Consider the following 72,089-nt stretch of genomic DNA (forward strand, 5'->3'; position numbering starts at 1 on the left):
GGATCGAGCCCCACATCGGGCTCTCTGCTCTGCAGGGAGCCTGCTTCCTCCTCTCTGCCTGCCTCTCTGCCTCCTCTCTGCCTACTTGTGATCTCTATCTGTCAAATAAATAAATAAAATCTTTTTAAAAAAATTTGCAAATTTTAAATATCTAGTTTTCTAGTGTACTTCACATTTATATCAAATGTGCTGTTATAGTCTCAAAACTATAACTATATCTTTATCTAGTATTCTTTAGATGCTTGGCTATTATTAACAAAGTTTATGAATATTTTATATAATAATACAATTTCCCATATTGACATTAGGTTTGTAAAGGACATTTATATATAAATTGATGAATTTGTATGACAAAGGTTTAATACACTGTTGGTAGGGTTCTCCTGAAACAGATGTATAGACAGAGATCTGTTGGGACAGGGCAAGACATTAATTTGGTATCAGTAACCTATGAAAGGAAGAGGGAGAAGGCAGAGCTGGACAGAGGGAGAAGCTGATCTGAATGCAGCCTGACAAAGCCCTGATCTTGGCCAACCTAATGGGAGGACTTTTGACTAAGTAAGTAGTTCCCATCAGAGTGTCCCACGCTGGGCTGAAGGCAGGAATTTTTACACCCCTGCCTCACTCTGTTATTATTGGGCATAGGCTGCCCCGGGGAAGAGAATTGCCTCAGATAAGGCTGCTCACACCAGAAGAGTCTGACCCTGCAAGGGCTGCCAGCTGGATGCTGCCTGCTGACCAGGCTTCTCAAGCTGGGCAGCAAGCTCTTCCTATATTTATTATTTAAATTCAGCATTCTGAGTGCTTGAGAGTTCTGATACTTTTTGCCCACAAAACAGCCGTAAGAACTACTAGCAGAGCTGATATTCAAACTCAGTCAGTTTGACTTCAGAGTTTCTGCTCTTCACCACTCTGCTATCCTGTCTCCCTACTTTGTTCGGTACAGAGGTATACGCACAGTATGAACAAATTGACCATCCATCTCCCAACTAATAACATATATAGATAGTATGGAGGTTGAGCTTTGTGAGTTTATGAAAACTGTGAAATTATGTTAATCCTTAAGAGTATATCAGTAAGGATCTCAATCAAGAAAGGTAAAATTGTCATTCTTGCCCAGATTTTTTTTTTTTTTTGTCCAAGGTAGATACTGTTCTTTGACTCAAGTGGTCTGCTTCCCTATTCCAAGCCAGTCTGTTCTAACTTTGTCACTTCCTTTTATAACTCAGGTTTCACTGGCTTTGAGCCAGCCTATTAAAGTAGATATTCTGTCCACCTGTACTTAATACCTCAGAATTTCTTGGAGTCCAGAGGTAGTGCATCACACATTCTCATTAAAATGTTTGGTCTGCTACAACATAGTATCCATGGTGCATTTCTGCTCCCCCTGCTCTTGTCTTTCCTTCTGCTGTACATAGGTGTATCTATGAGTTATAGCCATCTCTCAGGCTGCTTCACTTCTAAAAGGATCCTGCTGCCATGTTTCCCATTTCTGATGAAGGAATAGCACAGTCAATGATTCCAGAGTATTTAGGATTGCTCCTCTTCTCTGCCTCATGTGGCGTGGTTACTGGATCAAGCTGCTTCTCTGGTTGTCTCTAACTTCACACTGAATTCTCTCTTAGGGCTTCATACACATAGATGTCTCTTGATTCATGGCCACTAGTTCACCAGACATGTCTTAACATTGGTGGTTGTAGGCCAGTTTTTTTTTAATTTTTTCAATTTATTTATTTTCAGAAAAACAGTATTCATTATTTTTTTCACCACACCCAGTGCTCCATGCAATCCGTGCCCTCCATAATACCCACCACCTGGTACCCCAACCTCCCACCCCCCTTCCACTTCAAACCCCTCAGATTGTTTTTCAGAGACCATAGTCCAGTTTTAAGGCACATTTGTGCGATTACATTTCCTGGAAATCGATTCTGAACTGGAGTTCTGCTGGCGAGAGGTTTATTGAAGTCAACATCTGAGAGGGAGTGAAGGTAGCCTAAAGGGGTAAAGGGAGAAGTTAAGCTTCAGTGCATTTAGTAAAGAGGCCTCATCACCCTTGGGGAGCTCTGGAGCTGGGATGGCCCTTTATTGTTGTCCTAATAGTACATAGGTCAGTCATTGGATGCCCATCTATAAATTAAGGTAAAGTATTACTCTTTGAGGAAAATTCCTGGGGAGGCTCTCTGCTATAAGCTGCCATCCGGTAACAGTCCACAGAGTGGGGAGAATGAGTGCCTCAGTTCTGAATGGTAGAACAGATTGGCAATTCATACCATCCAGTCCACCATCCAGATTATTATTTTTTTAAGGATTTTAAAAATTTAGTTATTAGAGAGCACACACAAGCAAGGGGAGCTATAGGCAGAGGGAGAGGGGGAAACAGGTTCCCTGCTGAGAAGGGACCCTGGGATCATGACTTGACCTGAAGGCAAATGCCTAACTGATTGAGCCACCCAGGCACCCCACGCCATCCAGATTATTTATTCTACTGACCAAAATTTAGTCTTTTAAGTTATTGGTCTCAGAAATACCCCCTATTATATTTGCTTGGTTCTGGATAGATTATTTTTTTTTTCTTTGCAATTTTAACACACATGTACACATGCAGCAGTTACTGTTAGGACTGTAACACAGCTGACCCTTCTACTCTGCCTACTGTAGGTATACTTTTCATTTGCAAAGGATTGCAAAACATTACTGCTTCATGCAATTAAAAATAGTATCTTCCAAAATGAGTGCTGTCTGGAAGATTCTCTATGTAACTCACATGTGCTTCTTAACTGCTTGGTTTCCTTATATTTTTTCAATTTTTTTTATTTGAATATAGTTTATATACAATGTTAAGTTAGTTTCAGATGTACAACATAGTGATTCAACAAATTTATGTGTTGTTATAGTCATTGCAAGAATAGCTCCCATCTGTCACCATATATAGACTCTATATTGACTACTGAATACCATTGACTATATTCTTTTATTCCCATGCTTTATTTATTCCATAGCTAGAAGTCTGTATCTTCCACTCCCATCCATACTTCTTGCCCATCTCCCCATCTCCCTCCCCTCTGGCAACCATCAGTTTTCTGCCTTCATAGGTCCAATTCCGCTTTTTGTGTTTGTTTATTCATTTTTTTAAGAGTGAAATCATATGGTATTTGTCTTTCTCAATCTGATTTATTTTAGTTAGCATAATACCCTTTGGGTCCATCTACATTGTCACAGATGGCATGATAACATCCTTTTTATGGCTGCATAATATTCCTGCGTGTGTGTGTGTGTGTGTTCATGCACACCACACACACCACATCTTCCTTATCCACTCGTCTACCTGGGCCTTTGGGTTCTTTCCATATCTTTCAAAAGTGCTGTATCCCTGGATCAGGATGCTTTTAACAAAATGCTGCCTCACTGAGGTGAGTGAATGGGAGTAACAAAACTCCCAAAAGAAGGAGTTTTAAGTAAGCTTTCCAATTATTAGTTCCAGTAATTCAAAAACTACACATATATATCCTGACCAAATATAAAATAAGCAATATACAGTGATACTATAGATATTGTAGAAACTCGGTAAGTATTTCTAGTATCTTCACAATATTAGACAAAATCCGTTCTGTTTAATTCAAGTGTGTATGGGTCTCCTCCTGCAAATGTCTTAGAAATATGTACATTAATAGTTATTTGCTTGTGCAGATGTCTCCCAGGTGACTTTGTAGTATAGTTTCTTTTCAGCACTTTCACACCCTGATGTAATTCTTGTTCACCCTCTTCCCAAGGTCTCCACTGGCAGGCCAAAACCAAGATGACCAATCACCTGCTCCCCGTTGTTCTTTCTTTCACTCCTCAGAGCTATAAATCTCTACCAAGTGTTAAGGTAGTGATGAGATCAAATATTTTTACTTTAAGGTGGGAACAGTTTATTTAATCCTTCTGCATGTTTTCATATGAAAACATGAAACCTGTTGGTGAAATTTAGAAATGTGAGGCGATCAACGATGAATAAAGCATTTCAGAAAGTTTGGTTTTGAGGAAGAGAAGGCCATTTCCTGTGCCCCTTAAAAGGCATGATTTGGGTAATTGCTATTCTTTATACATGATTGACCTGCTAATTTTGTGTGCCATAGCATACTGGACATGTAGAACACTGCCAGGATGCAGCAAAAGGAAAATTTCTACTTAGTTCTATGAAGTATCATAAAATGATACCAGCATACTAAGGATTAACTATTGATCAACCTTATTATTTGGTCAAGCATGTAAGATTTGGGTTTTGAACTGTAGATAAAATTATAATAGTAGCATATGCTACTTTTGTGAGCAGATACAGTGATCTAGATACTCAGCTACTTCCTAAGGAATTCATTTTCATCCAGTCTGTACATTTTGCTCTCTGAAGTTTTTATAGTTGTAGAAACAGCATGAGGAAGAGGACCAAATAAATATTTTGATGATGTTGACCCTGTTTTGGTTGATAAATGATGGAGTTGTTTTTTGCTATGTAAGTGTTTTGCATATCAATTTTAAATTATTTAGTAAATACATAATTTCCCTTAGCATAACTAAATATGTCACATGTGTTTGGGAGATAGCCTGAGATTGCTCTTTATAACGTTTTGCGAATTGCAACCAACTGCAATTTAATGGTTACTATATTGAAATCACACTTGTTAACTTATCTTGGAACTATAGGTTATATCAGGCAATTTAACCCCATAGTGTTAAATTAAAAAAAATTTCCTGCATAATAATTTTCCCCTGATTAAAACAATGAGAAGCACTTAAGTCATCACTAACAGCGACAGTGATTCAATGCAGGACAGGCATTCCTTGTGAATCTAGGTCAAAGTAAAAAAGTGGCTCTTACCTTGAAAAATAGGCTGCCATCATTGGAATAACATTTGTATAAACTTCATTTCAATAGCACTTTATCTATTCAGTAGGAGTTACACAGGTGTAATGACTCTGTGTGTGTGTGTGTGTGTGTGTGTGTGTGTGTAGCACAGCAATGACTTAATATTACAAGTGACAGTGCATTAAGACACTGTCTATGCAGGTCAACTAGATTCATAACTTTGGGCAATAAGCAAGTAAGCATTAGCTATTATATATATATATATATATATGCTATACACATATATATAATTCTTACATATTATACATACATATATATTGCTCAAATATATGGATCAATGTGTTTATGCATATATACCTAAAATAAAATATAAATAAAATAAAATAAAATATATTTTAATAAAATAATATAAATAAAATAAATATATTTATATGAATATATTTATATATAATATATATTTATATTTTTATAAATAAAATAAAATATATTTTAATAAAATAATATAAATAAAATAAAATATAAATAGGTTATATATAATATAACCTAAATAAAATATTTTTATTTTATTTTATTTTATTTTATTTTTATTTAGGTTATATACAATATAACCTAAATAAAAAGGTTATATATTATATATATACATATAATATAACCTAAATAAAATAGATTATATATAATAAAATCTAAAAATAATATTTTTTATTTAGGTTACTCATATTATTTTATTGGATTATATCTTAACGAATGAATAAAGTATATGAATTGGATTTGCTAATGTTGTAATACATTTCTTACGGCACAGCTTTTAGTGCTTTGATAAATGATATTATATACTTTCAACCACTTTTTTTTTTTTTAAAATATTTATTTATTTATTTATTGAATGTATTTTTTTTTTAAATAAATAAATCCTTTATGTTCCAGAGCTCAAGCAGTACTTTCTCTTTTCCTATTTGGCCCTCATAGTTTAGTCCCTCTTCTGAATTCCTGAGATACCTCTTGTCTTTACTTTGGCAACAAGTTTAACTTTTATATTAATATTTGTGATTCTTGTCTCTCTGATGAGGCAAGGACTGTACCTTAACCTTTTTCTTTGCCTCGAAGGTCTAGCATACAGCTAGAGTCAGCAAATACTCATTAAATTTAAAAATAAACCTATTGCTATAGCAGCTTCTTTTTTTTTTTATTTTTTATTTCCAGCATAACAGTATTCATTATTTTTGCACCACACCCCGTGCTCCATGCAATCCGTGCCCTCTATAATACCCACCACCTGGTCCCCAACCTCCCACCCCCCGTCCCTTCAAAACCCTCAGATTGTTTTTCAGAGTCCATAGTCTCTCATGGTTCACCTCCCCTTCCAATTTCCCCCAACTCCCTTCTCCACTCTAAGTCCCCATGTCCTCCATGCTATTTGTTATGTTCCACAAATAAGTGAAACCATATGATAATTGACTCTCTCTGCTTGACTTATTTCACTCAGCATAATCTCTTCCAGTCCCGTCCATGTTGCTACAAAAGTTGGGTATTCATCCTTTCTGATGGAGGCATAATACTCTATCCCCAGGGGTACAGGTCTGTGAATCACCAGGTTTACACACTTCACAGCACTCACCAAAGCACATACCCTCCCCAATGTCCATAATCCCACCCCCTTCTCCCAAACCCCCTCCCCCCAGCAACCCTCAGTTTGTTTTGTGAGATTAAAAGTCACTTATGGTTTGTCTCCCTCCCAATCCCATCTTGTTTCATTTATTCTTCTCCTACCCACTTAAGCCCCCATGTTGCATCACCACTTCCTCATATCAAGGAGATCATATGATAGTTGTCTTTCTCTGCTTGACTTATTTCGCTAAGCATGATACGCTCTAGTTCCATCCATGTTGTCGCAAATGGCAAGATTTCATTTCTTTTGATGGTTGCATAGTATTCCATTGTGTATATATACCACATCTTCTTGATCCATTCATCTGTTGATGGACATCTAGGTTCTTTCCATAGTTTGGCTATTGTGGACATTGCTGCTATAAACATTCGGGTGCACGTGCCCCTTTGGATCACTACGTTTGTATCCTTAGGGTAAATACCCAATAGTGCAATTGCTGGGTCATAGGGCAGTTCTATTTTCAACATTTTGAGGAACCTCCATGCTGTTTTCCAGAGTGGCTGCACCAGCTTGCATTCCCACCAACAGTGTAGGAGGGTTCCCATTTCTCCGCATCCTCGCCAGCATCTGTCATTTCCTGACTTGTTGATTTTAGCCATTCTGACTGGTGTGAGGTGATATCTCATTGTGGTTTTGATTTGTATTTCCCTGATGCCGAGTGATATGGAGCACTTTTTCATGTGTTTGTTGGCCATCTGGATGTCTTCTTTGCAGAAATGTCTGTTCATGTCCTCTGCCCATTTCTTGATTGGATTATTTGTTCTTTGGGTGTTGAGTTTGCTAAGTTCTTTATAGATTCTGGACACTAGTCCTTTATCTGATATGTCATTTGCAAATATCTTTTCCCATTCTGTCAGTTGTCTTTTGATTTTGTTAACTGTTTCCTTTGCTGTGCAAAAGCTTTTGATCTTGATGAAATCCCAATAGTTCATTTTTGCCCTTGCTTCCCTTGCCTTTTGCGTTGTTCCTAGGAAGATGTTGCTGCGGCAGAGGTCAAAGAGGTTGCTGCCTGTGTTCTCCTCAAGGATTTTGATGGATTCCTTTCGCACATTGAGGTCCTTCATCCATTTTGAGTCTATTTTTGTGTGTGGTGTAAGGAAATGGTCCAATTTCATTTTTCTGCATGTGGCTGTCCAATTTTCCCAGCACCATTTATTGAAGAGGCTGTCTTTTTGCCATTGGACATTCTTTCCTGCTTTGTCGAAGATTAGTTGACCATAGAGTTGAGGGTCTATTTCTGGGCTCTCTATTCTGTTCCATTGATCTATGTGTCTGTTTTTGTGCCAGTACCATGCTGTCTTGATGACGACAGCTTTGTAATAGAGCTTGAAGTCCGGAATTGTGATGCCACCAACGTTGGCTTTCTTTTTCAATATCCCTTTGGCTATTCGAGGTCTTTTCTGGTTCCATATAAATTTTAGCATTATTTGTTCCATTTCTTTGAAAAAGATGGATGGTACTTTGATAGGAATTGCATTAAATGTGTAGATTGCTTTAGGTAGCATAGACATTTTCACAATATTTATTCTTCCAATCCAGGAGCATGGAACATTTTTCCATTTCTTTGTGTCTTCCTCAATTTCTTTCATGAGTACTTTATAGTTTTCTGAGTATAGATTCTGTGTCTCTTTGGTTAGGTTTATTCCTAGGTATCTTATGGTTTTGGGTGCAATTGTAAATGGGATTGACACCTTAATTTCTCTTTCTTCTGTCTTGCTGTTGGTGTAGAGAAATGCAACTGATTTCTGTGCATTGATTTTATATCCTGACACTTTACTGAATTCCTGTATAAGTTCTAGCAGTTTTGGAGTGGAGTCTTTTGGGTTTTCCACATATAGTATCATATCATCTGCGAAGAGTGATAATTTGACTTCTTCTTTGCCGATTTGGATGCCTTTAATTTCCTTTTGTTGTCTGATTGCTGAGGCTAGGACCTCTAGTACTATGTTGAATAGCAGTGGTGATAATGGACATCCCTGCCGTGTTCCTGACCTTAGTGGAAAAGCTTTCAGTTTTTCTCCATTGAGAATGATATTTGCGGTGGGTTTTTCATAGATGGCTTTGATGATATTGAGGTATGTGCCCTCTATCCCTACACTTTGAAGAGTTTTGATCAGGAAGGGATGCTGTACTTTGTCAAATGCTTTTTCAGCATCTATTGAGAGTATCATATGGTTCTTGTTCTTTCTTTTATTGATGTGTTGTATCACATTGACTGATTTGCGGATGTTGAATCAACCTTGCAGCCCTGGAATAAATCCCACTTGGTCGTGGTGAATAATCTTTTTAATGTACTGTTGAATCCTATTGGCTAGTATTTTGTTGAGTATTTTCGCATCTGTGTTCATCAAGGATATCGGTCTATAGCTCTCTTTTTTGGTGGGATCCTTGTCTGGTTTTAGGATCAAGGTGATGCTGGCCTCATAAAATGAGTTTGGAAGTTTTCCTTCCATTTCTATTTTTTGGAACAGTTTCAGGAGAATAGGAATTAGTTCTTCTTTAAATGTTTGGTAGAATTCCCCCGGGAAGCCGTCTGGCCCTGGGCTTTTGTTTGTTTGGAGATTTTTAATGACTGTTTCAATCTCCTTACTGGTTATGGGTCTGTTCAGGCTTTCTATTTCTTCCTGGTTCAGTTGTGGTAGTTTATATGTTTCTAGGAATGCATCCATTTCTTCCAGATTGTCAAATTTATTGGCGTAGAGTTGCTCATAGTATGTTCTTATAATAGTTTGTATTTCTTTGGTGTTAGTTGTGATCTCTCCTCTTTCATTCATGATTTTATTTATTTGGGTCCTTTCTCTTTTCTTTTTGATAAGTCGGGCCAGGGGTTTATCAATTTTATTAATTCTTTCAAAGAACCAGCTCCTAGTTTCGTTGATTTGTTCTATTGTTTTTTTGGTTTCTATTTCATTGATTTCTGCTCTGATCTTTATGATTTCTCTTCTCCTGCTGGGCTTAGGGTTTCTTTCTTGTTCTTTCTCCAGCTCCTTTAGGTGTAGGGTTAGGTTGTGTACCTGAGACCTTTCTTGTTTCTTGAGAAAGGCTTGTACCGCTATATATTTTCCTCTCAGGACTGCCTTTGTTGTGTCCCACAGATTTTGAACCGTTGTATTTTCATTATCATTTGTTTCCATGATTTTTTTCAATTCTTCTTTAATTTCCCGGTTGACCCATTCATTCTTTAGAAGGATGCTGTTTAGTCTCCATGTATTTGGGTTCTTTCCAAACTTCCTTTTGTGGTTGAGTTCTAGCTTTAGAGCATTGTGGTCTGAAAATATGCAGGGAATGATCCCAATCTTTTGATACCGGTTGAGTCCTGATTTAGGACCGAGGATGTGATCTATTCTGGAGAATGTTCCATGTGCACTAGAGAAGAATGTGTATTCTGTTGCTTTGGGATGAAATATTCTGAATATATCTGTGATGTCCATCTGGTCCAGTGTATCGTTTAAGGCCTTTATTTCCTTGCTGATCTTTTGCTTGGATGATCTGTCCATTTCAGTGAGGGGAGTGTTAAAGTCCCCTACTATTATTGTATTATTGTTGATGTGTTTCTTTGATTTTGTTATTAATTGGTTTATATAGTTGGCTGCTCCCACGTTGGGGGCATAGATATTTAAAATTGTTAAATCTTCTTGTTGGACAGACCCTTTGAGTATGATATAGTGTCCTTCCTCATCTCTTATTTTAGTCTTTGGCTTAAAATCTAATTGATCTGATATAAGGATTGCCACTCCTGCTTTCTTCTGATGTCCATTAGCATGGTAAATTCTTTTCCACCCCCTCACTTTAAATCTGGAGGTGTCTTTGGGCTTAAAATGAGTTTCTTGGAGGCAACATATAGATGGGTTTTGTTTTTTTATCCATTCTGATACCCTGTGTCTTTTGACAGGGGCATTTAGCCCATTAACATTCAGGGTAACTATTGAGAGATATGAATTTAGTGCCATTGTATTGCCTGTAAGTTGACTGTTACTGTATATGGTCTCTGTTCCTTTCTGATCTACCATTTGTAGGCTCTCTCTTTGCTTAGAGGACCCCTTTCAATATTTCCTGTAGAGCTGGTTTGGTATTTGCAAATTCTTTCAGTTTTTGTTTGTCCTGGAAGCATTTAATCTCTCCTTCTATTTTCAATGATAGCCTAGCTGGATATAGTATTCTTGGCTGCATGTTTTTCTTGTTTAGTGCTCTGAAAATATCATGCCAGCTCTTTCTGGCCTGCCAGGTCTCTGTGGATAAGTCAGCTGCCAATCTAATATTTTTACCATTGTATGTTACAGACCTCTTTTCCCGGGCTGCTTTCAGGATTTTCTCTTTGTCACTGAGACTTGTAAATTTTACTATTAGGTGACGGGGTGTGGGCCTATTCCTATTGATTTTGAGGGGCGTTCTCTGAACCTCCTGAATTTTGATGCTCGTTCCCTTTGCCATATTGGGGAAATTCTCCCCAATAATTCTCTCCAGTATACCTTCTGCTCCCCTCTTTCTTTCTTCTTCTTCTGGAATCCCAATTATTCTAATGTTGTTTCGTCTTATGGTGTCACTTATCTCTCGAATTCTCCCCTCGTGGTCCAGTAGCTGTTTGTCCCTCTTTTGCTCAGCTTCTTTATTCTCTGTCATTTGGTCTTCTATATCACTAATTCTTTCTTCTGCCTCATTTATCCTAGCAGTGAGAGCCTCAATTTTTGATTGCACTTCATTAATAGCTTTTTTTATTTCAACTTGGTTAGATTTTAGTTCTTTTATTTCTCCAGAAAGGGCTTTTATATCTCTCGAGAGGGTTTCTCTAATATCTTCCATGCCTTTTTCGAGCCCGGCTAGAACCTTGAGAATTGTCATTCTGAACTCTAGATCTGACATATTACCAATGTCTGTATTGATTAGGTCCCTAGCCTTCGGTACTGCCTCTTGTTCTTTTTTTTGTGTTGAATTTTTCCGTCTTGTCATTTTGTCCAGATAAGAGTATATGAAGGGGCAAGTAAAATACTAAAAGGGTGGCAACAACCCCAGGAAAAAATGCTTTAACCAAATTAGAAGAGATCCAATTCGTGAGGGGGGAGAAAGGGGATAAAAAGAGGTTCAAAAAGGAAGAAAGAAAAGAAAAGAAAAAAGAAAAAAAAAAGAAAAAAGAAAAGAAAAGAATTAAAAAAAAAAAGGAAAACACCTAAGAAAAATGTAAAAAAGAAAAAATATATATATTAGATAAACTAGTAAAAAATCGTTAAAAAAGAAAAAGGTAACAGTTAAAAAAAAAAAATTTTACCCGAAGGCAAGAAAAAAAAAAAACAAAAAATGAAAAGAAAAAAATTAAATTAACTGCAAGACTAAAAAAAAAATCACAGGGAAAAAGCCATGAGTTCCGTGCTTGGCTTTCTCCTCCTCTGGAATTCTGCTGCTCTCCTTGGTATTGAAACCACACTCCTTGGTAGGTGAACTTGGTCTCGGCTGGATTTCTTGTTGATCTTCTGGGGGAGGGGCCTGTTGTAGTGATTCTCAAGTGTCTTTGCCCCAGGCGGAATTACACCGCCCTTACCCGGGGCCGGGGTGAGTAATCCGCTCGGGTTTGTTTTCAGGAGGTTTTGTTCCCTGAGCGCTTTCCGTAGAGTTCCGGAGGACGGGAATACAAATGGCGGCCTCCTGGTCTCCGGCCTGGAGGAGCCGAGAGCCCAGGGCCCCACTCCTCAGTGCGCCCTCAGAGAACAGCGCCCAGTTACTCCCGTCTGCCTGACCTCCGGCCGCGCTCCGAGCTCACCGAGCCTGCGACCAGTTCAAGGTAACACCGAGCTGTGAGCTTACTGTTGGCTCTGTCTCTGTAGCCGGCTTTCCCGTTCCAATACCCGCAAGGTCTGCGACACTCAGACACCCCTGATCCTTCTGTGACCCTGCGGGACCTGAGGCCACGCTGACCCCGCGTGGGCTTCGCCCCGGTTTAGCCTCTGGAGCGATGTCCCTCAGCGGAACAGACTTTTAAAAGTCCTGATTTTGTGCGCCGTTGCTCCGCCGCTTGCCGGGAGCCGGCCCCTCCCCCCGGGGTCTATCTTCCCGTCGCTTTGGATTCACTTCTCCGCCGGTCCTACCTTTCAGAAAGTGGTTGTTTTTCTGTTTCCAGAATTGCTGTTCTTCTTCTCTTCGATCTGCCGATGGATTTTCAGGTGTTTGCAATCTTTAGATAAGCTATCTAGCTGATCTCCGGCTAGCTGAAGCAGTCTCAGCCTGCTACTTCTCCGCCATCTTGACTCCTCTTCAACCACTTTTAATTACCCCTAATAACCCCAAAAGGTTTAAAAGTGTTTTCAACCCTATTCAAAGTGGCTTGCTGGCTATTAAAGGCTGAGTGCCTCTAGCTGAGAGGCATCTTGGCTGCTAACATGGGTAATTATAGACATTCCTAAGGCTATTAAATTTGTAAGGCTATTAAAACATCTAATGTTTCTTAGCTTTGATTATAAGATATCTGAAATTGCCTGGCTGGACTAGGAGTTTCTTATATTAAGCATTTAGGTGATAAAATTTCTAGACCAAGTCTTATCTATGTTCTGTGATATAAAACTATACTTCAGCTACTCCATAAACATTATCTAGTACCTAGTTTTTAAAGACTTAATGTATCTTCCCATGCTATAGTTGAGTTCTTTATTTATGCAGCATTTCTATAGACATCGAAAAGTTAAATCTTGTACTTAGATTTCATTACATGTGGAAATATGTACTGTAGGTAAAATCAAACTCACACACACACACTGCAGGGCATTGTTATTTGTATATCACACTGACATATGCAAATACAATTAAATACAAATACAACAATTAAAACATTGTTATTTGTAAATATCACTGACATATATAAAGTAAGAGATATTTTTTTAAACTGTAAGCAAACTTTGAGATTGTCTTGACCAAACATCTTATTTTTTAGTTGATAAAGCTGGGACAGATAGAGTTTATATGACTTATACTGTCACATACCAGGATATTGGCAATATCAAAGCTATATGGACCTAGAGCTGCCAATTCTCAATAGAGAATAATGGGCTATTATGATAATATAATCCACTTTTTATAAAATAGAAAGCTCTCCCAGTTTTACTTTCTTCTAAGTAAATTTATTACAGTTGATGATTCAGTTGTTTGTGTGAATAAACCTGATGGTTGTTATTCAGTTAGAATACAAATAAAAATTAATAATAATTAGTTTCTGACAGTTCCATCCTGTCAAATTGCCTGAATCTATTTTAGAGCCCATGTACTTTTTAAAGCATTCATATCATCTCCCCCTAAAATATCTTTAAATAGAATGCTTCCATGTATTAAAAGAGAACAATTTAGTATAAAACAGGGATGCATCCTTCATTATCTTCATTAGGTAAGGGCTTGCGGATGACTGGGTCTTTAACCTATATTTGACCAACAAATACAATTGTCAAGAAATCAGACTATGTACTGGAAAATTCTAAGATCAGCTATTTCAAATATTAGTTTTGTCCATTTTATCAGTAGAGGATAGCTATTTACCTCACCAGATCTTAGTTTGTTCACCTATGAAATGAGGATAATGTTACATTAAGTTATCTGTTTTATGAGTGTTAAATGAAATAATGATTGTAAAGCACGTGTCACAGAAGATACCAGGTATGTTGAGATGGTGTGGCATTTATTTACTTACCATTGGACTCTGAAAGTACTTCTCAGATTCTGTAAGAGATGATCCTGGATTTTTTGAGACCCAGAGTTAAATGGACATTAAAAATACCAAGGATTAGCAGAAATGTGGATCACTCAAAAGTTTCTGGCAGGGGGAAAGGTAGTTTAATTAAAATTAGTATCAATTTGTGGCCATTCACAAGATAAGATGAAGTAAAACTGTGTATTATAAGGAGCACATAATCCTATCAGGAATTCAGAAGAAATAGAGTAAGGAAAATTAAGAGCGAGAATGCTATTCATATAAGAAAGAATGATTCACAGGGCTTTACCCTAGAGAGGATCTAATTCAAACTAAAGATCTCCAATTACTCAAATCCATATCTTGTGTAACTGCACAGCATTTGATTATTTCTGAAAAAGCCTAGTTTTGAAAGAAGTGGTTATATTTCCTACTTGGTTCTGTCACCTCTTGTTCAGAACACCTCCCACTGACTTTGGCTCTGACATCAATGCCTTTTCATGCTCCTCTAAGTGTTTCCTAGTTTGCTTTTGTCCTTAATCATGGTTCAACCTTTTCTGTACTTTTCAAGACATTTCTAACAAGTCTGATACTCAGTTATTTGTGTTAACAAAGCTGCATTGAAGGATGATACTAGGAAATAACAAAAGTTATAGAGACTATAATAGAAAAAAAATTAAAAACTAAACATCAAAACTTCCTCCTCCAACTGTGACAGGGTAGTGGTAATTAGATAAAATATACGTGCACACACAATGATATAAGGCATCAGAGAACAATAATGGTTTCTAGTAATTGAAGGACAGTGATCTTGAAGAGAAGGAAGGTGTGTTTAGCTGAGTCCTGCATCCCTCATGTATTTCCCTTAGGAAAGTTAAAGGTTCTCGGTGTAAACTTTGAGACTCAAAAGAAGTAGCAACTTAGAGCTTCTGTCTGTCTCATTGAAAATAATTGGAGCTCAGGACTACCAAAAAGTCAGAACCTGAGAATATAAGATGCTGGAAAGGAGGAAACTCCTAAAAATTGAGCTCTGTATTCTGAACATTTTCCCCTTTTGAGGCATTTGTCAAACTCCAAGCTGCCCAAATACCGAAGCAAGACATATTAAAAAAGGATGTTATATACAGTGTTCATGGGTTGGATGATATTCTGTTGCTAAGATATCAGTGCTCCCAAAATCAATCTATAAACATTGTACAGTTTCAATAACTAGATTTTGTTCATGGAAACTGATAAGCTGGTTTTAAAAATGTATGAAAATATAAAAGGCCAAGAAGAGTTGAGGCTAGGTTGAAGAAAAACAATGTTAATTATCTTACACTCCAGATATGAAGATTTATTATAAAGCTTCAATGATTTAAAAGTGTAATATTGGATCAGAGATAAACAGGCCAGGTGAACCAAATAGAGTCCAGAAAAAGACCCAATACAGTGAAGAAAAGATGATCTTTTCAATAAATGATGTTGCATCATTTGTGTATACAGATGGAGAAAAAACAATGAAACTTAACCCCTACCTCCCATCATTCACAGAATCAATTCTAGGTATATCATAATCATAAAAGTCAAAATAATAGAGCTTCTAGAAGTTAATGTAAGAGAATATCATCGTGATTTTGGAGTAGGCAGTGGTTTCAAAAAGCCATTAAAATACTAATCAAAAAGAAAAATAGACTGATAAATTGCTTTATGAAAATTGAGAACTTCCATTTATAAAAAGACACTTTAGTATATGCATTCCCAAAGCAAGCACTAAAAAGACATTTTAAAAGAATGAAAAGGCAAGCCACAAAGTGGGAGAAGATATCTGCAATATGTCAGTCCAATATAGAACTGATATTGTGACATACAAAAAAATTTTCTTGTATTAACAGGGAAAGAATTGACAATACAAATTAAAATTTAGATAAAATATGTAAAAAAGGACTTCACAGAAAAAGAATGCTATGGACTAAATGTTTGTGTCCCTCTCACACACAACTTATATATTGAAGCCCGAACCCTCAGTGTGACTGTTTTTGAAGATAAGGCCTTTAGGGAGATAAGGTTAAATGAAGTAATAAGTATGGGGCTTTAATCCTTTAGGATTAGTGTTCTCATAAGAAGAAACATTATAGAGAGCTCTTTCTTCATGTGAGGACACAGTGAGAAGGGTGATATCTGCAAGCCAGGAAGGGGGGGTGTCCTCACCAGAAATCAACCATGCAGCCACCATGATATTGGGCTCCCAGCCTCCAGAACCATAGGAAAACAAATTTCTGTTGTTTAAGCCACCCAGTCTGTGGTATTTTGTTATGGCAGACCAAGTTGACTAATATGGAGGATGTCTAAATGGCCAATAAGCTTATGTAGAAAGGTGCTGGAACAAAATTAGTCATGAGTGAAATGCAAATTAAAAGCACAATGAGATACTGTGTACTGACCAAAATGTGGAGGAAAAAATTAAAATACAAACTTTCAGAGAGGATGTGAAGAACTTTTAATTCTTGACCACTGCTTGTGGGATTTAAATTGGTTCAACCATTTTAGAAAAAGTGTTTTCCAGTGTCTATTAAAGCTGAAAATATGTACCCAAGATAAATCAGTATATATGACCATTTAAATACATAATGTCCAAATGTAACATATTTTAAGAAAAAAAATTGATTTTTGGTACTATTATGAAAATAGTGAATTCAGTAAGAGACAACTATAATTCATTTGTGGGATGCCTAGCTATTCTTACCACCTTAGTTTTGTTATCAAATGACTAATGTAACCCACATTTTACTAAATTTTATTCATTTGCCAATTATCATACTTTTGTACTGTCACAGCTATGATCCTGATTTCTGCAACTTTACAGAATCATTCAAAATTGATGAATTTGAGCAATACATACACAAACAGATGGGAATAGAAGAGGTAAATAATACCCAGCAAAGCAAAAATCGGATTAGGCTGCAGATGGGTTGTCACTGAGATAAAAATTTTTAAGCTCATGAAATAAGATGCGTAAGGTGAGTCAGAGGTCCATGTCACCTGGTCAGAGAATTCAGGCAGTATTATAAGAGGCTTCATCTCTTTGATAGTTTTATCACCATTAAGAGGCTAGCTGTAGGTTAAGAAACCCAAGAATCCTACATTTTTAAGAACCCAGGAACACATTCATATTCACAGTGGTTACAAGACTGATACATAAAATTAGAATTTTTATATTGGCTTAAAATTAAATTATCATAAAAACTGAAATGCTCAAACATGGTAAGAGAAGCCAAATTAATGGTTATATTGATTGAAACTTAAAAAAAGGAATTCCATGGGGCGCCTGGGTGGCTCAGTGGGTTAAAGCCTCTGCCTTCGGCTCAGGTCATGATCCCAACGTTCTGGGATCGAGCCCCACATCGGGCTCTCTGCTCAGCGGGGAGCCTGCTTCCTCCTCTCTCTCTGCCTGCCTCTCTGCCTACTTGTGAACTCTGTCTGTCAAATGAATAAATAAAATCTTAAAAAAAAAAAAAAGGAATTCCACATATGTGATGTTTAATGGCACAGGCTAAGATACCCAGATGCTTAAAATTTATAATTGTGTAAACCGTGTCAGTGGAAGAGAATTCTTAATCTCAAGTGATGTTTCTTTCTCCTCAGTGGTGCTTGAATGTGTACTACCACTGCACTGTTTAACCCTGTTTCCTTCCCCTTCCTCTCATTTTATATGTTTCTATCTAACTGAACCCCGTTTGGATGGACTCTCTTTAAATACAATAATATATTGAAACATGTTAAAGTCAAGTTTTGCAAGCTGGATGCCTGTCTCTTTGAGGTGACTCTTGTGAACTGTTTTATGCTGTTATTGAAAATAATGTTTGTCTTTAAATTTTAAAGGAAAACCTACTCCCATATATTGGCTGCATTAAGTAAATATATAAACAAAGACCACTAAGATTTGAAGGTGTTTTTTCCTCTCTGAACAATAAAGTCTGTAAAATTCTTACTATAGGAGAGGATGAAAAAGGGTATTTTGAAGCAAGTAGGCATTTCTTGAAGAACTCAAATTCATACATGCATTAATACTTAGAATATTTCATCAATAAACATTCTTACAAGATTTTATGCAGTAGGCACTAAAAACATGGAGATGCAGAGTCTAGACATGCTCTTTCTGAGTGCTTACAGTCTATAGGGGAAACAGGAAAGTAATCACATGGCTCAGTTCCAAAATTATTGATGTCTAGGAAGAGATAGATAAATCCAATTTTATGTAAAAAAATTATGATAGAGAAATAAGCAGATATATACAAAAGCATAAGGAAGTTAGATTCCCTACTCTAGTTCAAGGATGGTGGATGAGAAGAGTGTTCAGTAACAATAGAAAACTTAAAGATATAGGAAAGTGAAAGAGGGATGATATTTGATAGAGGGATTTCTCTAAGCAGACCAAGCTGAAAGTTTGCTTAGTAAATGATTGGGGTGGTAAAGGCGGGGATATAAATAATGGTGAATCTCTATACAGAATTTGTGGGTTGGTGGTAAAGATATTAATGTAGAGGAGAATTTTTCCCCAACAGCTTGTATTATTTTTGTAAAATGGGAAGTAACTTGCCATAAGTAAAAGAAAGCTGTAACAGAGGAAAGCTTAGGTGAATTTGAAAATCAGGGATTTATGGCATAACCAATATAAAGAACTGAATGTACTTCTCCAGCAACCATGAGTGGTTCAGGTCAAGAGAGAGAAAGGTTAAATTATCCAGGGTGAAATTGTACAAGTCATGTACAGTAGGAAAACAAGGGGAAGGTGAGTCATGGTGATGATAGAACTCATGATAGAGAACAGGTAGAAAAGAAGACTGAAAGAAAGGAGTGCCCTGGGTGGCTCAGTCAATTAAAGATTGGCCTTTGGCTCAGGTCAAGATTCCAGAGTCCTGGGATGGACACCCACTGCAGGCTCCCTGTTCAGCAGGGAGCCTGCTCCTCCCTCTGCCTGCCACTCCCCTGGCTTGTAGGTGGTCTTCCTCTCTCTCTCTCTTTCTCTCTCCAATCAGTAAATAAAATCTTTAAAAAAATAAAAAAAGAAAGGAGCTAATAGATTGGGAGGAAATAGGAGAGAGAGAGAGAATGTTTGTGTGTATGTCTGTATAAAGGTGGTAAGATGAAGACACTGGAGGGCATAATGAGCTAAGAACCTTGTCTGGCTTTAAATGAATCTTAGCCCTTATAAATAAAAATAGGAATACTAGAGCACTAGAAACACTGACAGCATTCTTCAGTTTGAAAGATAACTTTGTAAAACTGCAGACATAGACACAGAAGACATTAAGAGTACATTGGTTCTGATAAATTGCAGGCAGAGGTCCAGTATGGCCCAGTAATAGCACAGGACTTGAAAACAAATCAGTAGATCATGTCTGTTTGGAAAGACTTAAAGCAATATAAAGGATTTCAACAATAGCTTAGAGAGGAGGGTTGTGAATTACCATAAGGTATTACAGCTGATTCCACCCTGGGATTCAGTCAGTCTGTAAAATTGTAGGCCACCAACCCTTCTTTCTCCCTGTCTCTGGTTTCTATTTGTAATAGTTGTTGTCCATGAGGATCTTGTTTTCTTGCAGAAACAGGAAAAGATGGACAGTTGTCCTACTTCTGGAAGAAATGACCTTATTTAATACCTTTAAAATTTTGTATTTGATGAGAGGAGATAACTATGGGAGGGAGAAGATGGACCCAGTAGAATTCTATCTGGAGACATAGATAACCTTAGCAGTCTAGAGTGCAATAGTTGTGTTCTTTGGCCCTGACTTAATTTTAGCAGATAATATCCACTGGAAAGGAAGAAATCCTTGTTGGAGGCTGGACTTTTGAGGGGTTTGATATCCAGCTAATACATTTTTGGGAGTGACTGTTGTCAAAAATCCAGAAATACCAAAACAAAAAATGCCAAATCATTAAATACTATTTAGTAAGAATTTATTACACATATAAGAACAGTTCACAAAGTGGGAGCTTCCAAATTCAAAAACTGATAAGAAGCTCAGGGGCATGAAATTACAGGATGGCTTATGAAGTAAAAATGAAGAAGCTGTTAACCTTTTCAGTAATTGGTTATTACAGTGGGGCTTTCCAGACAGCAGGAGAATGGTTAAAAGTGATTATCTCGTAACATTCTTAGGAAGATGACTTGTTTCTCTTATGATTGAGGCATTTATAAGAATAACCTAAGTTATGTTTCTCTTAATGCTCATGAAATAAACTAGATTTAGTTTTGCTGACATGGCCTAAATGGTTTTGTCTGTTCAGGGAATTCTCAAGTCTGGTGTTTATTTTGTATTTTGTATTTAATTTTAACACTATCAGGTAAACTTTTGGTGGTAATATATTCACCCTTGTACCCATATAAAATAAAGCAGAGCCATACCACATTTATATTTGTATGTAATCTATATTTTACTTTACATTTGAACTCACAATTCAGCTAGTTATTTAGGACATTATTGATGTTTAATTTCTTTTTTTAGTTTTATTTTTGCAGTGTTCCAAGATTTGATGTTTAATTTCTTGAATACATTTTAATATATTGTTTATGTTGCTATTATCACAGATTTCTGATTAAGAGATTTTTATATTATTTTCACCTAAGAATTCCAGGTTTACCTTATTTTTATAACTAAGACCCAGATACTCACCATGAGAATGCTAATGGGCAGATCTATCTTTTTTTTTTTTTTTTTAAGATTTTATTTATTTTTCAGAGACAGAGGGAGAGAGCGCGAGCGAGCACAGGCAGACAGAGAGGCAGGCAGAGGCAGAGGGAGAAGCAGGCTCCCTGCCGAGCAAGGAGCCCGATGTGGGACTCGATCCCAGGACTCTGGGATCATGACCTGAGCCGAAGGCAGCTGCTTAACCAACTGAGCCACCCAGGCGTCCCTGGGCAGATCTATCTTAATACACATAGTAGAATGCTGTCTAAAAAATGTCTTCTCCCATTTGGGGATATATTAGTTTTCTCTTTCTGCTGTAACAAATTTCCACAAATTTACTGGTATAACATGAATTTATTATCTCACAGTAAGACTGGTGGTAAGTCATAAAATCAAGATACTGAAAAGGATGAGCTCCTTCTGGAACATGGAGGGAAGAATCCATTTCCTTGCCTTTTTCAGTTTCTAGAAACCAACTGCGTTCCTTGATTTATGGCCCCTTCCTCCATTTTCAAAGCCTCTACCTTCAAAGCATATTTAAATATTTCCCCTTTTCTTCCTTTTTTAAAAGACTTTGTTTTTAAGTAACTCTACACCTAACATGTGGCTCAAACTTAGAATCATGAGATCAACAGTCCACCGTCCATCAACCAAGCCAGTCAGGTGCCCCAAATCTTTTCCTTTTTCTATTTTTAGCTCTGTCTCTCTTTCTTCCTCTCTCTCTTCCTCTTTCTGTCCATTTCTCCAACCTCTGCCTCTATCCTAACATCTCCTTCTTTGACTCAGACCCTCTGCTACCCTCTTATAAGGACCCTTGTGGTTATGTTACACCTACCTGGATGATCCAAAATATTCTCCTTATCTCCATGTCCTTGGCTTAATCTTATCTGCAAAGTCTCTTTTGACATGTAGCATATTCACAAGTTTTGAGGATTAGGACATGGACTTCTTTGGTGGTGGGCACTATTCTGCCTGTAACTGGGAGGTTATTTTCCAGTACTTTTATCAACTGTGGAAAATTCTTTACCTTTGTTTTTTTTTTTTCTTTCACACATATTTCCTGAGTATGTATTAGGTACCTGTCCCCTAATGAAAGATAGTAGAAAATAGTAAAGGCCACTGTTCCTGCAGTCAAGAAGCTGAATGTCTCTTGGAAAAATAAGTGAACTTTGGACTTAAGAACTTTTCTTTTTTGATAGTTTTTGGATTGCACCATGATCTTGTTTATATTTAGGTTCTATATGTTGGTGATACTTGATATCACATTTGTTTATATTTATGATAAAAACATTGATGTCCTCCAGCCAAAGACCACCAGGAACATAACCAAAATGGAACAAATTGAGTTTATTACTTACTGCAGTAAGGGAGAATATATATCATGGGGAATATGTGCCATCTCAGGTTGTTAGAAAAGACTTACTATTGGATTTGTGTTTGGTTAGGAAATCTTGGAGAAAGTCTAAGGAAGTGGAGATTCAGTCTCAATTAGGTTCTCTAAGTAAGCCAGGGCAATTCTGTGACTGATTATCTCAGACACCTTACCTATGGGGAGGGGGCAGAGTAGAACAGGGATAAAGCTGTCATAGACAAAGAAGCAACAGTCACTTAGGTTAGCTGAAAGAGGGACATGTTTGGTATTCTGTGGGTGAAATAGTAATCTTACTTACATCCCAATTTATTCATGGTCTCATAGTAACCTTGTGTGATATTGGTGTTCTATGAGATTGTTTATGTCCGACAAGAGACCAACACAGCCTAGCAGTGAGCCTCAGGCCAGCTTATAATAACACAGAGGTCTAGGTCATTCTAGTTCCTATTATGTTGCGTTCATGGTGTTTCACGTCCTTGTCCCATCTGTGACACTTGTTAAACATGCAGAATTCTGGATCTGTGCTACAGTCACAGCATCAGAATCTCTGAGGATTGATTTATACACAAAGGATTCAAAATATCTCTTTTTAAAATAGCAAATATTTATCAGTGTTAAGTATTTGCTTGCTTGTGATTATTATCTTTAGTGATTTTTTGTGATTATTATCTTTAGTGATTTCTCATATTTTAATTTTTTTATTCATAATTCACATACTATGATTATGCTTATATTTATGCATGATGCTTTGTTAGATATTCCTTGGGAATAGTTGACCTGTGTCTAAATGATAAACCAAAATAAAGATGCATTTTTGAAGAGTTTTAAATTAGACACTAATGATGCTTGTGTAGACTTAACATCTGTAGTTTATTCTTTTATTTTCACCAGTTGCTCTTCTGTTGACTGCGTATCATCTGATATCAGCACTGTAGACCACAGCAGGACTGAACAACCTTTCCTATTTGGGTTCTGAATGCACGCTTTGCCATCATCTCTTTGTATCATCTTCCTGCTGACAAGTTTCCTCATGTACTTTAAACCTGAAACCACATATGCCTTACAACCTCACTCTGATGAGAATGCCCTTTAAAAGCTGAGCTAAAGATATTTTCCTAGTCCCAACAGGATAACATGATGAATGCAGGGCCTATAAGAGGGAGTCTGTGCCTTCAAAATAGCTTTCATGATACTTGTGCATTAATTTCTGGGTGTTTTATTTTTGCAACAGTATAAACACGTACAATAGGAAAACAAAAGCAAATGTACTTTCTTCAGGACAATCTCACATAATTATGAACACTCTAAAATATGGCTTTAGGTTCTCAAAATAAATTTTTCTGAAACAGTAACAATTTTAATGTCATGATTCAAGTATTTTTATGTGTTTATAGGTAATTTTAGAAAAATGTATGTTTCCAGAGAACATGCTAAAGCTCAACATAAATTAAGGAAGAGAAGATAGATCTATAAAGTATATATTTAGTCATATAACTTTTCACAATTTGTATTCCAATAGAAAATTAGAATTTAATAGACATTCTGGAAGAGTGGCAGTGTAAAACAGCCACATTGTCTTACAAAATGTCTTATATTGGTACTTTTTAAAGTGCCACACTGAATGGAGCCTGATGTGAGACTGGACCTCACAACCCTAAGATCATGACTTGAGCCAAAATCAACAGTTGGATGCTTAACAGAGTCACCCAAGCTTCCCATTGTCCATTCACTTTTTAGATATAATTAACAATTTCTCACAGATGGATAATCTTTAATAGAGTAACACTTAATTTATAAAAATATTCTAAAGAAGCAAACTACAAGTCGTTCTTAAATTATTAGAATAAATAAGCATAAAATTACTCTTGTCAGATTGCTCTAAGCATTTCTAAAGGTTTAGCTTCAGTTTCTGTACTTACTATATTGTAGACCAGTAAAAAACATTCACAGGTCTCCACCCTTTGAGTGGTACTGTCTGATATCATATTTAAGCAAAGGGGTTTTTGTTTTGTTTTGTTTTGTTTTCCTTAAAGATTTTATTTATTTATTTGGAAGAGAGAGTTGGGGGGAAGGAGCAGAGAGAGAGAGGGACAAGCAGACTCTGGCCTGAGTGTGGTGCCCAATGCAGCACTCAATCCCACAACCCTGAGATCATGACCTTAGCCAAAATCAAGAGTCAGAAGCCCAACTGATTGAGCCATCCTGGTGCCCTAGGCACTGGGTTTTTAATGTTTATAACATCATAATTTGTTAGAGTTATGAGGGAGCTAAGAAATTTAACCCCAGATTTTTTACAGTTCTATTGAGATATAATTGACCTATATCACTGTATAAATTTAAGATGTTCAGAATTTACATATATTGTAAAATGATTATAATAGGTTCATATAGAAATATCCGCTTATTTCATGTAGATACAACAAAAAGAGAAGGAAAAAAAGGAAAATTCTTATGATCTGAACTCTCAGGATTTACTCTCTTAGCAACTTTATTATATACCATACAACAGTGTTAACTATACTTATCATGTTGTACATTACATCCCAATCCTTATTTATTGAATAACTGAAAGTTTGTATCTTTTGACCACCTTCTTCCAGTTTCCCTTTCCCCTACCTCTGGTAGCCACAAGTCTGATTTCTTTTTCTTTGAGTTTGGCTTTTTTTGTTGTTTTATATTATACATACAAGTGAGAGAGATCATATAATATTTGTCTTTGTCTGACTTATTTCACTTAGCATAGTACCTTTAGGGTCCATCTATGTTGTCATAAATGGTAGGATTTCTTTGTGTTTTTTTAATGGCTGAATGTTAGTCCATTGCACATATATATATACTACAACATCTTCATCTCTTCATCCATTGAAGGACACTTAGGTTGTTTCCATATATTGACTATTCTAAATAATGCTGTCAAGAACATAGAGATGCATATATCTTTTCAAATTAGTGTTTTCCTTTGAATATAGTCCCAGAAGTGGAATTGCTGGATCATACAGTAGTTCTATTTTTAAGTTTTTGAGGAACCTCCATATTGTTTTCTATAGTGGCTGTCCCACCAGCAATGCACAATAGTTCATTTTTTTCAAGATCCACACCAGCATTTGTTATCTCTTGTCTTTTGGTTGATAGCTATACCAATAGGCATGAGGTGATATCTCATTGTAGTTTTAATTTGCATTTCCCTAATGACTAGTGTTGTTGAGGATCTTTCCATTTACCCATTGGCATATAGTTTGTGTATATCTTCATTGGAAAAATGTCTGTTCAGGTCCTTTGCCCATTTTTAACTGGGCTATTTGGGTTGGGATGTTGTTTCTTTTTTTCTTTTTTGCTATGGATTTGTAGGAATTTTTTAATGTATTTTTGAATATTTACCCATATCACTTATATGGTTTGTAATTATTGTTCCCGTTCTGTAGATTGTCTTTACTTTATTGATGGTTTCTTTTGTTGTGCAGAAACTTTATAGTTTAAAGAAACTTTATAGTTTATGTTCTTTATTTTGTTGCTTGTGCATTAGGTGTCATATCCAAGAAATATTTACCAAGATCCATGCCAAGGAGCTTCATTCCTATATTTTCTTCTAGGAGTTTCATGATTTCAGGTCTTTCATTTAAGTCTTTAATCCATTTTGGGTTAATTATTTTCAGTGGTGCATGATACAGGTCTACTTTTTTTTTTTTAACATCTGATTGTCCAATTATTCCAGCAACATTTATTGAAGAGACTGTCTTTTCTACATTGAGCATTCTTGGCTCCCTTGTCAATCCTTAGTTGTATATATAGGCTTGGGTTTATTTCTGGGCTCTTGATTCTGTTCTGTTGGTCTATCTGTGTATTGTTTATGACAATACCATACTGTTTTGATTACTGCAGCTTACAGTATAGCTTGAAATCAGGAAATGTGATGTCTCCTACTTTGTTCTTTTTTTATCATCATTTCTTTGGCTATCAGGGTCTTTTGTGGTTCCACATAAGTTTTACCATGTTTTGTCCTAATTGTGTAAAAAAAAATGCCATTGGAATTTTGGTAGGCATGGCACTGAATCTATGGAAGACTTTTGGTAGCATTGACATTTTTTTTTAATTTTTTTTAAATTACTCATTTCTTTTCAGTGTAACAGTATTCATTGTTTTTGCACCACACCCAGTGCTCCATGCAATCTGTGCCCTCCATAATACCCACCACCTGGTTCCCCCAAACCCCCACCCCCCACCCCTTCAAAACCCTCAGATTGTTTTTCAGAGTCCATAGTCTCTCATGATTCACCTCCCCTTCCAATTTCCCTCAACCCCCTTCTCCTCTCCATCTCCCCTTGTCCTCTGTGTTATTTGTTATGCTCCACAAATAAGTGAAACCATATGATAATTGACTCTCTCTGCTTGACTGATTTTACTCAGCATAATCTCTTCCAGTCTTGTCCATGTTGTTACAAAAGTTGGGTATTCATCCTTTCTGATGGAGGCATAATACTCCATAGTGTATATGGACCACATCTTCCTTATCCATTCATCTGTTGAAGGGCATCTTGGTTCTTTCTACAGTTTGGTAACCGTGGCCATTGCTGCTATAAACATTGGGGTACAGATGGCCCTTCTTTTCACTACATCTGTATCTTTGGGGTAAATACCCAGAAGCGCAATGAACTTTTGGGACTTCATCAAAATCAAAAGCTTCTGCACAGCAAAGGAAGCGGTCAACAAAACAAAGAGGCAACCCACGGAATGGGAGAAGATATTTGCAAATGACAGCAGAGACAAAATGTTGATATCCAGGATCTATAAAGAACTCCTCAAACTCAACACCCACAAAACAGACAATCATATAAAAAAATGGGCAGAAGATATGAACAGACACTTCTCCAATGAAGACATACAAATGGCTATCAGACACATGAAAAAATGTTCATCGTCACTAGCCATCAGGAAGATTCAAATTAAAACCACATCGAGATGCCACCTTACACCAGTTATAATTGCCAAAATTAGCAAGACAGGAAACAACATGTATTGGAGAGGATGTGGAGAAAGGGGTCCCTCTTACACTGTTGGTGGGAATGCAAGTTGGTGCAGCCACTTTGGAAAACAGTGTGGAGATTCCTTAAGAAATTAAAAATAGAGCTTCCCTATGACCCTGCAATTGCACTACTGGGTATTTACCCCGAAGATACAGAGGTAGTATTGACATTTTAACAATTTTAAAGTTTCTAATTCATAAACTTGGGATACCTTTCCATTTATTTGTGTCTTCTTAGATTTCTTTCATCAATGTCTTGTAGTTTCCTGAGTAAAGAGCTTTCACCTCCTTGATTAAATTTAATCTTTGTATTTATTGTTTTTGATGCTATTGCAAGTAGAATCAGCTTATTTCTTTTTCAGAGAATTCATTGGTACCATATACAGATGTTACTGGTTTTGTATGTTAATTTTATGTCTTGCAACTTTATCATTCTTTTCATTTCATTTTATTTTATTTTATTTCTTTTCAGTGTTTTTCATTGATTAGATGTAACAGATTTTTGGTTGAGTCTTTATGACTTTGTATATATATAAAATCATATCATCTGCAAATAGAGGCAATATTACTTCTTCATTTCCAATTCTGATGGCTTTTATTTCTTTTTGTTGTCTGATCACTGTGGTTAGGACTTCCAGTACTGTGTTGAATAGGAATGGTGAGAATGGGCACCCTTGTCTTGTTCCTTATCTTCGAGGAAAAGCTTTTAAACCTTTCACCTTGGGTACGATGTTAGGTGTGAGCTTGTCATATATGGTGTTTATTGAGATATGTTCCCTCATAATTTGTTAAGCTTTTTATCATGAATGGATGTTAAATTTTGCTTTTTTGTGTGTCCATTGAGATGATCATATATTTTTTTTATTCTGTTAATGGAGAATAAAAGAACAAATCAGTCACATTGATTTATTTGTGTATGTTGAACTTATGTTTGAACTCTTTGCATCCCAGGGACAAATCCCACTTGATTATGGTGAATTGTTCTTTCAATGTGCTGCTTAATTTGGCTTGATAGTATTTTATTGAGAACTTTTGCCTCTATATTTATTAGGGATATTGGCCTGTAGTTTTCTAGTACTATCCTTTTTTGGTTTTGGAATCATAATAATGTTGGTTTTGTAAAATTAGTTTGAGAGTGTTTCCTCTACAATTTGTTTGGAAGAGTTTGAGAAGGATTGGTATTAATTCTTCTTTAAATGTTTGGTAAAATTCACCTATGAAGCTTTCAGGTCCTGGGCTTCTCGTCATTAGGTTATTTTTGATTACTGATCTAGTCTTTTTTTTTTTTAATTGTGTTATGTTAGTCACCATCCAGTACATCATTAGCTTTTGATGTAGTATTCCATGATTCATTGTTTGCATATAACACCCAGTGCTCCATTCAATCCATGTCCTCCTTAATACCCATTACCAGACTCACCCACCCCCTACCCTTCTCCCCTCTAAAACCCTCAGTTTGTTTCTCAGAGTCCATAGTCTATCATGATTACTGATCCAGTCTTAATCAGAGCATTAAGTAGTAAGAATGACACTGTTGGTCAGGTTCTTGGCAGATGCAAAAGCAAAGGCAGCCATTTAAAAAATGGGATAAGAAGGGTGCCTGGGTGGCTCAGTGGGTTAAAGCCTCTGCCTTCAGCTCAGGTCATGATCTTAGGGTCCTGGGATCTAGTCCTGCATTGGGCTCTCTGCTCAGCAAGGAGCCTGTTTCCCCCACCTCTCTGCCTGCCTCTCTGCCTACTTGTGATTTCTTTCTCTGTCAAGTAAATAAAATCTTTTAAAAAGGAATGGAATAAGAGAGGCTAATGGACAAGAAGGAAATAAATATTGTATGCATTGTATATATAGAATAAATAGAGTGATGTTATTTATAATTTTAAAATGATAGAAGGAATGAGTTAATTACAGAAAAGATTAATTTGAGTTTTTGATCTACCAAGTGTAGAAGTAACAAAGCTAAATAGAATTGTGATCCAGTTTTACTTCTTCTTAGGAAACTATTATTGCTGCTGTGACTGAGCCCATCCTTCATTTGTCTTTTTCCTCCCCTCCCACTTCCAGTGTGTCATCAAGCCCCACTGAGATAGCTACTTAATGATGCCTCAATTTTTTTATAGTCTCTGCTTTATCCCTGAGACTCCAGTAGTGCCTGACACATAGTAAATGTTGAATAGCTATGTGTCAAAAGATCAAATGAATGTGTGTTCCCCAGTACATGCCACGATGCTGTTTTTCCTTGTCTTTGTGATTTTGAACATGGGTCTCACTTTGCCTGTAATGTTCTTTTATAAGAGAAGACAGGCTTCATCCACATGGCACAACTTATCTGAACTTTTACCTAAAATCTCCAAAAAAAGGCCTCCTTACCTCTAGTCTGAGCCTAGGTGTATTATTTCGCTATAATTTACTTATATATGTCTTCCACAATAGACTCAATGATCTTGAGTACAAAAATTATAACATTCTTCTATTTTTATCTGTCCTTTAGCTCTGTTTATCACACATACTAGTTTTAAGGGGTGCCTGGGTGGCTCAGTCTGTTAAGTGTCTGCCTTTTGCTCAGGTCATGATTCTGGAGTCCTGGGATTGAGCCCCATATTAGGCTCCCTGCTCAGTGGGGGGGGGGGGGATCTGCTTCTTCCTCTCCCCCAGCTCCTTTTCTCTTGCTCACTCTCTCTCTCAAATTAATAAATAAAAGCTTTTAAAAAAAGTTTTATATTTTGCTTTTCTAATTTGTGTAAAGCTTCTTACTCCTAAAGTCTAATAGTTATAATTTTCACTTTGATTGATAAGTACACTAGAAACTTTTACCCCATTCTTTTGTTTCACTGTTTATTTACATGTCCTTTTGCTTCCTTTTTTGAAACAAGGAAAAATTTAACCAAATTCACTAGGCATGCTCTTATTAACATTCTAAAATATCCAATCCTGTCTCCGGGAAGTAATTATGAAAGATGTACTACCTACTTCGATGTTTTCTGTGGTGTGGGTTGTACTTCTAAATACCAGAGATTTCTTGCCTTAGTACTGACCGCAATTTTATTGGAAGAAGTTTATAACTGAGGGCACACTCAACTGATCCCTAATCTATGTCAAGGTTACTTCTCTTGGGTTAATTACCCAGTACTTAACGCTTGCATCTGACCCTCATACAACAGCATATTCAAAAAGATTCCATCCTTACTGAGGTAATGGATTGCATATTTTCATAATTCTCTACTAGTTGAATAATAAAGTAATTTACAACAAAATCTAATCTTTTCTAACTTCATCTCATTGTTTGCAACATCCCTAGATAAAGGTTCTTTGAAGATCACTTATATACTGTCACACAGTTTATGGTATCCCTTTCATTAATATATAGTCCTAACTCCTTTGTCCCCATCTTACCTTCTGAATAATTAGTAGATTAATAGAGTCACAGTCTTCTAATTTATCCCAGATATTTAAAAGTATACTTTAGGGGTGAAAATTCCTTTTTATTTGATAATACCTTTCTAGGCTACCTGCATCATCAAGTGACACACTTGGAGTTCTCAGTTAAGTTTTCCTTAGAGGACTATTCCAAATTAATGTAGAAGCAACACAACCTATTTTAATATATGGCCAAGACCTAAACAAAACCAGCAATTTAACTATAGTTCTTACACTCACATTTTAATCTGCTTATTCAGCAAATATTTTTTGATGACTTAATATAAAACAGGCTCTGGTTTATTCTGAGGATTTAGTGTGGAGAAAGACAGGTTTCCCACATTGGACCTTATATTCTAGAGGTTAAAGGTAGATAACAAAAAAGTGAAAAACTGCATAAACAAGATTATGTCTCCCCATTATGTACTGTGTAGCATAAACAAGTAGATGTAATAGTGACTGGATGTTTTCTTTACATATGTGTTTAGGGAAGGCATCTCTGAAGAGATGGGCTTTGATCTGAGGCCTAAGAATTGAGAAAAGGCAGTTACAGGCAAAGGAAAATTTTTCCAAGTAGAGGAAACCAGCAAATGCAAGGCTCTATGGAATGGATCACCTTGGCATATTCAAAAAGCACTGAGATCACTGTGACTGGGTGTAATATAAACAGGATTTGCAGGGAAAAAAGGGTATGGATTGATGTCTAGAGTTAGGCAAAAACCAGATCACAGAGGGTTTTAGGATAAAAAGGTAAGGGATGGGATGTTAAGGAGATGTTAAGGAGATGACATAGTTGGATTTTTGTTTTTGAAAAATTTGTCATACTCCTGTAATGAGAATGGATTTTTATGGGTGGAAGCAGGAATCCCAAATTAGAGATTATGTCAAGAGTCCAGGAATAAGATGATGGTCACCTAGACTAGGAGAGAATTGGACTGATTTGAGTTAAATGCTGGAAGTAGAATAGATGGCATTAAATTGATATTCTGGGTGAAGAATACATAAGAGTGAAAAAAAACTGCCTTTTTTTTTTTTGAAACTTAAGCTTAATATAAAGAACCATGCCTGTTACACATGTACTATGGGGGAATATAAGGATAGCTGTTATTTTTTTCCTGTTCAGCTTCCATTCCTACTTCTAAATTTAGCATCCTGATTTTTCATTGAGGATTCTCCCTTTTCCTCCTTAGTTACATTGTTTGTGTGGGACTTCCTCCACTTCCTCGCTCAGATGTGGGTATGAGATGCAAGCTTGGTTAACGAATATTTTCAAATCTTGCATCAAAGTGATTGATTTAGCGACCATACCTGGCCCAGACAAATGCATCCCTCAGTTCTTGGATTCAACTAATGGAGATAAGGTGCTCTTTTTCTAAAGTGAATGATAAATTAGTAGGATTTTAATTTGGAACACCTGGAGGTAAGCACACTGAGCGAGCATGCCAAGGCAGAGACAAACCAAGCTAACTGGTAGATTGAGAAACCAAGTCCTGATAATATTTTTAATCCCCTAAACAGTGCTATTCCTGAAACAGGACTCATTATGGGGCCTTTCAGTTATCCATTCCAAAACTTAGTTTTAACATGCTTGAGACAGTTATAGTTCACTTCTCTCCCATGTAACCAGGAGTTCTTATTGATATAGATGAGAAATTTGTTTTAGGTATATTAAGATTGAAATACCTATTTAGGTTTGCAAGATTAAGATACAGGATACCTGGTTAAATTGGAATTTCAAATGATGAATACTTTTTTAGTATAAGTGTGCCCCAGCTACTGCTAATTCTGGCAAGCCTGTGTTTATTAGATATCCAAGTGGAGATGTCAAGTGAGCCATTGCATCTATAGGCCTGGTTGTCAGGAGAGAGTTCAGGGATTTTGATGTATATTTGGAAGTTGTCACAATAGTGATGGTGTTCACAGCCTTGGAGCTAAAGCATTACAAGTTGAGAAAGAAGGCAGATAGAATTGAGAGAGTATTCAGTGCTAAACCTGAGGGCAACTCACTTCATCGATTGTAAAAGATCCTAAAAGTTTGAGAAGAAATAGTCAGTGAAGGTGAAAATAGTGTCAAGGACAGTAAATTGAGTTTCAAGACTGGAGTCATCAACACCAACAAAGAATAGCAAACTTCCCTATCAAAACAGTGGACAACTTTTGCTTCTTATCAGTTACGTACTTAGCCCTCTCAACCTTTCTATCATTTCCTGTAACTATTCAGATGTCATGGCCCCTCAGGCCATTGTTAGAGACTTCTAGAAAATTAACTCCTTTCTTATTGGTGCAGTGATGTGCACCATCTCTTCTGCCTTTGATATTTTTGGACTTTAAAGTCTCTTCCCTTTCTGTCAAACAGCTTGAGACTTTAAAGGTTTAAAGATAATAAAGAATTAGGTGACTAACATAACATGGTTTTAAAAAAGGATAAAAGTTAGAATAGGTGCAATGACTGGTAAATAAAAGTACTCTATTCAGGGGTGAGAATAAGGGAAAAAAACAGCTCTAGTGAACAGTTGCTCATTACCCAACTGTTACCAACACTGCAGCACCTATAGGCCTTTTTGCTCCATCTCACTAAGTCTGACTTGTCTTCCACCTTCACTCTGTTTAGGTGTTCTTACAGAGCAACTAGTCACCCTCTTGTTTCTCTTGTTTTCTTATTTTAACTTCTCCCTTAATTAGTTGTGGAATGGAAGTACCTTGTGGGAGAAGTTTTTGTCTTGTGATTCTCTTTTTATTTTTAATCAGATTATTTATAATTATAAAGTAATGAAAACTTGCACAAAAGGAATTGAAACAATACACAGAGAGCAAAAATTGAGAACTGAAAGTCCTCTTTCTTTTTTCCTACTTCAGTCCATGTCCTTGAGATAATTGTTAACAATTTTTTACTCTAATTACTTATATTTATTGTGTGCTTACTATGTGCCAGAAGCTACAAAAATGCTTTAAATAAAGTAATTCATTTTATCTTCACAAAAGTCCTTTTGCAGTTAAGGAAAATGACGTGCTGAGAAGACAGGCAACTTTTCCATAGTCACAAAGCTAGTAAAGTGTGTAATATACATGCTTTAGTATGGATGACATAAAACAGTCTTTGACTGAAGTAAAATAAGCAGATGTTTTCAATGAAATCTATTTAGAAAACATCATGTTGCTTTAGACATACTGTTTAATGATACAAACACTAATACAGCTTTTGGGTCTGCAGAATTTGTTTTGTGGCATTGGGCTCCACATCTGTTGTTTTCTTATCTGTGAGCTCACCTTCCATTAAAGTTATCCTTCTACAGAAATTTTCTCCCTCGTGTGATCTGACTGGGTATCTTTTCTATGGAGTATTTTGAAATATCTAGGAACTTCAATTTTAATATTCAGGTCTACTGTTTCCACGTGAAGTGAACAGCATACCCACAGCATTGTCACAAACTTCAAATTCCCATTTCCCAAAGGTAACTTTTTCCACCTGTGCTATAGGCCAAGTAGCTTGTTATTGGCAAATAAGCCATAGACATAACTGGCAGAGACTTAGAGGCTCCTTTTCAGGAACAAGAAGCATAGTCTGGGCTTTTGACTTCCAGCAGCACTTGGGGTTTATAGCCTCCATTTTTATCATGAAGCAAGCATTAACACAACAGGTTCCAATTTCTGTTTTGTGTTACCTTGTTATTTCCAGTACACTGAAAATTCCAGTTTTGCCTGTGCATTCATCTATATATTTTAATTTAATATCTTTTGAATATTTTATTGAGCATTTTAAATGTATTGGAATTGGAGAGAAAAGTTAATGCCCATGCTCAATGGCCCTTCTTGACTCAAAAGTTTTAGTGCCACTTTTACCTTGGAGATACATAAATGTTAAAAGTATGTGGTCCACTAAATCTTTTTAATTTCTCCTTGATTTTTAGTATTTGGTAAGTTTCAAAAATTATTTTCACACCTCCCTTCCCTTTTTTCCCTTCTCCTTATTCACACCTTCCAAACTTAATGTTTTAACTTAGGGAAAATAGGGAAAGACTTAAACAAAGGGATTGATTTCTTTCATTTAATTTTGTTTATGAGTTTACACACAGTTGCAGTTATGCAAAAAATCTACCTACAGTAAGACAACATATATTCTCTCATTTCTTTAATTAGGAAGAATATGAAAACTGAAGAGTCTACTCACAATGAGAGAATGAAGGGGGTGACACATACTTCAAAATGAACTAGCACACAGATTTTCTGTGCCTCAAGGTCAAATAAATTACTAATACAACTTAAATATTTTTGTCCCTGAGGAATGGGAAATCTAATGGTTTCCTCATCTCAAGCAACAAAAGAGATATATAAACCTCAGGAAGGATGGACTGGGGAAACTTCACAAGCAGACATTTGATACCAAGTTGAGCAATTCGATTGCCTGACACCCTGGTTGGGTGTTTATCTGTTTTTAAAATAGCTTTCCCAACTATTAAATTTCACTTGACTCTCTAAAAACTTATCCCACTTGAGATATTATGAGGTCAGGATCAGAATTTGGATCACTGTCTTATTTAATACCGAATGTTTTCCCATGATGATAAAGAGAAAAGATATTCTGGGGCCTCTTGCCTTCAATAGTCCAACATTTTGTTTAAGCACCTACTACAGGAAAAGCACATTATTAATGAATTCCTATTTGTTTCTTACTACCCTGTCCCATCCTGAGTTTGCCTTTGATCTAAGACTTTTTGCTTCTTAAAGACTATGACTTTCACCAAGTGTCTCCTCAGCCACTTCCTGGGTTTTAGCAAATAATTCTATCAATACTAATTTTCTATAGGCATAAGCCAGGTCCCTACTTGCTGTGATATCAGAAAACAATGAAAGGGAGAAAAGTCAATGATCCTGAAAAGGGACTAGAGAGAAGCAATGAAAAGGACCACAGTGATTCACTGTTGTAAAGAGTATCAAATAATCTTGCCAATAAATTACCAATATTGCCAATAAAGTAAACTCAATAGTTAGAAGAATTTACTTTTGCAGGGGAAAAGAAATGCTATATGTGTTTAGAGACTATAAAGTCTTGGCATTTATTTTGAGAGACTTCTGAAAACTTCCACATGAAGAAATAAAGATTACTTATAAGCCTTTTATTGACATTAAGATTTACTCATCATACATATTCTGATTTGTTTAAAAAAAATTAAGCACCTCGTTATGCTAAAGCAAACATCAAACAAACATTATACCTGTTTTGATTTTATTTTTCCATCTAAACTTAGTAAGTCACTAACTTTTAACTTTTGTGCATATAATCTCTGTATTTCCACAGTTTTTATTACATCACAGGATTTCTTGAGTGGTTGTCAGATCATATTTTTATAATAATGCTTTTTGGGGATTTTAACAACTGCCTCTATAGTTAGCAAGCTAATACCTATTTTTGTTTGCATTGATGAACACTACAGTATGATTTGTCCTGAGATAATGGATAGTTTTTTCTGTATTTGATAGCTTTTCCTATCTTTTTCTTAAAATTGCAAATTTTAGATGATTCCTTACTTACTTTGTCCTCCCTTCTAACATAACAACAACTAAAGTTAAAAAAAAAAAAAAGAAAGAAAGAAAAAAAAAAGCATACTGGATTCCAAAGTCAAAGTGTCAGCTAGTTCTCCAGGATGACTGGATGATCCGTATTCCTAAATATTTGCATTCATTTAAGGACTCGGGAAAACTGCCACAAATAATGGCTGTAATTATTACAGTACATTTGTTCTCTAAATCGACTTTAGGGAGAAAACGTTATGCTGTTATTTTTAGCGATGATATAAACTAGGCTCTTGAATTGAGGGATAGCTTCCGAACTGACCTGGAAAGGAGACATAGCTACTGCTGCTTCAATTACATTAATATGGAATACCTGACTATTTTAAGACCTATTTAGTCTTCTATTTTCTGTCTGGGAAATCATATGTTTGCCACCCCTTTAGAAATTTAAATACTCTATAAATAAAGAAGGAAATGTGATTTATTTATCTGCTTTATATTTTTCTTTTTCTTATTATTTTAACATAATCCATTTTAATTGTTTATTAATGTTGAAATTTTACTTGGACTTTGCAGATGTACAGCTAAGTGCATTCAGGATTTCTCATGAATTCTCACCTCAATTAAGGTGTGGGTCTTTTTTTTTTTAAGATTTATTTATTTATTTATTTGACAGGCAGAGATCACAAGTAGGCAGAGAGGCAGGCAGAGAGAGGAGGAAGCAGGCTCCCCTGCTGAGCAGAGAGCCAGATGCGGGGCTCGATCCTAGGACCCTGAGATCATGACCTGAACCGAAGGCAGAGGCTTTAACCCACTGAGCCATCCAGGCGCCCCCAAGGTATGGGTCTTTTATAGATAATTTTGTAGTAATAAAAATCAAGTTCTTCTAAATCAACTGAAATTTTATAGATGCGTCACTGAAGCCCAAAACTGATAGCTTTATTCTCTGTGTCAGTCCTGGAAGAGTTAGCCCAACAAGAAGGGTGGTAAGCTGACTTTTGTATTTTTTTTTTCCTGATTATAATCTTAAATTCCTTGTTTCCCAATGCACTTGTGTATCTGAGTTAAAACCAAAACACAATGTTAATAGTACTTGCATATACACCACCCTTAAAGTCTTCTTTCAGTTTTGTTTTTGCCACACTTAGTTTACATTATTTTTGTTTGGGGACAGTTTCTTTTTGTTTGTTTGTTTGGCTAATTTCTTGCTTCCCCCCTCCAAATTATTTATATGAAACTGAATTATCTGTTTAACTGAATTAGTGGCTGCAATTCATTTTTTTTCCATTTTTGAAAGTATAGCGTATTTTTAGAAACATAATAGTATAAAGAAAAACATACATGGTAAGAGGATAATGGCACCAAAAGTAAAGAATAGAGATTTGTATGGTTATGATACTAAATAACTACAGCAGCAGCAGCAACAATAATAATGATAGTGTTACTAGATGCCATTTCTATAGCATTTATCATGAGCTTTATACTGTTCTAAGTGCTTCATGCATACTAACTCATGTAATTCTCACAACAGTGGGAATAATCAAGACAAAAAGAGGTTAACTAATTTGCTTAAAGGTCACAATGGAAAGGTCATGAAGGAAAAATGGAAAAGTTAAGTTTAAGCTAGAAGATTAAAAATAAATGCATTTTAGGAATGTTGTAAAGTACAGCTACTGAGGAGTGCAGGAATTAAAATGTGAACTCTAGGCTGGGTATATTTCACTGCAACAAAAGGTATTTGATAAATTTATAAAGACCTTTCCCCCCAGATCAAGTAGATTACATCTATTTAATACTTTTTGCCAGGAATGGGTTTTTGGCTGAAAGCAGTTTAAAATTGTGGGGTCACGCAAGCACAATGCATTGGAAAGAATTCATAGTATTTTTAAAATTTATTTTTAATTATTATTTTTTCTAAGTAACATATAATTGTTTCGGGGTACAGGTCTGTGATCTTGAAGGGAAAGGCAAAGAACCAAATATGGTCTAGACTGGAACCTGGCAGATTTAGAAGAGCTTAGGTAACATTTGTGCTCACCACTAGAGCCAGTGAATCCTAAATGTTTCTTAAAACCCTGGACCCTCTAAGTCTGGAAGAGTCAAGTTGGTCAAGGTTTTGTTCTGTGTCCAGATATGGGTAACACTAAAGCAGTGAGAGAAAATAACACAGTGAAAAGAGACTTACGTAGAAGAAAGACAGGTTTACCAATGGAAAAGTCAGTCTTCTGTTTACTATGGTTTAATAACTATGGGTGTCATAAGACTCCTATAATACATTTTAAAAAATATAGGTCTTCAATATATGATTCTGTTTTCCCTTAAGATAATATTTAAATTGGGACAACTATATTAATAATTAAAAAAGTAAAAAGTTACAAATAGTCTATATGTCTTACTGCTACATATTTATTATAGAGATTGTAAAAGAGACAAGCACCGTCTCTTCAAAATCTTTCCCTTCAATTTTTAAGTCCAAGTATATAATTATTGATGCAAACTTGTAAGAACTTTTTAAGTCTTGTAACTGACAGGCTGAACATAATTACTAATTTCTTCCCAGAATTTCTGTCTTTGATAAACTTGTAAGAGCTTTTTTCTCAATAGATAGATACGTGATTGAAAAATCGCCAAAAGAAAATACATTTTTAAAAGATGAAGATATTATCTAAGTGGAAAACTGGCTAGCTTTAATTGAGAATTTTTTTTATTATTACAAATTAAGTGAATGATTAAAAATGCCAGGGAACAGAAGATTGTTTCATATGGCTCTCTGTTCAATGTGGATTGCCAGTGTGGGAGAAAATCCTTGTAAATCTTAGCATTGCTCCCACACAACCACCTACACAGATGATCGCTTGACTTTCATGCTAACAATAGATGTGTTAGTAGAGCTCTCACCATCTGCAAAATGAAGTGCACTTAAAAAAAAAAAAGTAACTGTAGCAGACAGTAGTAATTGCTTATATATTGTTATTAGCATTTTATATTTACATTTAAAAGGTAAGAATTTAAGCAGTGATAACTCCCAGTTTAAATAAGGTCAGTCCCTGTGATAGCTCCCAGATTAAATAGTCCTAGATATCAGATAAAGTTGTTAGAAAAATTGACTTTTAAAGAAAATTTGATTAATTTCTTTCTACTTAAAATTCATCTGTATCCAAAAATGCAGAATAGAATATAGATTAAATGAATTCTGATATACTTACTTCTTTAGTAATAATACTTAGAATCATGTACATTATTTGTTATAAACCCTTCTACAAAGTCTAATTATCACCGCTATCCTAATTTTTTCTGTAGAATTCCTTCAAAGGCACATTTACTTGGGTTTCCCTGCTCTTAAATCTATTTTATTAACAGTGCACAATGAGTATTATAGAAATAATCTTTATGTTGTTAGAAAATACAGTGGCCTCTTTTCCCTTATTGACTTTTTTGTCAAGAATGACTTTTTTGTCAAGAATGGAAGGGTACATGATGCCACTACTGAGACTTATTCAAAGACTCAAAGGCGTAGTGTTAGAAAATGAATTATCTGGATTCTTTGTAGGAAATAGAGTGGCCTAAGTCTTCATATGTATACCCTGCTCACACTTGTAAGGCTGGATGTGACAGAGAGGACAGCAGGCATGTGACTGATGGAAGGCAGGTTGAGACCCATTTTTTTTCAACCCAACACAAACAGGTGTGGTACTATTTTGTATTGGCAAAGTTCCCATGTTTCCAACCCATGCATTCAAACATTTGGCCTGAATAATTTTATCCTTTCATATAGATGACTAAGGCAGTCTACATGAGCTGTGAGAGTTACTGTAACCCCAAAATACCATCCTAAATAGCACTGCCTAAAATTTTGTGATGAAATGTTCATTTCTTTAATATATATACCTTTTTATTCTCTTATTTTTTTTAAAGTAATCTCTGTGCCCAACATGGGACTCAAACTTACAGCCCCAAGATCAGGAGTCACATACTCTACCTACTGAGCCAACCAGGTGCTCTTCATTTGTTTATTATCAAAGTTGCCTTTTCAAAGCCTATTTTAATGTAGATGATTTTAGAAACAGTACTACTTAAGGCAATATTAATTTAGTTTGATTTAGTTTTACCTAATTTATTTTCCCTCTTACATAAACTATAGTTTTAGAAATATAATAGAAGGAAATTTAGAATTAGAAGGAAAATAAAATATCATCTAATCCAAACACTTCGTTTTACAGATGGTAAAATTGAAGCTCAATAAAGGCTCTTATACCTAGTTAAGCACAAATCTAGAACTAATCCCTAAGACTCCTGACTCTGGTCCAGTGCTTTTTCCATTATACTATCATAAAACATTAAGAGAACAGTAATCTTTTGGGGTGAAAGTTAGGGGGTGCTGGAAAGGAACAGAAAGCAGAGGGAAAAAGTAGAGAATAGGAGGTATGCTGATCCCTTGCAATTATTTGTCTAGGGTTGATCCACATAACAGAGCCATTAGTAGGATTGAGTTTAATTATACCAATGTTAAATATGTAGGTCAGTTAACTTCACAATACAATGGTATCTGTTTGCTAAAGTTCAGCAGTAACAAAAAGTCTCATAATGCCAGGACTGTGGAAATTTGCACTCATATCATTCCCATCCAAAAAGCTGTGAATGTAAAAAAAGATAGGGATAGTTGTTCAAATATCCTGTGTATTAGCCAGTTCTGATGCAAAAGCAAATTGTTGAAGATTAGGAAGTATTTAAAAGAAAGGTCATTTTTTCTAAGGTTGGGGGTTAATATTTTTCTTCAAAGTCAGAAAATGAATAAAAAGAATCAGGCTCAAAGGTAATAAACAATTCAAAGGCAATAAAACCAAAAAATTCAGTTCTTACAGTACACACTTTATTCATTTAGGAAAAAAAGTCTATATAATAAATTCAGTGAATAAGAGTAGCCAGAAAATTTGAAACATGTGGTAACTAATCTAGATTATATATTTGGTAAGTCTTAATACATTTAAAATGGCAAAATATTTTCTTATTCATGTTTTATTAGTCAAGTTTTATTCTAACTTGACTAATATTAGGCATATCCATGGAACTTTAGGAAATTAGTTTTATATTCATTGATTAGCTCCATTGTATACTGTATATGTGATGAAAAATAAACTCATAAAGTGGGTAAAACCAGTTAATGAAAACTGCTTTGAAAATAGTAGGTAATCATTAATATTTGTTAGGTAAGGTATTTCTTAAAAGTCAAAAGGAGGGTACCTGGGTGGCTCAGTGGGTTAAAGCCTCTGCCTTTGGCTCAGGTCATGATCTCAGGGTCCTGGGATCTAGTCCGGCATTGGACTCTCTGCTCAGCAGGGAGCCTGCTTTCTCGTCTCTCTCTCTCTCTGGCTGCCTCACTGCCCACTTGTGATCTTTCTCTGTCAAATAAATAAATAAAATCTTTTAAAAAAAGTTAAAAGGAAATAAACTCCTTTTAGTTTTTTTTAAATTAGAAATCATATTTGTTGTTCTCCCTGTTTAGGAAATTGATGTCTAATAAGATAATGCAATTAGAATAGTCTAGGATAAGACAACAACTTCAAAATCTCAGTGGCCCCAGAAGGTGTCATTGAAGTTCACAGGGGAAGCTGCAATAAAGCATTATTGAGTCAGTGCCCTTCTTTGGCAAGGTGGTGTCACTGGGGTCCAGTGAGAAATGAACATACACACCCACTCAGTTGTCAGGATACACCTCAATACAAGACTGGCTATTTAAAAAATTAAATAGAAATCAAAGTCTTATAATACAGGACCTCAGATGTCTAGGATACAATAAAATATTACTCATTATACCAAGAACTGTGAAAATCACAACGTGACTGAGAAAAAATGAATCCATAGATGCTAACACTAAGATGAATTAGATTTTGAAATTATCTGACAAGGGCTTTAAAACAGCCATCATAAAACTGTGATTTAAACTGTGGAAAAAACAGGTATAAAAGGAACTTATCACAATGAGGGCCATATATGAAAATCCCATAGCTAACATGATAATCAATAGGGAAAAACTGAAAATCTTCCTTCTAAGGACCATACAAAGCAAGGATGCCCACTCTTCACCACTTCTACAAAGTGCTAGAAATGCTAACCAGAGAAATTAGAGAAGAAAAAGAAAGAAAAGTCACCTGAATCAGAATGAAATTATCTCTGTTTACAAGTGACATGATCATATAGCTAGAAAATTCTAAAGATTCAACAACAAGCAAACTGTTAAAACTAATAAATGAGGGCAACCATCTCAGGTCCTCTCTCTCCTGGCAGCTTTGTACTATCGCTTTGCTATTACTCAATAAACCTTGCTTTGCTGCCCAAAAAACAAACAAACAAAAACTAATAAGCAAATTCAGTAAAGTTTCAGGGTACAAAATCAGCATAAAAAATCAGTCACTTTTTTTTTTCGATCAATGACTTTTATTATTTTTCTTAATTTTTATACACAAATAGCAAACTATTCAAAAAAGAAATTAAAGAAACATTTCCATTTACAGTAGCAACAAAAGTAATAAAATATTTAGTAATAAACGTATGAAAGAGATGGAAGACTTATACACTTAAAAATGTGACACAAAGTGAGGCACCTGGGTGGCTCAGTGGGCTAAAGCCTCTGCCTTCAGCTCAGGTCATGATCTCAGGGTCCTGGAATGGAGCCCCGCATCGGGCTCTCTGCTCAGCAGGGAGTCTGCTTCCCCCTCTCTCTGCCTGCCTCTCTGCCTACTTGTGATCTCCGTCTGTCAAATAAATAAATAAAATCTTTCAAAATGTGACACAAAGGAAAGAAGACCTAGATAAATGGAAACATGTCCCATGCTCATAGATTAGAAGAATAATATTAAAATGTCACTTCTACCTAAAATGTTTATAGGTTTAATGCAATTTTTATCAAAATCCAATGGCATTCTTTACAGAAAAAAAGTTTAAATCCTAAAATTCATACAGAACAACAAAAGATATTCAACAGTGAAAGCAATCTCAAGCAAGAACAAAGCTGGAAGAGTAATATCGCCTGATTTCACATATATTAAAAAGCTATACTACTGAAGATTGTTTGATACTGGCAGAAAGACAGACATAAAGACCATTGGAACAGAATAGAAATCCCAGAAATCACACATCTGTCGTCAACTGATCTTCAACATGGGTGCCAAGAACACACAATGGGGAAATTATAATCTTTAATAAATGGTGTTGGGAACACTGGATATCAACATGAAGAAGATTGAAATTGGAACCTTACCTCACACCACATAGGAGGAAACATAGTAAAAAAGCTTCTTGATATTGGTCTGGGCAGTGATTTCTTTTGGATATGGCAAAGGCAACAAAAGCAAACATAGACAAGTGAGGTTGTATCAAAGTAAAAAGTTTCTACACAGCAAAGAGAACATTGAAAACAGTGAAAAGGTAACCAGTGGAATGAGAATAAGTATCTCAAAAGTTGTACAGAAGTTATATGAAAATGTGTTCAACAGCACTAATAATCAGGGAAATAAAGTCAAACCATGATGAGATACCACCTCAGACCTGTTAGAATGGCTGTTATCAAAAAGATATATATATAAAAAGGTAACAACTGTTGGTGAGAATGTGGCAAAAAGGGAGCACTGTTCACTGACAGTAGGAATGCAGATAGGTATAGCCATTATGGAAAACACTATGATTCCTCAAAATAATTAAAAATAAAACTACCATAGGATCCAGCAATCACACCTCTGTTTATATATCCAAAGGAAATGAAATCAGTATTTCAAAGAGATAATCAACACTCCCATGTTTATGGAAAGAACCTAAGTGTCCATTGATGGATGAATAGGTAAAGAAAGATCACATGTATGTATGTGTGTGTGTGTGTGTGTGTGTGTGTGTGTGTGTATGTATATATATATATAGTTCAGCCTTTAAAAAAAGGTGATTCTGCTATTTGCAACAACATGGGTGAACCAAGGACATTATACTGAATGAAATAAGCAGTCACAGAAAGGTAAATACTGCATGATCTCACTTATATGTGGAATAAATAACTAGAATTCATAAAACAGAGAGTAGAGTGGTGGTTGTCAGGGGCTCTGGGGAGAGGTTGGTTAAAAGGGTACAAACTTTAAGTTATGAGTTTCTCAGGATCTAATGTACAGCATGGCGGTTATAGTTAGTTAATACTGTACTGTATACTTGAAATTTGCTAACTGAGTTGATCCTAAGCATTCTCACCACACACATATGAAAACTATATGAATTGATGGTTATGGAAACTCTGGCCTCTTGATACCTATCTGTTTAACCTGGCTGCTCTCACATTCCCCTTTAAGTGATTCCCCTATCCATTCTGGGCCTTCATCAATCCCCTTAAATCTATATTGACCAGCATTCTCAATTCAGTCATTTCTTTATTTCTTCTTGTATATGCCCTTCTAAACTTCACCATTGTATCAATTATAGCTCTAAATAATTACTTTGTTTACTCTTGCCCCTGGGATGCTAAGCTTTACTAAGAGAAAAAGCATATAATTTTTCATCAGCACCATTAAACTTATTATTTCTTGTTCATTCTGATTCTTCAACACCATATAATAATAATTTTATCTGACTAAATAACTGTCTTCCCATTAACTTGTGTTGATTGTGCCATATCTTTGCTACCTTCCTCAGATCTCCTTACCTTAAGTAAACAGTTTGCTACATGAGAAAGAAAGGACATCAGTTTACTGAATATTTCACATTTATCCCCTTGTTTGCAGAAGTATCTGTAAGAATCCTCACTGCCCCCTCATTCCATATGTTCTGAAAAATGTATCCATTCTCCTCATCAAAGGCAAACTTTCTTTCTGCATCCCCACTTATTCTTGCTTCCTGGGCCCGTGGATTATCACTTTACTCTTGATCATATTAAACACCTCCCTTCTCCATTCAGTCCTGTACTACCAGATGCCCCTGTATATCTTCCAGGAACCAAAACCTCAAAATCTATGACTAGGTTGATTACCTTTATTCCCTTTCTACTCTTACTCTTATTTTCTTCTTTAGTTACAGGGATAGAAGTTAGTGACTCATCAGTTGCCTGTAACACCCAGTGCTCATTCCATCAAGTGCCCTCCTTACTGCCCATAACCCAATTACTTCATCCCTGCCATCCACCTCCCCTCCACAATCCTCAATTTTTTTTCCTATAGTTAAGAATCTCTTATGGTTTGGTTTTCTCTCTGTTTTTATCGTAGTGTTCCTTCCCTTCCCCTGTGTTCATCTTTCTGTTTCTTAAATTTCACATGAGTGAATCACACATATTTGTCTTTCTCTGACTGACTTATTTCACTTAACATAATACCCTCTAGTTCTATCCATGTTGTTGCATTCTCCAGTATAGACCACATACTGGATTACAAATCAGGTATCAACCATTATAAAAAGACTAAGATCAAACCATGCATATTTTCTGACCACAACACTATGAAACTTGAAGTCAACCACAAGAAGAAATTTGGAAGCACCACAAATACATGGAGGTTAAAGAGCACCCTACTAGATAATGAATGGGTCAACCAGGAAATTAAAGAAGAATTTTTTAAAATACATGGAAGCAAATGAAAATGAAAACATGACTGTTCCAAACCCCTGGGATGCAGAAAAGACAATACTAAGAGGGAAGTATATAGCAATATAGGCCTTCCTTTAAGAAGCAAGAAAAGCCTCAAATCCACAACCTAACCTTACACTTAAAGGAGCTGGAAAAAAGGGATGGCTGGGTGACTCAGTTGGTCGAGTGTCTGCCTTTGGCTCAGGTCATGGTCCCAGGCTCCTGTGATTGAGTCCCACATTGGACCCCTTGCTTAGCAGGGAGCCTGCTTCTCCCTCTCCCATTCCCCCTGCTTGTGTGCTCTCTCACTCTGTCAAATGAAAAAATGAAATCTTAAAAAAAAATAAAGGAGAAAGAACCAAGATGCCCTTCAATGGATGAATGGATAAGGAAAATGTGGTCCATATACACTATGGAGTATTATGCCTCCATCAGAAAGGATGAATACCCAACTTTTGTAGCAACATGGACGGGACTGGAAGAGATTATGCTGAGTGAAATAAGTCAAGCAGAGAGAGTCAATTATCATATGGTTTCACTTATTTGTGGAGCATAACAAATAGCATGGAGGATAAGGGGAGATGGAGAGGAGAAGGGAGTTGGGGGAAATTGGAAGGGGAGGTGAATCATGAGAGACTATGGACTCTGAAAAACAATCTGAGGGGTTTGAAGTGGCGGGGGGAGGGTGGGAGGTTGGGGTACCAGGTGGTGGGTATTATAGAGGGCACGGATTGCATGGAGCACTGGGTGTGGTGAAAAAATAATGAATACTGTTATGCTGAAAATAAATAAATTAATTTAAAAAAATAAAGGAGCAGGAAAAGGAATGGCAAATAAAGCCTAAATTGAGCAGGAAAAGAGAAATAATCAAGATTAAAGCAGAAATCAATGTTAGAGAATTAAAAAAAAAAAAAAAAACAGAACAGATCAACACACTAGGAGCTGGTTCTTCAAAAGAATTAACAAAATGGATCAAACCTTAGCCAGACTTAACAAAAAGAAATGGAATTGCTGGATCATAGTGTGGTTCTATTTTTAACATTTTGAGAAACCTTTATATTGTTTTCCAAAATACCTGTACCATTTTGCATTTCCACCAACAGTGCAAAAGTGTTCCTTTTTCTCCGCATCCTCACCAACACTTGTTGTTTCTTATGTTTTGATTTTTAGCCATTCTGACAGGTGCAAAGTGATACCTCATTCTAATTTTCATTTGCATTTTCCTGATGATTAGTAACGTTGAGCATCTTTTCATGGGTCTTTTAGCCATCTGCATATCTTCTTTGAAAAAATGTCTGTTCAGATCCTCTTCTCATTTTAAAATCAGATTTTTTGTTGTTGTTATTGACTTATATGAGTCTTTACATATTTTGGATATTAACCTTTTATCAGGTATCATTCAGTCTTCTTACTTGTAATCACTCTATTCAGATTTTCTTTTTTTAAGATTTTATTTATTCATTTGATGGGAGGGAGGAATCACAAGTAAACAGAGCCCAGGCAAAGGGAGAGGGAGAAGCAGGCTCCCCTCTGAGCAGAGAGCCTGATGCAGTACTGAATCCCAGGATCCTGGGATCATGACCTGAGCTGAAGGCAGACACTCAACGGAGCCACCCAGGTACCCCAGTCTATTCAAATTTTCTGTTATTTATGATTCAGTCTTGGAGATAAATTTCTAGGAATTTATCTATTTTATCTAGATTGCCCAATATGTGGGTGTATTTCTTTGTATTTCTGTGGTAACAGTTGTAACTTCTCCTTTTGCATTTCTGATTTTATTTGAGCCAGCTCGCTCTCATTCTCTCTCTCGTTCTCTCTCTCTCTCTTTTTTGCTAAGTCTAGCCAGAGGTTTTTTTTTTTTTTTTTTTGGTAAGTCTAGCCAGAGGTCACTTTTATTTAGCATTTTGAAGAACCAGCTCTTAGTTTCACTGATCTTTTGTCTTCTTAGTTTCTATTTCATTTATGTCCTCTCTGATCTTTATTATTTCCCTCCTCCTACTAACTTGGGGCTTTGCTTGTTCTTTCTCTGTTTGCTTTAGGTATAAAGCTAAATTGTTTATTTGAGATTGCTCTTGTTTCTTGAGGTAGGCCTATATTCCTCTGAACTTCCCTCTTAAAATTGCTTTTGCTACATTTCATAGGTTTTGGTATATTATACTTCTGTTTCTGCGTATCTGTAGGTATTATTTTTTTACTTTCTCCTTTGATTTCTTCTATGACCCAATAGTTGTTCAGTAATATGTTGTTTAACCTCCATGTAGTTTTAGTTCTTTTCATTTTTTTTTCTTATAATTGATTGCTAGTTTCATACCATTGTGGTCAGAAAAGATGCCTGATAGGCTTCCAATATTAAATTTATTGAGACTGAAGTTTTGTGTCCTAACATGTGATCTATCCTGGAGAATGTTCCATGTACACTTGAGAAGAATATGTATGCTGCTTTTGGACAGAATATAATGTTCTGTATGTATCTAAGTCCATCTGGTCTAATGTGTTGTTTAAGACTGGTGTTTCCTTATTGACTTTCTATCTGGATGATCTTTTCAATGATGTAGGCTGGGTATTAAATTCCCCTATCATTATTTTGTTACTGTTAATTTCTTCCTTTAGAAGAAATTTGCTTTATATATTTTGGTGTTCCTATGTTGGTTACATATATATTTTTAAATATTATGTCTTCTTGTTGGATTGACCCCTTATCATTCTGTAGTGCCCCTCTTTGTCTTATTACAGCCTTTGTTTTAAAGTCTGTTTTGTTTGATAGGAGTATTGCTACCCCAGCTTTCTTTTAATTTCCAGTTGCATGGAATAACTTTTGCCATCCCTTCACTTTCAGTGCGTGTCTTTCCTTCTGAAGTCTCTTGTAGGCAGCATATAGATAGGTCTTGTTTTTTGTGCGTTCAGCAGCCCTGTCTTTTTTTTTTTTTTAAAGATTTTATTTATTTGTTAGAGAGAGAGATACAGAGCGCAAGCACAGGCAGACAGAGTGGCAGGCTAGAGGCAGAGGGAGAAGCAGGCTCCCTGCTGAGCAAGGAGCCCGATGTGGGACTCGATCCCAGAACGCTGGGATCATGACCTGAGCCGAAGGCAGCTGCTTAACCAACTGAGCCACCCAGGCGTCCCAGCAGCCCTGTCTTTTAATTGGAAAATTGAGTTTACTTATATTTAAAGTAATTTTTATAATCACGCACTTACTACTATTTTGTTCATTGTTTTCTGGCTGTTTTATAGTTCTTTTCTGTTCCTTTTTTTTCTTTCTTTCTTTCCTTATGGTGCGATGACGTTTTTAGTGTTACCATGAGATTCACCTGTATCACCTTGTACGTATAATAGTCTATTTTACAAGGTAGTTTTGTTTTTAGATTCTGAATCCACCTGGACAGCACTTTTCTATGTTTTTTGATATTATAATTTTCAAATATATATATATATATACACACAATTTATTTATTTGACACAGAGACAAAGATCACAAGTAGGCAGAGCAGCAGGCGGGGATATGCGGGGGGGTGGGGTGGGAAGGAGGGTCCCTGCTGAGCAGAGAGTCAGAAGCTGGGCTTGATCCCAGGACCCTAAGATCATGACCTGAGCCGAAGGCAGAGGCTTAATCCACTGAGCCACACAGGTGCCCCTCAAATATATATTTTAAGTTTTTATTTAAATTCCATTTAGTTAACATACAGTGTAATATTAGTTTCAGGTGTACGACATAGGTATTCAACACTTCAATACAGTACCTAGTGCTCATCACAGTAAGTATACTTCTTAATCTCCAACACCTATTTAACCCATCTCCCCACAAACCTCCCCAATGGTAACCATCAGTTTGTTCTCTATAGTTAAGATTCTGCGGGCGCCTGAGTGACTCAGTGGGTTAGGCCTCTGCCTTTGACTCAGGTCATGATCTCAGTCAGGGTCCTGGGATTGAGTCCCACACCAGGCTCTCTGCTCAGCAGGGAGCCTGCTTGCTCCTCTCTCTCTCTCTCTGCCTACTTGTGATCTCTGTCAAATAAATAAATAAAATCTTTAAAAAAAGATTCTGTTTCTTGGATGGCAAGTTAAATCTGAACATACTCTAAGACTCAACATTCTTACTCCCCACCCCCACCTTATACTTTGTGGGTTTTTTTAAGATTTTATTTCTTTATTTGACAGAGAGAGATCACAAGTAGGCAGAGAAGCAGGCGGAGAGAGAGGGTAAATCAGGCTCCCTGCTGAACAGAGAGCCGGATGCAGGGCTCCATCCCAGGACCCTGGGATCACGACCTGAGCCAAACAGAGGCTTAACCCGCTGAGCCACCCAGGCACCCCACATTTTATGTTTTTGATGTCACTTTTTATGTATTCTTGTTTATTAATTAATTAAAGCTATAGTCTTACAAATTGAGAAATTACATATAAAGAGACAATAATTCTAATTCTTTCTGGTTTCAGCTGTAGTTAGTAGTCTTTTTTATTCTCCAGATGGTATAGTCTAGCTGTAACAGTACAGTATTGTTTTATTTTTTCATGGATACTCTGGGGATTAAAATTAGCATGATAATTTAAAATAACCTAATTCAGATTAATACTAACTTAATCTCATTGTGTACAGGAACTTCACTCCAGTATAGCTCCAGTCCCTCCTCTTTCTTCATGCTATTATTGCAAACAAATTACATTTTTATTATGTTATATTATGCATATCTTATACATTATATTTACTATGCCTTATAAACCTGTCTACACAATTTTATAATTATTGCTTTACACACTGTCTTTTAAATCATATAGAAGAAGAAAAGTGTTACTAAGAAAAATACACTTATACTGTTTTTTATATTTACCTATATAGTTATCTTTACTCATGCTCTTTATTTTTTTATTGAGGTATGATTGACATATAAAAAGCTGGTACATATTTAATATATACATGTTGGTGAGTTTGAAGATAAGTATACATCTGTGAAGTCATCGCCATATACATTACCATAAACTGAACCATCACCTCTAAAAGTTCTTTCTCTCTCTTTTGGATAAGCATCAGTGAAACTATGTACCCTTTGACCCACACATCATGTAGATTTGATTTACCATCTAACCTTATTTAGTATTACTTGTAGGGTAGATCTGCTTGTGGTGAATCTGTTTTTATTTTTCTGGAAATGTTGTAATTTCTTTTTTCATTTCTGAAGAATAGTTTTGCTACATATAGGATTTTTGGTTAATAGTCTTTTTTTTCAGGGCTTTGAATATGCAGTCCCACTGCCTTCTAGCCTTCATGGTTTCCCAGATTTGGGGGAAGGCTTGACAATCACTTTTCCAAAGAGGTAGAGGTAGTACAAAATCATTGCTCTATAGTTAATAGTAGGTTTGATTGCTGGGAGATGCAGCACAAGGGGTGATGTAATAATCTTCAAATGTGACTCATGCAAACTGAAGTCTAAAGTCAAGTAGAAGGGTATTCCTTCAGGTATTCAACGCCACCTAAATATGTCACAGAACATTCCCAGATAATGAAATATTTTTAAGCACATAAGCATTCACCAAGGACACACACTCTGGGTTAAAGAAAACCAAGATGGGGAACTACATATACAAATCAGAGAGAGTGGGTGTGATGTGATCAGGAAGTTCAGCTACCGTGCTGGAGAACTGTAGGAGTGGAAGAAAATGGTGAGAGGTTGGTAGTGACCACATTTTAATAAGCCTTTCAAATAACCCCAGGGAAAGTGGACACAATACTGATGTATATGGTGAAAGATAAAATCTCTTTGCTTTCCAGGTATGTTTTAAAAATAAGGGAATTATGGACAGCTTTGTAGGCCCATTTCTCAAGACTGTGGACTCGGTCCCTCATCAGCCTAAGGACAGCCTGAGGGAAAGAGTGAGGGATGATGTATAGAAACTCAGTAGTCATACTGGTAAGCATATATTTGTCTAGGAAATGGGACAGGAGCAAGCCTCCTTATGGGCAAACAGAAGAGCAATGAACCTACAAAATGAGAAAGATTTACATAGAAGAGACTTTCTATGTTCTGTCTCATATTGACACTCTATGAGTTAGCTGACCAGGGAAGCAGAGCTGAGCTAACATTTTAAATAAAGATGAATAAACTACAGATTTGAAGATTGACATAAAAGCAGGCTATAGAGGAGTGTTTCCTTGTGGGGAAGAAAGGAACAAGCTTTGAGGTCAATTTGTACTGATTTTATACCATAGCCTGGCTACTTTGTCACTTTATTAGCTTTCTCATAGTTATGGAGGTTGAATTCTTTTTAAAATAATACTTGTGTATATCACTTGCTATTTGTGGCATTGTAGATACTCAATAAATTATTATTATTTATCAGTCATAGAATATTTCACTGGCATAAGAAATGAAGTAAAGGTTTTGCTCAAACATTATTTTACTCTAGCAATTATTTCTAGAACCTATGAGGGACGTTGTGTTGGATGATGAATACAAACTCCTGCAGGAATCAATGTTGGTGAGTCCCCACACAATTAAATTCAGGATCATGGTGGGAAAGGAAGTCAAATGAATATGTAATATAAGCATTCAGTATAGAAATGAAACTGACAAAATGCAGTAGAATGTCAGATTTTGGAGATAAAATGTAAAAGTCTATAATCACAGGAAATTAGTGGACTATATAAAACCATCTTTAAAAAATATATTTATTTATTTGAAAGGAAGAGAGAGACAGTGAACATGAATAGTGGAAGAGGCAGAGAGAGAAGGAGAAGCAGACTCCCCGCTGAGCAAGGAACATGATATGGGGATCGACCCTAGGACCCTGGATCATGACCTGAGCCAAAGGCAGATGCTTAACCACCTGAGCAAGCCAGGCACCCCTATTTAAAACGATCCTATTAAAAGTTTGAGATAAATGTTTTTAAAAGCAAAACAACTGGCCATTCAAGATAGTGTTCTAGATAATTCACCTCCATTTTCTTCTTATTAATATATAAGGTATTTTTGATACCCTAGTTCAGGCTCTTATTACTCTTACATCAACTGTTGCAATAATAATCCAGTAATTCTCATTGTCATCAGATGTTTGTTTCTACAGAACATCTGCCACACTTCTTCATCCATCTTTCTTTCCATTTATCCATTCATCCTTCCATACAAATATTTCTCCATCTACTAGGTAGTATGTTCAGGGGACCTATTAAAAATTCCCTATTCTCAGTAAATACTGAGTCCTGTGAGGAAGGTACATAAGTAACAAAATGATAATGTAATATGATAAAATAACTACTTGTAGGAATTGGTTGATTTAATTATATTATACCTACATATTGAATTATTGTGCAGCTCTGCATATTGGTAAGTGAAAAGGGAGATAACAAAACAGTATATAATGTTGCTATCATGGTGTTGATATCAGTATATCTACTGTCTATATGAATATGAATTATACAACTGTATTTTAGATAACTATATATATGTGTGTGCATGAAAACATAATGATGTTTGTCTTAACAGTGCTTATAGTTTTCTGCTAAACTGTCAGAGTTGGGGATTTTCCACCTGCCTGTTAACTCTTTTGCAGACTGAATTTTTTACAGTAAGCATGTATTATATGTGTAGTTAGATTTATAACCTAAAAGCTGTACAGACAATATCCAGACGTGCTTGACTTGGGGTTTCAGTGAATCTCAGTCCCACTTCTTCCTAGACATTACCTGATCCATTTATGCCTCACTTCTTCATCTGAAGAATGGAGGAAATTATAGTGCCTTCTTCACAGAGTTGTTGTCAGCATGAGACGATAGCCCAGTTAAAATCTTATTTAGTGATATATGACAAAAAGTAAGCATTCAAAACAGTCTGATGATGGAGAGAGGAGGAGAGGAGAAGAAAAAGTAACCCATTTAAAGCTCTCCTGCCATAAATCTGTCTCAATAAGGAGTCTCACAGTCAAAGAAACCATAGGCTAGGGCTTGTCCTCTCTTTTAAGCTACATTGTTTTCGCAGATTTGCCCAGTGGCAGGCCCTCCACTAACTAGTACATGTCAGGTGGTTCTTATGATTGTTTCATATAAATCAAAGACCAGAGTTGATCTATGGAAAGAATGGAGTGATGGAGGTAGTTATCAGGAGTCATTGGCCATACTGTCAAAGATCTGTCTCACCTTCAGAGGGACCACAGATCAAAACCCAGCTTCACACATGAATAAGAGTAGATGTGCATAGAATACATTTCCCAGTGAGATGTCCTTCCCTGGAGTCTGGTACCAGTTGATGTTCCTTGTGTAGATCTTAAAATGCCTAAGGGTGTCCAGGTGTTCTTTTTTAACAACTAAAGCAGTATATCTAGAGTATCAGGACAAAGGGAAAATAGCAAAAAGGAAGTGAGAGTTGTAGTGAAAATGGTACTATGAAAGTTAGTGTGCAGTGATTCATTTGAGTTTGACTCTACTATTAAGAGTCAAGAGAAACTGTAATGTTATTCAAGGCAAAGTTATACTATTGTATCCTTCTCAATCATGTTGTTATGGTTTTATGATCTTTGTTGAGGAAGTTGAACCGTACTCCCCAAGTCTGAAATATAATCTTGAGGAAAGATGTGCACCTTTTGACATGGCAAGAAAGCTGCAGAGGACCTGAGGCATCTTGTGGAGTTGGGACATGACCATCTCAAAGGTAAGCTATGTGGAGAGAGGAAGCTGACCATGCCTTGTTGCTGTGCAAGACCCCGCGGTTACTGAACATTTTTGTTGGAAGGAGAAGAGTAATGATGACTGAGGCTGAACAACAGTGATAAGGTAGAGACTTTAGGCATTATAATTTTTATGGATGCAGAAGATTAAGATTAAGGATTGTGGTATTTTTTTGTGCTTTCAATTTTGTGGATTAAGACTCTTATACATTACATGTGGGGACTTCATTCAGGTTTACTAAGAGTTCTTATAGCACTTAAATGTAATAGGGACCATTTTCACCCCTACTGCCGCAACTTACTCATTTTGAGATCATGATCATGATCACATTTTTAAAATTGCACATAATTATAACTATAAAGCCTCAGAAATCCCTTCACACATGTAGCATAAAGTGGATTTTAATGAGAATAACTTTGAAAGACTTATAAATACTCACTTAGGACCTCTAATAACATGTAGTTGTCAGAGGAAGAGAGAGAGGGGAAATGAAGCTTTGAATCTGCTGAAAAGTTTCATTTCTCCAAACTTCCAAGGTGATACCTAAAAATGGAGGCACCTGGGTGGTGAAACTTAAGAAACCTTTTTCAAACTAATAAAAACCAAAAACAAACAAAAAAGACCTCTTTCTAGAACTGGAGAGGCACAATGTGGACAATACTACCAAAGATCAAAACAATCTTAATAAATCAAGATATGGGCTAAAATGATAAAAAATGATAAAAAAAGAATGTAAGTATAAAGAAGATGTGGTTCATATCTACAATGGAATATTACTGAGCCATCAGAAAGGATGAATACCACCATTTGCACTGACATGGATGGAACTGGAGGGTATTATGCTAAGTAAAATAAATCAAGCAGAGAAAGACAATTACCATATGGTTTCACTCATATGTGGAACGTAAGGAATAGTGTGAAGGACCATAGGGGAAAGGAGGAAAACTGAATGGGAAGAAATCAGAGAGGAAGACAAACCATGAAAGACTCTGGACTCTGGGAACCTAATTGAGGGGTTACAGAAGGGAGGTAGGGAGAAGAGTGATGGGTATTAAGGAGGGCACATGTGGTGATGAGCACTGGGTATTATATGCAGCTAATGAATTGTTGAACTCTACATCAGAAACTAACATTGTACCATATTCTGGCTAATTGAAATATAGGTGAATCTGTTTTGCCAATGATGCAATGATTCATCAAAATTTAAAGGTGTTTTCTACTGATGATAAACCTCTTTATCCAGAAGAAGACACATTTGAATTTTGTTTGAAACAGTGTAATTGATGCCAAATAGCAGGTACCTGTGACATCCAAACATTTGCAGATTATGGATGTTTGTGATTTCAAAACAAACAGTGCCAGAGGGACTATGAATTATTGAATGTAAGTGTTAGAACAGGCTAATAGACATTTAAATCAGAGAACATACTTAGTAAATTTGGTAAAGATTTTCTCAGGGGCAAGAGTGCAGTCATACAAAAATTGAAGACGTTGGCTCCAAAGACAGTAGCCTCTGGGAACTTAAAACTCAGAAATCCTGGATATGGCCCTTTTAGAACATATTAAGGCAAGCACAGAATTGAGCTGAACTATCTGTGAACTATTCCCAAATAATGATGCTACTCTAGGAAGGGGAGAAGGTTGAGGTAGTTGATCTCCACGGATCAGGGAAGCCAAGCATGGACAGTAGATTTCAGTGACACAGTATCTCCTTGAGGTACTCTTGCCTCAAGGAGAAGCATGGTCAGCTTCTTGGTTGTATGACCTGTGCAGTTGCACAGAGCACTGCACTTAGAAGGGAGCTACATTTGGTTTAATTCTCTGCTGTCAGTGTCTTGAAATACTTAACAATTTTCTAACAAGGGGCCCTAAATTCCATTTTGAAATTGGCCTTACAACTTGCATATATTTCAGGGCATACAGAAATTTTCTTGCAAGATGTTTTTCTTCCTGGTACCTAGCACAGAAGCATAGAGCTATAAGACTAAAGGGACCATATTAGCTGGGACAAGAGACATCTCATGGGTGTTAAATGTAGCCAGACAGCGATGCTTTGGGGCAGTGGAAGGCTCTGGAAATGTTTATGGAAGCTTGACCAGAGTGGTAAAATTGGATTTCAGACATTCTTGAATTTCCCCACATCCCAGAAGGATGGGGCCAGAGTCATAAATAATTGATTTAAAGAAATAAAGAATCTCATTCTCTTTTGCCTAACTGACTTTGTGGACTGTGATCTGAATCCATTATAAGACAGGGGAAAGTCTTTTGCAGTAGGAGTTCAGAACTCAACAGTACATACTAACTGTACAAACTTTAACTAGCCACTTAAAAATTTCATGGATCAGTTTAAAAGCAGTATTTGATCTGCATATCAGAACTCATTCCATTTTAGAGTGTAATGAAATTTTATAAAGATGTTTTATAAATTAAAAATAATGATACAAAAATAAGATAATGACTTGTTATCATGAGTTTGATTTTTGTTGCCATACTTGAAAGATAAACTTATGAACATTAAATTGGTAGAAGGGAAGTGCTCTAAAAATGTTGAAAGGACTTAGTTAAAGTGCCTTATCTTGTAAAGACAAAGATTTTAAAAGTAGATACTGGGGTGCTTGGGTGGCTCATTCAGTTCTGTCTGACCCTTGATTTCAGCTGAGGACATGATCTCAGGTTCAGGAGATCAAGCCCAGCATTAGGCTCTGTGCTGGGCATGGGTCCTGCTTAAGATTGTCTCTCTCCCTCTCTCTCTGCCACTCCCCCTGCTCATGTGTTCTCTCTCTCTCTCTCCCCCTCCTTTCTTCCCTCCCTCCCTCCCTCAAAAAAAAAAAAAGATATGCACTGAAATCTGTACCATTATAAAAAGAATAACATAATGTGACATATTCATCACATTCTTGAGTGAAAGAGCAAGGAAGCATTCTTTGAAGCATGCCAGAGGTATCATATGAATGGAGAGAAACCCTAATTTGAGCAATAGACAATAATTTACAGGGTTTACCAATTCTAGTAGCTATAACACTGAAAGATTAAAAAAAACTCAAACTGATACTAGATAAATTAGTGGTGACAAACTACTAAAAATACTCTTTAAGAGATGCCAAAATATTTAGGTATATATTCTTAAACCATGAAGATAACATTTGTTCTAAAGAAAAGATTCACAACAGCTGTGTTTTTTGTTTTGAAGGGGATAAAACACCTTATTGATATTATAAAAATCTAATAGAAACAGAAAGAAGAAAAAGGAAATCTACACATAGATGAGGGCAATAGTAAGTGGTCAAGGAAAATAAGTCAGACTTTCATCAAATCAGTTACTTAGGACATCCAGCCTTACTAGCTGGGGAAGCCCCAGGGAGATAGCCAGGCTGGAGTCCTAATGAAAAGGCCTGGGCAAAACATCCTACCCTCAGGTGACAGTTCCATCTGACCATCCCCATAAGGGCCATATTTATAGGACAGAAGATAGAATCTGAAGTTAAACATTTGCTTTCCTACCTGCAGTTTGGAGAGAGCTGTGTTTCTATGTTATCACGTCTTTACAGCCTCAAGGAGCCTGGACGAGGTATGCTTGCCTCTCCTCCTGGATTCCATTCCAGGGGAACCAGACCAGCCTGGATCCAGAGAGGATGGGATGTAAGGCAAAATTTATAGCTCTTAGCATCCAGGCCAGAAGGGCCAGTTCTCAACTGGAGTCTGGCTAATGTCAATTAACCAGGGTCCTAAGGTCACTCATGAAGCACAAGTCTCACAAACAATATTCTTTGACCTGTCTGTGAAGCTTGGGGTGGTCAGTCATGCAGGACAAATCAAAGAAACCTCCAACCATACAGTACAACCTCAAAAAGGGAAATTATTGGATTCTGCTAATTTTGCATAGCACCTAACAAAGAGAATGCTTCCTTCAAGGGCCATATGCATATTTGGTAATTCTTAAACTCTTAATTCTGTGCTCCCTCAGAATAAAAGTATGCTCTGAAAATTATATTTCAGCCTGGCTGATATGCCCTATATTTAATTTTTAGCAGAAAGCAGTTTTTCATCCTAAAGGTGCCAGGTATACACTCAGGAAAACAAGAAGCTCAAAATTAGAAGTTCTAATCCAATAATAAGTGATACTTACAAATTGAATATTAGTATTCAGCAATATCATATCATGTTCCACATAACTGACACAAGCATGGCAATGTTTTCATTCTCTTGAAAGAAAAACCACAGCTTAGAAAGGCTAACTGATTTTCTGAAAGAAACTGTGCCTTCTCACTGAGAGCCAAGTGTTCTAAAGTGCTCATTAAAACTTAAAAATATGAGTTTTATTAACTAGTCTAGTTGTAATTACACGAAGACTTTTAGTGGGTTTGTTTTATTCAGTCCATCTTCTGCTTCTCACCCTTGCTCTAGGAGAATGCCCTGCCTTCCTTGGTGGATGCTGCGGTATTCTGCCCAGATCCCCATCCCTTTCTCCTCCAGGACTGAAGAATCCATCCTCCCAGCTCTTGGGAATCTTGACAGCTGACCACTTACAGCTTAGTCTCCCTCCAGAGTGTACTCTAGCTGAAGATAACTACAGTCAGCCTAAAGTCTATAGCCTAAAGTCACAGATAGTCCCAGGAGCAACATTCTACTAATGACTAGCGGATTCAGGAGTAAAAAGCCCTAGGCCCCTCCTCTGATTCAGAACAACTCTACAGAGACATCCCACTTTCATTGTTTTCTCTGGAATTGGCTCAGGTTTTTGTCACAACTAATGACAAAAAGCGAAGTGTCTCCTATTGTACAGTCATTTCTAAACTCTCTCACAGATAACTGATTTTAAGAGCACTTAAATTTGCATGCACTTCTTGCATGCAAATCTCTTTCTCAGAGCCTGCTTACCAGGGAACCCAACCTGAAACGAAGCCCTTAGTACTGGGATGAACACAAGACCTAGGCAGATGCAGTCATGGTATCTCTCTCACCTATCTCTAAGAGTTTCTCTTAGAGATGTTTTTGAAATTGGGCAGGGTAAAAGACTTCCTTGTTATCCTTTGGACATAACCTATTAGGGGGTAGAATTTAATCAAGTGCATATCATGCCCACTGCTCTGTAGTCTGTGTAAATAAAAGAAGCAGAAAGCAGGGACAGAAAGAATTTTGTGTTCATCCCTTTTTATTGTAAAGGATAATTGAGCTCATGCATTAGCCTTTTTGCTTAAGTTAATTCAAGTTGAATTTCTGAATAAAATCAAAGGACTCTTATCAATGAGTACTTTTTATCTTCAAGGCTTATAAAAATAAAGTAATAAAAGACCCTGATTTATTCAGGTGGTTGGAAAAAAAAAATTAGGTTTCTTCATATATTCACCATTTGGAGGAAAGGAAGTAAGCTGTTGTTCTCTAGAAGCCATTATTAAAAGAGTCGAGAATTACCTTGATTTCAGACCTCGGAAACCTGAAAAGACGTTGTAGTTTGAAGGAATGAATACAAGCTGCAGGCAGATGTGATAATTAGGCCCTTTTCCTCTGCTTGGGAATTTATCTTTGTATTTATTTGAATAGTAGCTGTTGCACAAATTTTTCTTTGAGAATGTATGTAGACCTTTATCATTCCCTTTAAAAAAACAAATTTCCTTTCCATGAATGACTTTCTACCTATGAACTAATAGAAACATAAGCCTTTCATGTATTACCAGTTTTTGTGTGCTTGATACGAAAGAGATTTTGGTGTGTTGGGCACTTGATATCCTTTAATTCCCCTCTGTAAATCTCAAGAGACATTTTCTCTGGCTGAAAACTAAATCATTATGTGTAGCAGTAAAGAAAGCAATACTGGATCATGGGATAGGAAGACACCAAGGAACCTACAAATATGCCTTCTTTAGCCTGTACTTTTCATTTTGTTCCTATGCTTTCACTCTCAAAGCTTTCCAGGTCCTCTGGACTTTCACTCTCAAAAATCACCACCTCAGCTTACATTAGCTCAGAAACAATTTACAAAGAACCTGTTATATGTCAGGGACTGTGATATGTCTTATATTGAGCATTTCCCAGATGTTTTTGTTTTTTCCCCTCTAATGCAGGTCTTTTTATGATAAACTATAGCTTTTTTTATGTGCCTGATAACACATATATTACACTCTCACATAATAATGTCAATATGACTGATTATATAAATCTAAATGAAAAAATATTTTTCTTCAGTACTTGAAAAATGTCATTCTTTTCTTACATCCAAAGATACTATGATGTCAGTCTGATTTTTGTTTCTTTGTAGTTATCTTTACTCTCTTTCTGGAATTTCTTACCTTCCTTTGGCCTTTTATGTGCTTTTCAATATGAAGTATTTATTTCGCCTTTTTAAATTTGGCAATTTTATCTATATTAGTTCTTCATATCTTTCTCTCCCCCACTCCTTCCTCCATTTTTTTTCTACCCCTACTCCTCTTTCCCTCCTCTCTTAAAAAAAATCATCTTCTCTTCTTTTTTTTAAATTTATTTTCAGCGTAACAGTATTCATTGTTTTTGCACCACACCCAGTGCTCCATGCAATCCGTGCCCTCTCTAATACCCACCACCTGGTTCCCCCAACCTCCCACCCCCCCGCCCCTTCAAAACCTTCAGATTGTTTTTCAGAGTCCATAGTCTCTCATGGTTCATATCCCCCTCCAATTTACCCCAACTCCCTTCTCCTCTCTAACTCCCCATGTCCTCCATGCTATTTGTTATGCTCCACAAATAAGTGAAACCATATGATAATTGACTCTCTCTGCTTGACTTGTTTCACTCAGCATAATCTCTTCCAGTCTTGTCCATGTTGCTACAAAAGTTGGGTATTCATCCTTTCTGATGGAGGCATAATACTCCATAGTGTATATGGACCACATCTTCCTTTTCCATTCGTCCGTTGAAGGGCATCGTCTTCTTCTCTTAATGTGTGTTGCTACTATTCTGTATTCTGTATTTATAAACTTGTCTTTTGCATATCCTCTCTATTCTTTCTGCTTTTCAGAGAGGGTAATTCCATTTGTTGTTCTACCTCACAAACACACCTAGTATGTTCCTTATTTCAACATCATAGATTTTATGCTCTAATAATTCTTCTGAATTCATGATTGTGGTTCTTGTTTTATATTGTTAATATCTTTATTAATTTACAATTAATTTACTTATGACCTCTTTTTGCAAGTTTTTAGGGTTTTCTCTTTCTCCTGGAATAGTGAATGTTCCCAGTGATTTGACATATTGTGGGTCCCTTTTATTCGTGTTTTAAGCTCTTAATGGGCCATTTTAATCTGGAAATATATCATTCAGTTTGGTAAATTTCATTCTTTGACAGTTTACTTCCATCTGTTTCTTCTGTTCTTTCTTGTACTGCCATTGGATGTTGGAGCTAGTATTTGTTTACCTGTTTTCTTATTTTTAGTCTCTTATTTTCCATCTCTTTGTCTCATTCTACTTTTTTTGAGATTTTTCTCAACTTTATCTTTCAACCCTATTGAATTTTAAATTCTGAATATCTTATAGTTATTATCAAGAACTCTTTGATGTTCTTTGAATTTCTCCTGTTTTAGTGGAATTCTCCTGTTTCTTAGATGAAATGTCTTGTATTTTGTATTAATATTTTCAGTTTTCTTCTACTGTATACAGTGTCTAAGTTTCCTTCAATTTCCTTTTTTTCCAAGTATGAGGCCCATCAAATGCCTATTATTTGGGGGCTGTCCTTTTAAATTAAAAGTGAGACACTAGAAAAGCCTCTTTTGTGTCTTAACTCTAGGGTTATCAGAGGTCAAACCCAGCTTTTATTAATGGATCTCCCAAATGTCAGATTTAGGAGATTTTTTTTTCCTCTGAGGAAATAAAAAATAATCCTTACTCTCCTATCTGGTAAATATATGCCTAAGTGTTTGTGTTCTAGAATCATGAAGGAAGAACTGGGATGAGAATACCCACAGTTCAGTATATAGATATAAACTTAATTCTGCCATTTTCCGGTCTGCATCTCAGCATGAACCATCTTCTCTGGTCCCTAACCAGTCCCTCACTGGTTCAGTTTCCCCAGAGAGAAATCCTCCCTGAGCTCAGGGGTATGTAGTCATCTACGTAATGATCTTGTTTGTTATTAATACCTCTAAAAAATTCACTGTCAGTTTGGTTCCACTTTTAGAGGAAGAAGATGTATTATGCAAATAGAGTAGTAATAAAAAAATTAATTAGATTATTATATTTGTCAACCTGTTTTGTGATTCATGATTGCAAGCTTCTTTAATATTTATTTCTCTGATTTTTTTTTCGTTTTTTTAAAATACTTATTGAACAAATGCTCCTTCTTAGAAGATTATAGAATCATAATTATTTTTATACTTTTATTATTTGAATGTCTATTTTTCTACCAGTACCTATAACCTATAAGTATCCTATCCCTCAGTAGGATAATGTAAAGCATAATTTTACTTACTTCCTGCAACCCCTTTATATGATTGAAGTCATCTTATTTCTGAAAAACACAACTTTTTATTATTTGGTTTATTGTTCCTCACAAAAAGTATTTTAATTACATTCCTGAACCCTTATTTAGACATTAATTTTTAGTTGCAACAAGTGTTTTGTCCCATGTATTCTGTCTTCCTCATGCTTGAGATACTTAGCTGTAGCCATTACTTGGAATTTTTTTTTTTATTAATTTTTTTTTTTATTTCCAGCATAACAGTATTCATTATTTTTGCACCACACCCCGTGCTCCATGCAATCCGTGCCCTCTATAATACCCACCACCTGGTACCCCAACCTCCCACCCCCCGTCCCTTCAAAACCCTCAGATTGTTTTTCAGAGTCCATAGTCTCTCATGGTTCACCTCCCCTTCCAATTTCCCCCAACTCCCTTCTCCACTCTAAGTCCCCATGTCCTCCATGCTATTTGTTATGCTCCACAAATAAGTGAAACGATATGATAATTGACTCTCTCTGCTTGACTTATTTCACTCAGCATAATCTCTTCCAGTCCCGTCCATGTTGCTACAAAAGTTGGGTATTCATCCTTTCTGATGGAGCACATGCACCCGAATGTTTATAGCAGCAATGTCCACAATAGCCAAACTATGGAATTTTTGTTTTTTGGTTTTGGTTTTTATTTGGTGGGGGGAGGAATGTCTGTGTGTGTGTGTGTGTGTGTGTGTCTGTGTGTGTGTGTGTGTGTGCGCGCGCGCGCGCACAGACAGGCAGTGGTACATTAATTCTTAATTCCTGAGATGGTTTCTCTGTTGTCTTTATGTATGAACATACCATAACTTTACTGTAAAGTATACTCACAGACAGTCACACCTTTGAAATTCTGTGTGCTTTGAATCCCATGGACCATCTAAGATATGTGAATGTACTTCAGGGAGTTTGTGAACCAACTCCTTGTATGAATGAGTATACATTAATTTTTCCAGGGAAAAGGTGTATAATCAGATTGTCAAAGATACCCATTTCTCCAAAAGATTGTTTATAGTCGTTGTACCAGTGTATTCAGATATTTAGTATTAGCAACCTATTTTTCTTTTCCTTTGCTGACAACTTACTGGGAAGCCTTTAGAAATTTACTTAATTGTTTAAATTTCATAAATTTTACCCTGATATGTCTACATGTTTTTCTTTTTCCACTAACTTTGTCGGGTCCTTCAGGAGTTCTTTTAGTCTGAAAACTTCAGCCTTGTGTAAACTCTGGTAATTTTTTTCCTGTTATTTCTTTATATAATGCATTTTCTCCACCATCCTTATTTTCTTCTGAGATTTTTGTAACAGATATAAAGGATCTTTCCTTCCTTTTCTACCTTAATATCTTTTTTTTTTTGCATCATATTTAACTACTATGCCCTTTATCTCAAGGACTTGAAAACAGTTGTTTTCATAACAAAGCTGTTATGGTAATTCTCTGCTAAAGCCAGGAGGGTTGGATTTGTTTGTTTGTTTGTTTGTTTTGTTGTGTTTTCCCTTTTAAAAACAATTTTATTTTTGTTGAGGCAGGCTGAATTAACTGGAACAATATACTCTCTGTCTGGCACAACTAAATAACTAGGAATTGTGCTATTTTCACAACAAGTACTCATTTTCTAAAAATGCCAAATATTCTAAGGGAAACATAGGAGCCAGTCTTAAAGGTCACTTAATGGTGGTGGAATTGTGATGGCATACAGGGGTGTAAAGCAGGCTCTTTCCTCTTCTTTATGCAACCCTTGACAGTTCACTGTTTTTGGAATTGGAGTAATTCCCCCTGGTTTATTTACTTTATACTTTATACTTTATACTTTATACTTTATACTTTATACTCAAGGCCTGAGTAGATGTCCTAAAATCTTATTTAACCCTGCTGGATTCATAGACTGGCCTGCCTCTAGTTTCCTACGCTCAGAAGTTAGGGGTTTTCCCAGAACCAGAACATTCTTGGCACACACTTGCTCAAAATTTAAATCTGAAGCTAGCTTCTAAAATCCATACCCTCTCCTATTCCCTAATCTTTACTGTGCTCAAAAATTTTTAATGGCTCCACATTTTTTCCCAAATAATAAAATTAGATTTAGATTTAGTTTCCTAAATCTAACCCTTACCCTCTTTCTCCAACATGGAAAAGCTGCCTGTTTCAAACTAATAGGTCTGTTCATTTTTTTCTAGATAACCATGTTTCTGATACTTTATAAATCACCCTCATGTATAGCATATTGTCTTCCATTCATCTATATAAATATTAAAGAACTGATTGGTCACCAAGGATGCTACTTGAAGATGTGACCTAATAAAGGAGCTAATAAAATGAAGTCCCTTTCATTTGGTTGGTAGTCCAAACCTTGATGGAATTAGGAAGCTCAGATAGAAAGAGAAAGAAGTTACCTTGTTCTTCAAAGCTGTCAATAAATTTCAAGAATACAAAATGACTATGTCAATATGTTTGGGCTATTTAGATAGACACAAAACTTAGAGCTTTGAGGTTTAGTAGCATAAGCTGATAGGAATATTAACATCTACTTGATCACATGGTTGGCCCAAGAAGCACCAAACACCGAAAATACCCAGAACTCATATTGCCAAATTCCCATGAGTTTAGACTACTAAACAACTTATTTCTATGTGGAAAAACTGCTAATATTTTAGTTTTTATCTGATTTACCTAAAAGCAAGCAAACAAAGATAACAAAATACAGGAGTTATAAAGGTGCCATAATAAATTAGTGAAGTGTTAGTAGAACACGACAAAATTATCATCCTTTTCCTCTAGGAAAATTCAAAATCTATGCAGGTTCCTTGGCTTCCTGATGATAAAACTAACAAAATATGCTAGAAAGGCTACATGTGGAAAATAAGACACATCAGACTTTATTGAATTTATAGCACCATTAGTTCCACAGATATTTGAAAGGAAAGTAAATATGGTGATGTTAAGGTGGTATTTATTGAAAGTCAATTTCCTAGTTCTGAAATATTGCAATGTGCAAAAATGAATATTTTCTAGAATTAGTGAAAAACAGCCTATCTCATTTGGCCCTAAGGAACACTGTTATGGTCAAGGCCTTCATAATAATGTCCTCACTTTTTGCTGAGTGACCTTTAACTTTCCAGTGAAATACCTAAAATTGAACTCAGTCCATATTCCTTTATGGACTCATTTTTAAGGAAACTATCTGAACTGCTTTTAATCACTTTGATCCAAGTTCAGAGAAATTGGAATATAAATTTTATGTAAGATAACGTCAAACATTCACTAAAGCATTTGGGATTTATTTCCAAACAGAATGTGGACATGGCTATGGCTGCTGTTTAAGAAATGAAGATAAAAGATAAGATTAATATCTCTATACATGTGACATTACCATTAAAAGAAAAACATTTGCAATCATGTCTGAAATGTACCTAATGTTAGACAGGAACTTTCCATGAGTATTATGCTTGTTACTGTATTTAGGCAACTCAGAATTTAATAAAACCCAAGGTATCAAATATGGAAAAAACACTGCATGGTAAAATAGAATGTTTGGTAGGCTATAGCACTTTTTAAAATATTGTTTTTAATTAGCTTTTTTGTGTTGTTGTTGTTGTTTTTTTTTTTTGGTATGGTATACTAACTTTACATTCCCTCCCCCATTTAACATTCCTGGGGAATAACTGACAAAGATAATTGTATATATTTAAAGTGTACAATGTGATGATTTGATATAAATTGTAGAATGACTGAGGTGACACATGCATTAATTAACTAGCTTTGATTTTGATCTACAAAAGATATACATATGTTAGTAAATCTTATTATATAGCTAAAACAAATGAATCATTCAGACTTGTTTCAAGTTAAAATAATTGGTTAAAACAGTGAAATAAAATTTAAAAAATAAGTGGCAACAAAAGTTATACATATAGTGAAAAATAAAATCTGCTAAGCTGTAATTATTTTAAATCAGTGACTTAGAAGAAAAGTGATACATAAAAATTAAAGGAGTCATGATTTTAATGTGGTGAATATAAATGAAGTATTTAAGTTAGGGACTTGAGATATCACATAGAAAATGTTTCTGCAGTTTTAAATAATAGGTTACTCAAAATATTTAGGAGAAACTAGGACTTACTTTTTGCCCAAAATGTCAATAAACTGAACCCTAATTTTATTTTATTACTTCTGAGATAAGTTTATCTGTCTCTATTCTTCATATTATCCTTAGTTCTTAACCTCTTGGTCTCTCATTTATCTTCACTATTCACTGAGCATTTTTTTATTATAACTCAGTACTGTGATCTTGATTTTTAATTTTTATTTTTTTCATTTTTATTAAGAAACACAGTTAACCCTTGAATAACATGGGTTTGAACTATGCAGGCCCACTTATATGTGAATTTTTGTTTTTGTTTTTTCACAGTGTAGTATTATAAATATATTTTCTCTTCCTTATGATTCTCTTAATAACATTGTCTTCTCTCAAACTTATCTTATTGTAAGAATATAGTATGTAATACATGTAACATGCAAAGTATGTGTTAATCATCTGCTCTTGTTACTGTTAAGGGTTCCAGCCAACAATAGGCTATCAGTAGTTAAGTTTTGGAGGATCAAATGTTATATGCAGATATTCCTAGTATTTATTTATTTTATAACAGGAAGTTTGTACCTTTTGACCATCTTCCTTTAGTTACCCCTCTTCCACTCCTGCTTCTGGTAATGACAGGTCCTACCTCTTTTACTATGAGTTTGTTTTGAGGTTTTTTTTTTAATTCCACATATAAATGAGATCAAATTATTTGTCTTTCTCTTTCTGACTTCTTTTAATATAATGTTTTCAGGATCTATCCGTGTTGCCACAAATTGCTGTCTCCTGACAATGCACGGGAGAAGAATGAGGCACAAACAAGTTAGCTGTAAGAGAATGGAATTAGGGGGCGGTCACTAACTTGTTTGTGCCTCATTCTTGTCCTGTGTGTCCGAACAGGGACATTAAAGACCTGATAAAGGCAAGACACAGAAACTGTTTTTTTTTAGGCAGGCAGAGAGAAAACAACTATTTGTATTTTCTTATTAAGAACAGACCAACGGGGTGCCTGGGTGGCTCAGTGGGTTAAAGCCTCTGCCTTCATTCAGCTCAGGTCATGATCTCAGGGTCCTGGGATCAAGCCCCGCATAGGGCTCTCTGCTCAGCGGGGAGCCTGCTTCCTCCTCTCTCTGCCTGCCTCTCTGCCTACTTGTGATCTCTCTCTGTCAAATAAATAAATAAAATCTTAAAAAAAAAGAAGAACAGACCAACAATTGAAAATACTTTGTCTTTTTGAATAGAGTGAAAACTGACTTTCTATTTTATACCGATGTCTTTAAAATTTGTTAGTTTTAATTTTAGTCTATCCTGACCATACCTAAAATTTGTTTTCAAAGATTTCCCTTTACAAACCTTCTACAGCTTCTTTTTTTGGTATTCAGATTCTGTCCTGAGCCATTTCCTTCCAAACAACCATCTCATTTAGGACAAAATTATCCTTTTTTAACATTTCACAAAAATGTATTCCCATTCCTTATCTTCTTTATATTTCTCCGACTTTTCTACATACAGAGTTGCAACCCTTATTTCCACTAGGCTTACAATTAGTAGAATTTTTCACTTTTTAGAAACCTTAATCTCCAGTGAAGACCAAGGAGTAACCAATTGTGAACTGTTACACCATAATTCTTAAATGGCAAATTTTTAAATCAGTTAAGCACAAAACTTGTTTACCAACAGATTTAAATATCCTTAGTTCTTTGTAATAAGTCAAAAGCATAAACCTATGTCCAGTAATCAATGTTTTAGCACTTTATCCCATTTGGAAAAGACCTAGGTGTCCAACAAATTTTATTCCATCTATCATTCAAGCAAAACTTTAAAGTTTCAGGTTATCAAAGACTTTGAAAGCTATCTTAACAATTATCCATGAAAACTTTGAGACAGACAAATAGCTATCAGTTTAGTCATCTTTTTGTTAACAAATTCCAACAGAAATAGTATGAGCTTATTTGACCTTTAGTAAACCTTAATAGAAGAACTTTTACAGTTAGTGCTGGTAACTTTAAAGACATGTCTATCTTAAAACCAGCAAACTTAACTTAGTTTAAATACTGATTTATGTTCCATTTGGGCCCACCCTATTTTCAATTTTTACCTGAGACACTAGGGTTTGTAAAAGTTTCAAAACAGAGCGAATAAGAGTCCAAGTAGACCATATAGTAATTAGAATTGATTTTCTTTTAGCAGGTAAAAGTTTTAACTCATGTCCTACTTTTTCCCATGTCTGTAAATCTAAAGTCCCTAATATAGGGAATTAGGAGCAATATTCTTTAATTAACTTTAAAAGCTCCAGAAGTTTGCCCTTGCTGACTTTTGCTCCTCCTGCCTTAGGAGCTGTCTCAACAAGCATACATAAGGGTGATAATCATTTTTTCTCTTTGTATTACCCATACCCTGCAATAAGTACCCACAACACACCAGCAGGAAAAAGGCACAGTGTGCAAAACTCACGTTGGGGGCTCCTCTCCTGTTTCTTTTCTCCTCTCTCGTGTCACTGTTTGGGTGCTGCACATAGGAGAAGAATGAGGCATAAACAAGTCAGCTGCAAGAGAATGGGAGCAGGGTGCTCAGGAGGCAGCGACTAATAGGATTGGATCTTTTTAATGGTTGAATAATATTCCAGTATGTGTATGTGTGTATAATGGTACATATATTACTTTATTCATCCATCAGTGGAACTTAGGTTATTTCCATGTTTTGGCTGTGGAGAATAATGCTGTTACGAACCGGGGGAGTAGATATCTTTTTGAGTTAATGGTTTTGTTTCCTTTGGATATTTTCCCAAAAGTGGAATTTCTGGATCTAATGGTAGTTCTAGTTTTATTTTTTTTGAGTAACCTCTGTAATCGTTTCCATAGTGGCTGTACCAATTTACAGTCTCCCAACAATACCCAAATATTCCCGCTTCTCCCATCCATGCTGGCATTTGTCACCTTTTTTAATGATGGCCATACTAACAGGTATGAGGTGACTTTAATTTGCATTTCCCTAATGACTAGTGATGTTAGGCATCTTTTCATGTGCCTGTTGGCCATTTATATATCTTCTTCAGGATAATGTCTATTCAGGTCATCTGCCCAATGTCCATAACCCAGCCACCCTATCCCTCTCTCCACCTGCACAGTAACCCTCAGTTTGTATCCTGAGATTAAGAGTCTCTTATTGTCTGTCTCCTGCATGATACCACCTTGTTTCATTTTTTCCCTCCCTCCCCTCCAATGACCCCCCCATCCTGCCTATCAAATTCCTTATATCAGAGAGATCATATGATAATTGTCTTTCTCTGATTGACATATTTTGCTTAGCATAATACCCTCTAGTTTCATCCATGTCATTGCAAATGGCAAGATTTGGGGGTTTTTTATGGCTGCATAGTATTCCATGATAGATAGATAGATAGATAGATAGATAGATAGATAGATAGATAGATACCACTTCTTCTTTATCCATTCATCTGTTGATGGACATCTAGGTTCTTTCCATATCTTGGCTATTGTGGACATTGTTGCTGTAAACATTCAGGTCCACGCGCCCCTTCAGATCACTACATTTGTATCTTTAGGGTAGTGTGACCCAGTAGTGTGATCATAAGGTAGCTCTATTTTCAACTTTTTGAGGAACCTCCATGCTGTTTTCCATAGTGGTTGCACCAGCTTCCATTTCCACCAACAGTGAGGGAGGGTTCCCCTTACTCTGCATCCTCACCAACATCTGTCATTCCCTGACTTGTTGATTTTAGCCATTCTGACTGGTGTGAGGTGATATCTCATTGTGGTTTTGATTTGTATTTCCCTGATGCCGAGTGATATGGTGCACTTTTTCATGTGTCTGTTGGCCATCTGGATGTCTTCTTTGCAGAAATGTCTGTTCATGTCCTCTGCCCATTTCTTGATTGGATTATTTGTTCTTTGGGTGTTGAGTTTGCTAAGTTCTTTATAGATTCTGGACACTAGTCCTTTATCTGATATGTCATTTGCAAATATCTTCTCCCATTCTGTCAGTTGTCTTTTGATTTTGTTAACTGTTTCCTTTGCTGTGCAAAAGCTTTTGATCTTGATGAAATCCCAATAGTTCATTTTTGCCCTTGCTTCCCTTGCCTTTGGTGATGTTCCTAGGAAGATGTTGCTGCGGCTGAGGTCGAAGAGGTTGCTGCCTGTGTTCTCCTCAAGGATTTTGATGGATTCCTTTCGCACATTGAGGTCCTTCATCCATTTTGAGTCTATTTTTGTGTGTGGTGTAAGGAAATGGTCCAATTTCATTTTTCTGCATGTGACTGTCCAGTTTTCCCAAAACCATTTGTTGAAGAGACTGTCTTTTTTCCATTGGACAGTCTTTCCTGCTTTGTCAAAGATTGGCTGACCATACAGTTGAGGTCCATTTCTGGGACCTCTATTCTGTTCCAATGATCTATGTGTCTGTTCCACAGATGATGTGATCTATATTTTTATGCCAATACCATACTGTCTTGATGATTACAGCTTTGTAATGAAGCTTGAAGTCTGGCATTGTGATACCAACTTTTGTTTTCTTTTTCAACATTCCTCTGACTATTTGGGGTCTTTTCTGGTTCATTATAAATTTTAGGATTATCTGTTCCATTTCTTTGAAAAACATTGATGATATTTTGATAGGGATTGCATTAAATGTGTATATTGCTTTAGGTTACATAGATATTTTCACATTATTTGTTCTTCCAATCCATGAGCATGGAAGGTTTTTCCATTTCTTTGTGTCTTCCTCCATTGCTTTCATGATTACTTTATAGTTTTCTGAGTACAGATTCTTTGCCTCTTTGGTTAGGTTTATTCCTAGGTATCTTATGGTTTGGGGTGCAGTTGTAAATGGGATCAACTCCTTAATTTCTCATTCTTCTGTCTTGCTGTTGGTGTATAGAAATGCAACTGATTTCTGTACATTGATTACATATCCTGACACTTTACTTAATTCCTGTATGAGTTCTAGCAGTTTTGGAGGGGAGTCTTTTGGGTTTCCGCACAAAGTATCATATCATCGGCACAGAGTGAGAGTTTGACTTCCTCTTTGCTGATTCAGATGCCTTTTTTTTGTTTGTTTTGTTGTCTGATTGCTGAGACTAGGACCCCTAGTACTATGTTGAATAGCAGTGGTGCTAGTGGACATCTCTGCCATGTTCCT

The sequence above is a fragment of the Mustela erminea genome, chromosome X (genome assembly GCF_009829155.1).
Source record: "Mustela erminea isolate mMusErm1 chromosome X, mMusErm1.Pri, whole genome shotgun sequence".
Classification (NCBI taxonomy): domain Eukaryota; kingdom Metazoa; phylum Chordata; class Mammalia; order Carnivora; family Mustelidae; genus Mustela; species Mustela erminea.